Genomic DNA, 72089 nt, shown 5'->3' on the forward strand with positions numbered 1-72089 from the left:
GCACCATGTGGTAATGCACTTACTACACAATGGCAACTTAGCAAAATGACATTATTATGTGAGTCATCTCACACATACAGTTAACTTCACCCTGCATGCAGTGTTAGTATATATAGTTTTACTTGTTTCGGATGGTCTCCAGGCTTGCAAGTGCTTCCGAGAGCCTCTTCTGGACCTCCTGCAATAGTGTCTCATCATTCTGAAAGTTGCAGAAACATCTTCATCCCTTTTGAAAGTGGGAGTTTAGCATAGCTCAGCATCTTGTTTGCTGATCTAATTTTATCATTATGATCTTCATCACTTGCTTTTTTTTTCTTTTCCGATATTAGTACATCATAACCATCCTAGTCATGTTCCAGGTTTTTCGCTTACAACTGATTTCTCTGCTCCTAGTGTCACTGCTGTTTGCAGGTGACCTTTGCTGCTATGAACAGTTATCAACTTTGTGTAATTGCCATACTTTCGAGGCTGGGGCAAAACAACCTGCTTTGTTTGGTCTCGTGGTTTGGCCTGCAGAGGCAGGTTCACAAATGGCAATACTGATGTGCCATCACAGACAGGATAAAAAAATTCAGGCAGAACTCGTCTACGATGCCTATCCAAGTTTGTGAACAACCGTAATATATCATGTATTAGGCGCGTACTGCAGACGGGCTCCTCTCTCATGCTGGACGCGCTGCACCTTTTGGTGGCAATGCCATCAGAGTTATCTACCTGACTGTTCATTTATTTGTTCTTGTAAGTTTCCAGCATGTATAGTTATGTCCCTTTGCATTCATTCATACCCCATTTCCTTTGCGATGTCTCTTTTATTTTTATTTTTCTCTCTTTCCCTAATCATTTACACTGTATCTTTTTTTCATCGCCATGGGACAGTTCAGCTGTCCATTGGAAAGTGGGACAGTTGATACCCATGGCCTTTCATTTCCTTTCCCCCCTTTTGACCTCATCTGTTAAATACAATGTTACTACTATACTACAACTACTAATGCTACTGCGCCTTTATTTTCGGTTCAATCACTTCATGACACTGATGGTCATACGGCCAAAGTGACTTTATGGGCTTTGGAACTTCAGTGCTTACGTACGTGAATGTATGAATAAAGAACATTACTGTTGTGGTTATTGCTGCAATTTTTACTTGTAAAGGTGCACAAAGCAATGGTCCCAAACGGTATGTGTACATTCCATTTAGTATGTACAATGCTCAATCATCTGAAAGGAAAAGAAACAGCAAAAATGCTCATACGCTTTTCTAGTACATTACTGGTAATGCTAGCTATTTGGTGCAATGAAACATGCATGAATACCAAGCATTGCCTGTTGCATACACACACAAACACACGTGTGCACACAACAGCCTAACATACTAAATTAAACAGTCATCCATCTACAGCAAAATTCCGATACTTACAATGTAGGAATTGCGTTTGTCCATTTCGTTGTGGCGCTATAGCAAAGCATGTTTCGGGCAGAGGGGCCGCATCGTAGCAAGGTCCCTTGCTAACTCTGCGCAAGGGGGCTGCCATTTTCCTTCACTCTTTCCTCTGAGGGCACCGTACAGCAGCGGGACTGTTATAAGCCTTGCTACTGTCCACCTCAAAGCAGACCAGGGCTTACCCAATTGGTGTGTTTGGGTGAGAACTCGTGTCCCCTCTCTCCCGGCAGCTCAAGCCGACTGAGGGAGCAAAGGCATGAAGAGAACCTCTCGAGCAACAAAATGGTGTGTACTGAATTCCAATTCTTCTGGCCAGCCCTTTTGCTGGCTGGCCTTGCCAAAGGTCCTTGACCCAAGGTGGGTGCACACCTATTCGCTGCTCCTGTTCAGGAGGCTACACCAAAGAGGCACAGCTCATTTTACGTGTGTGGTCGTACTGCACTAGGTTACCTTCGGAGGCTATACCAAGCTGAAGGAACATTGTCCTGGTAGTACAGTGGTTCGAAGCTATCCTCCCATATAGTGGCATGTTACAGCATTCTCCGATACTGTTGTGCTACCTTTGAATTGTAGGATCTCCAGCTCATGCACCCCACACAGATAGGGTGTACCAATTAGACAATATCAAGGTGGTTGTATAAAAAATGCCTTCCTTGTACTCTGGGCCTTGTCCTTGTGGCGCTCTGTCCAGATGAGACCAAACGAGTGTCTGCTTTGAGCACACAGACACAGACGGATGAGCTGATCATGCTCCTGAGGACTCGGATCCTCGGACCGGCAGGGTGGATTGAGTGACTCCCGGTGGAGCACCGCGAGATGGATACCACATCTTCAAACAAAACCTGTGCAACTTGGCTCAAATATTCCTAAGGTCATTAAATGATACCTTCACAATTTATATGAGAGTACACTTTTGCTTACTCCACTTATTTCTCAATGGTTGTTACTATACTTGCACCTTCAAAACGAATGCTGTAATATCATACAGGAAGACTGAGGTACATACATTCCTGCCATTCCTGAATTCTTAAACAAGCATTGCACATCTGAAAAATGCATCGAGGATTATGATACTCCCTAATGCGAAATCTGAACTTGTATATACACACCTCTTCCTCATATCATCATCATCATCATCATTCATCAGCCCTTTACCCCAGTGTAGAGTAGCAGGCCAGAGCAAGTTATAGCCCAGGCCGACCTCTCTGCCTTTCCGTAAATCTCTCTCTCTCTCTTTATTTTACGACATATTGGATGGCGCAGATAATCTGTCTCATGCAGCCTGTTGCAAATGGAGCAAAGTATGGTGCAAATGCCTTGCTAATCGGGAGATCGCAAGAGGCAGCACATGGGTGACGTGTGGGTGGGATTCACAGCAGCCGTCGCAGACAGACCTCCGCTCATGCGGTGCTTTGTTTCTATACAGATGAAGTGTGCTACTCTGGTGTCATCTCGCAGCCATTGCCGCCACAAAGCCTGTCTTGCACACCACTATGCTTTTGTTCTCATGCTTTCGCCATAGCCTCCTCCTCCGCTTTACTCTTCGCTATCACCATCTTTCATCTGCTGTTGCGCTCCGCATTCACGTTCATCCTTCACTGTGCTTGTTTACTCAGTTAGGAGGGACAATGCTGATGCCGCTGCTCGCCGCAGGAATGGGCACCTATGAGATGAGCTCACTCAGTCATTCTCAGTTACTGGTTAAGAACTGCACTCAGAGCCGACACCTCGTCTTTGTATCTCTCGCTGCAATTTAAATTGTGCTGCTGTCATTGCTGTAATGTTTTGTAACGGCTTATATGCATGCCACGGGAACGTGTCCCTACTGAAACGAGTAAGACCAGTTCTTAATGTTTATGCCACACAGGTAAGCATCTAAACATAAGGTCCGATACTCTCTAGTTCCATTATTTTCAGAGCCTGCAGTGCTTCAAGTGCATGCTTAAAAGGAGACTAAAGCAAATTTAGATTTTGGATGTATATGACGTCATGTACGATACAGAGGGAAAACGATAGTCGAATCTTGCTAAACACTGCAATAGTTATCACCAGAAATTGTCTACAGAAAAGTGTAATACGGTCAGTGTTGCTGTGTGACAATGGGTATGCACCTATCCAGACAGCATTGGCTGACAATTCCAGAAAGCGACTTAGGAAAAGGAACAAAACATATTGAAAGCAGACACGTTATTTAAGAGCCACTAAATGAGTTATGCCAAGGTACAGTAGCATACGGCTTTTTGAATTCATGATGTGAAAGACAGCATGAGAGGATGTAAATGCAGTGCCCGCTACCAACTGTTGTACTTATTTCACTGAAGGCAACAGTATATAAGTACAGTCGACTTTCCTTAATTTGACGCTGGTGGGACTGACGAATTTGATCGAATTATCCTGCGGGTCGAATTATACAAGGTGCAGAAGAAACGTTAAAACACAGAGCTGATTTATTGGGCAGTATCTGCCAGATTCTAAAACGCCCCCAAATCAAACGCGCGCCCACTTGTTATGTGCCCGAAGTAGAGAGCTAACATAGAATTAACATTAAAGCTCGTAAACAAAGTAAAATACTAACGTGCACCCCATTTCTTAGCAAGAAAAATGGGCAAGGGTCTAATGTGTTCCACAGTACAGCAGGGCTTTTAAAGTGTGCTTCGCCGCAGTACAGTCGTGTTATGCGGCAAATCATACCAACGCCGTGAACGTGACTTTTTCTTGGGGGGAAAAAGCACAAATAAGAATTGAGTAAATGCCCTAATCCGACATTCTAGGTTACCGTCAGAGCTTGACAATCTTACGAATGCAGGCCGAAAAACCAGTAAAGGGGTCGTTATTCGGGTCCCCAAAGGGGTTAAGCGCGTGCATGCCGACCGGTCAAGTTCGAATAATCCGGCGAAGGCCAATTTTAGGACTCAAATAATGTATGTTTGGGCCCATAGAAATCCATGGGCGCTGGCCGGGACCTTCGGCCAGGATCGAATTAACCGAATCGAATTAACAAAAGTCTTATCGCCTTACGCAATAAATACAGCAGCTGGTTGACAGCACTAAGTCCGCGTCCTCTCTCTTGTCCTATTTTGCGCTTTCTACAATATGATCGCCCACCAGCAAGTTCACTGTACTTTTATTGCGATGGCAATTATATAGACACTCCAGGCGAATTTTTGCCGCCGTCGTCAGCGTGATGTTCCACATAAAGTTTAAGGGCGATAACACCGTCGCCGCGCATACGCATACACCATAGCATACAGCGTACGCATACGCATATAGCATACGCCGCGCGTCGTATGCTGTATGTGCAAGTGAAAGCACGCGAGGAAAGCCGGTGACCGCGGCTCAATCTGGCGCGCACTAAGGAGAAAGCGAAACGCGCCGTTTTCTGTCGCGCGAAGGGCCGCGGGGGAACGGGGATGGAGAGGGGGGGGGGGGGCGGCGTTGTGCTACGGTCGAAACTGCGCATTTTGCGACTGGGCGCAAGGGAAACTCACGATCAAGGCTCAATCTCGCACGCCATGGCCACCGTGGTCATGGAGGAACGCGGGGAGGCAGCGCGGGAGGGAGGGGCGGCTTCGACTCCGCCAACAAGTGTGTACTTCGCACGGCCGCGCGCGCCGTATCTTGAAAGGGATCTGCAGACGGCTCATACCTTTGCGTGCGATGTGTTCTCGCCGCTCTTGCGTTGAAGCTATGGACTGCACAAAGGTCACTTCGCTCGCCGCCGCTGCCGCACTTGCTCACACCAGCGTCCATCATTTTGCAGCGAGTGTCGGCGCTCATCGAGTGTGAAGTGTTCATGTTTGCTTGTGCGTACTGACACCATGCTTTTTAGTTTAATTAGTAAGCAAATGTTTCCAAGTTTATACGATCGATAAAACTGCTATCCTTACTTAGTATAGCAGTGTACTAATTTTCTATCGCAATCTCTGCTTCGCCTTTCGGGTGATACTGTGACTTTTTGGACTCACTTGATTATTTAGACTTCATTGTGACACTGCAGCATGCTCCATAGAGTGTTAATGGCAGCTGTAAATTCATATGACACACGGTTTGCTTTCTTTTCATTAAAAAAAATACGTATGCACCAAATCATGAATACTGTCGCTCCAATTGACCAAGCTCGTGGCAACTTTCTAAATGCCATTTAGCAGCTAAGTCTGATGGCAAAGTGATTTTGATTGAATCAGTGCCAAACAAAGAAACTTTCCATCATCTGCATTATCAACATGTCAACACTTTCCCGAAGTAGCAATTAACCTTGTGGACAATAATTTTTACTTAAGGCATGCCAGCTGTCACTGTAACATACTGCCACCTCTCTCAAGAGACCAGGTTGAAGGTAATCACTTGCGCTTGGGTGGCTGCAGCTTATCAGAAATATCGTATCAGTGGGGGTAAGCATTTAGTGACAAATTTGCTCATACGCGTAAGAAGTGCAGTAGAAGATCCTCGTGCATCTTTGAAAGCTGTTAATAAAAATTGTGGATAGCCAATGATGCGCAGTTGTGTTGCCCATGAATGGCACACTTTACTACTTTATGACAATGCACATTGGTCTGTATGTTAAAGAATAGAATGCACCATGATAAAGAAAATTCTAGCGTTACAGAAGACAGAGCAAAAAGTGCATAAATGAGCTTTCTAACTGTTGGCACAGTAAAATGCAATAAAAGTACATCTGTTTCTCTCAAAAGTATTTTTTTAGACTGCTATAACTTTTTTGCATACTTGTATAGCCTCTTTCAGATCCACAAAAAAACAATAGCTGCTTAATGTATAGGCAGCCAAGAGCAGAACATAGTGAAGCTGGACACTTTTTTGGTGAATTTGGTGAGGTAGAGGCAACAGAGAAGGATACAGTGGAGGTGAGAAGGCATAATCACTGACTCATAATTACATACACCAGTTCAATCTTCGTATATTATTTGCTATGAGAAAGCTGTTTCAAGGTGCTGTCCAGCATGCACAGCCTGAACTGTATGCACTGTCCATGAAGACACATCCCTATTTGCATTTGGGCATGGCTGAGATCCTAGTGTGACAAGTCCTGCTTAACATTCTTCTGTTCATAGTTGCAGACAGAGAACATTTCCTAACGGTACTACCAGAACTTCTCCATTCATAAATACATATGAGCGCACAGTGGAACCACTGAAAATGTTCAATTAACGAAACCAAACTGTATTTTTTTCATAAACCAGATACAGGGGTGTCATTGTCAAGGTGTACTTCTCACGAAGCCAGAAAAACAGTCTGCAATCAGTAGGTATGGCCTAAAATTTGTGCCATTACATCGATTATTTGATGTGCATCCAAAGCTAGGCAATATCTCATATCGTATGCAGAAATTTTTGGTGTGACAAACCAAGGTCAGCAGAATAAAAAGGGATTCAAAATGCAGTCCATAAAAGGACTGCTCACACTTTTCTACAAACATAAGCATACAGGTTTATAGACAAGCGTTTAAGACAAAATTCAACCAAAATGGTCCCGAAGCTCATCAAATGACAGCATAACATTAAAATGTTGTGTCACGAACCAACTTGTCTCACAGCTTGCCATAGCTGTCTCCAATAGCCATGAAAACTGCAAGCTTGGCCCCAATGGTATTTGTACTGCCAAGTTCCACGACTATCTCACGGAGTTCCGCAGTAGTTGCTCCCCAAATGTAAACGTTTTCAGCCAGTTACGCTATGCTGCTGCAAAAAGACTTCTATAACAGGACACGAGCATGCAACATGCCGATGAAAGAGTGGTTTTAACTAGGGATGTGCGAATACCGAATAGTATAGTTTGAACGGAATATCAGAAAATTTAACAGGATCTTTTCTGCTTCTAAATTATGTGCAATAAACACAGTACTGCACATGCTCATGAGGCTAATCACATTACTAGTAACTTACGTACCCATGAATCGAGATGCATAGTATGCTCTACTGTTTTTAACTAAAGGAAACATCAAATTATTATGCCAGAATTGGTAACAGCTCACTTCATATACGAAGGTCTGGAATATCTTTATCGATAGAATGTCTGTCAAATAGAATGAAGTGCTTTTTCCCCTCTGAGGCTGAAGAAATAGTGAAGTTGTCCTAAATACCAATAGGGTTCTTGTGGGTTTTCGTCAGCTCATTAAGGCAAATCTGTGCTACAAACAGAAGCGGGGAATGCGCATCGCATCACTCCGCTGTCGCCGACGGTGAAAAGTTCTCAAATCGGGAGGCCCACAGCAAGTTTGCACGTCTCCCCCTCTTCCATCCCCCCCACCTTTTTTTCCCCGTCCACATACGCCTGCCGTCCATGCCAATGCGTCAGCGCGCTGTTACATGACATTTTTGAGCCCGCCATGTAAATCCAAAGCTACTTTTGTGACGGGTCGCTCGAAGCTAAGGAAAAAAGAGAGAGAGAGAGACCGTTGTGCACTTACGAACGGTGTTGAGAACAAGGGGCCACCGTACGGTATTTTGCAAATATGGCGGCCGTTATTTATTTGTACAATACTGCCAGCTGCCTTTCAGCAGCCAGGGCAGGAGTGGTTAACAATGAAGTAATAGCGTTACATTAGGCACAGGTATGCACATTTCAGAACAAAAGAGTAAGAAAAGAAAAGAAAGTACAGAAAGAGCAAAAGCCATAAAGAAATCAGCAAGAATGTTTCCAAGCAGAAAGTCAAGATTACTTTCAAATAACAATTCGAAAACATGTGCACATAACAAAAAGCAAAGATGCTATGGTAACTGTACGTTACACCAAAAAAATAAAAGGGACATAAATTAGTGGAGAACGAGTGTACTGAAAAAAAAAATGGTTATGACAGCAGTTAAGACCACATAGTGTGCGCTGCTTATATGACACAAAAAAAATTGATACAGCAAATCTGATAGATTACACATGGTTAGGAAGAGCAGCTAAAGATGATTCAATGCTAGCTAAATTTGTTACTTTCTTGCGGCAGTGAATTCCACTCTGCGATAGTTCGTGGAAAAAACAAAAAGCGGTACGCTGAAGTTCGTGATTTTGGTACGTATTAGAATACTCTTTTCATGCCTATGTCTCATGTGCCTCGATTTTGTGTGTATCAAATTCCAGTTTTGTCTGATTATTCACAATGTTATACATCATATTTAATCGATGCAGTTTATGGCACGAGTTGAGTGTTGGGAGGCCTGATCGAATTTGGAGTTCACTAAGAGATGTATTTCGGTTGAAGGCATTTTAAATGAAATGAAGTGCTTTTCTCTGTAAACTTTCGACGAGGGCAATCTTCATCTTACACTGCGGGTCCCAAACAACGTCAGCATATTCAAGTAACGGTTTTACTAATGATGTGTAAGCGACGAGCTTTGTTTGTTTCAAACGGTGCCTCAGTAACCATAATTTGTATAATGCTGCTGATGCTATGTATTTAAGGTGAGCATTCCAGTTCAATGTTTTGTGTATGATCACACCAAGATATTAAGGCGAAACTTTAATGGTTTACTCGCAGCATCCTACCGTCCGTCCGTTCGTGCCATAGAATGGTGCCAGCTGTGGCTTCTCCCCCTTACACTCTTCTCAGCAATCACGTGATGGCACAGCGGCGCGTGCGGCAACGCTCCTTTGTCAGACGCCTCGTTGCGGCAGTCGAGTTAGACGGCTCTCAAGCAGCTCGGTGATGATTCCATGGCAAGCGGTTCGAAGAAGCACCCCAAGAATGTTGATTCCCCCGATACCACACGCCAGAAAAAGAATTAGCGAATGCACATGCGGCGGGCTAACATGCTTTTGCCAAACACACTTTGGAATTTACAATGTGTCCTCCAATTTTTTTGTATTTGTCAACCCTCGTAATTGCGACATTGTTTATGGTGCATGTGCGTTTTAACGGATTTCTCTTGCTTGTTAATGACATGTATGTGCACTTTGAAATATCAAGGCTCATCAGCAATTCCTGGCATCAACTGTCGATGGCTTTCAGGTAATCATTCAATATTAGTTGATCTTCAGCTGACTGAATATTCAAGTAGACAACACAGTCGCTTGCAAATAAATGGCAACGCACTGGTGAATCAAGTGCTGTATCGTTCAAATAAATTAAGAAGAGAAGGGGCCCAAGGACTGAACCTTACAGAACGCCTGAGAGGATGGGTGCATGTGGTGAGCACATGCACCCATCCTATGCACCTATGTGAACATATTGCTTTCTGTTAGATAAATAGGAGTCAAGCCATTGAAGAATCTGTTTATTTCGAAGACCACATCTAAGTTTACTCATTAAGTGACACGTAACAGCTCATTCCGTGCACTCGCTTTCGTTGGCGATGCAGTTTCTTGACTTTCTGAGGCTCGTGCGACTGCTGTGAATATATCTGCGTAAATTCAATAACTGTAAATTTGGTCGCCGACAACCGATGATGCAGCTTTGTAGGCCTAATGGGCTCGACAGTGTGGCCAATGGTGTGGGACTGTCATACGCACAATTCTGATCGCTATTGGGGCCGATTCGGATGGAGCTTGACCCTGATCGGGTGTTGCTACACAGTCATTTGCGATTGTGACCCTGCAGGATCAGGACCTGGGCGATCACGCCCACTGATCACGATCGGAGACTGACATCTGCGGCCTCTAGTGCAGTATTCTGAAAACACTAAAAACAAGATGTGAAGGTAACTCAATAAAAAATGTTTAAAAATCTTTTACCAGTGATAATAAGCTGTAAAATTGAAATATTGTCCAAATTTAACCATATTTTGCAAATCTGAATTTGTAGCCAATACATTATGCAATTCTCAGTGTTGTGGACGATCAGCAGACGGTAGTAACTCGATCCAAATTGTTGGGCCTATAGCAGCGACCATTGTTGGTTGCGATCAAGAAATCCGATCCGGATCGGCCCCGATCATGATCAGAAGTGCACTTGCGACAGCGGTATAATATTCACCACCGGCCGGTGCAATAACGGGTCACAAACTGTCGCGGAAAGATTGTCACTAATGGTTCATCAGTGATTGGTCACGAGATCATGCACACGGGTTCGATTGACCGCTGTTGAGCTGGCATTCAGGCCCGCGGTTGACCAGCCGGCAACTACAGCGAAGATGCGTGTCCAGTTGTCCTGCGTGCTCGCATGTGGGCAGAAAGCTCAAACTTGCACAAATCTGCGTGCGTGAACACTGAACTCGCGTATTTGATGCAATCAGCGTGCCTTCCGATGGCTAGTTGGCCCAATTTTCACACATACTTGCATGCTTTCTACACGCACTGCATCTTTTGTTCCCTCTGTTCGTGTATCGTTAATAGTTTCGATTGGTCCGGTCAACCTGGTCGAACCTTGTACCGATAAAGTTCGCACAACGTGGGAACGCTGCGCATGTCAAGGCACTGACCACAGCCATATCATTCATCGAAGGTACCGATATTCGGAATAGCGAATATTCGAGAAATCAAATAATAGATATTCGATTCACGAAGTGAATTATTCGAACGTTCACTATTCAATTCCCAATTGAATATTTGAGTATTCGCATAACCCTACTTTTAACAAAAGATGACGGGTGAAAAACAGATCAACTACACGAGCTCATCAAAGCGCCTTCTGTATGATGACCAAACTGAGCTGGTCTTTCAGCCTGTCAACTGACGGTGTAGCATTCCACAGTCGCACCACTGACAAACTCGACGCCCGAAATGTCCACCATTTCCACAGCTTCCTCCACCACGTTGTCCACTACAGACTCTTCCGTGACTGCGCTCACCGTGTCTTCGGTCGTAGTGACGTCACTATTGAGTTCCGTGACTGCATGGCTGAGTTCTGTGGCAGTCACCCCCTGATCGGCAGTGTCCACAATCTGCATCACGTTAAGCACCATGTCGTCGCCGGTCTCCGCCGACACCACAGGCACTGTGGTGTGTTCAATGTAGACTGGTTTGGCACGGCCCTTTCGTGATGACGTGTTCACCATGCCGGTTACTTTGTGCACCTGCAAGATGGTGCAGCAAGTGACTGTTGCATCAGGTTACCTCAGTCACAAAACTAATGCGGCATGTCATGTTCAAGCTCCATTAGGGACAGAAGATTAACCACTCCTCAAAGGTGAGCTTAGGCCTTTCGCAACAGTGTGTAGAGAGCATGCGTGACTTGCCTCTCACAACTTACTGTATTTACTCAATTCCAACTCACCCTAGACTGTAATGCCCACCCCGATCATCATACTTAAAGAATTTAAAATGCAATACTCTTGACTGTTCCTTCACCAGATTTTTATAATAGTACGAGAAATAAAGATTTCTTCATATTGCTTGGAAAGAAAAGAAAGTCATTACATCTGAGCTCAACAAAGTTCTGGCGTATATAGTACGAAAAGGCATGGCTTTTGAGATTAGTTTTCAATATCCTGAGGTAACGGCAATTGCAATTTGGACACCAGCCATAGGTGATATCCAGTAATGGAACCTACCAGTGCTAGCAGTATAGCAAAGCATGGCTTTTGAGATTGGAAGGTGGTATTCGACACTGGAGGAGCAAACTATGGACACCGCTTGCTGCAGTTTTGGTTCCAAACTTGATTCTAAGGCACACGCCATATTTTGGCGAATTTTTCCAGAACAGAGTAAGTATGGTATGTGTGCCTGGCACTATAATCACACACTGTTAGGTGATATTTACTGCCCATGTAATGACAGACTCCACTGTCTCCACCTTCAAGTACAATTGAACCTCATTATAATAAAATTGGATATAATGAAATGGTAGATGTGACAAACTATCAATTTCCTGTCAGAGCACCACAAGAATACATGCATACATGGAAGGAACAGAAGGGTTCTCTTCTTTATATTTAACCTTTGAGAGTCCATCTTATCTGGCGCAGAGTTAATTCTTTATAGTGACTTAAAATTTCATGAAAAGCTAGTAAATAGTTTTTTTAAATGACATTAAAGCGACAAAATTTTTTTTTAATAGTTGCGGTACACAATACACTTTTTATTTTTCTTGCAATAGCAATTATATGGACACTCCTGGTGAATTTTCAACACCAGTGGCATTGGTGTGGTTTCTTCTAATATGATAGATAGATGCTATATTAATGAAACATTGCAGTTGCTATGACCAGATTTTATGGTCCTCACTGATTTACTCATCAGAATTTTGGCACTTGTGGAGTGCAGAGAACAGTCATAAAACATCTCATTTGTAGTGTATGCCTATTACCCTAAACCACTAAGTAACGTCGCAGTTTCGCCCTAAAGGTGAAGCATCGATTGCGATAGCAAATTAGTAGACAGCTGCTATACGAAGTGCAGATAGTACTTTTATCAGCCATATAAACTTATAAACATTCACTTACTAAAAAAATTAACAAGCATGTTGTCACATGCGCACATGCAAACATGAGCACATGTCATTTAATGACAGCGCACATTTGCTGTCCAAACGCAGTAGTGAGGAAGCACGGCAGCCGCAGCGTGCTAATTGACCTTCATGCTGCCTTTCGCTTCAACGTGAACTAAGTGGCGAGAACACAGCGCATGTGAAGCTATCAGCACTTTATGCACTCTGTCTCGACCGCAGATCGATTTCAAGACGGATGGCTGTGCCACATGCCGTAGCCACCAGAGAAGGATGCCCCCACACCCCCAGGTGCCTTGCGAGTGATATGCAATCCGCAAACCAAAGGTTGCCGAGGTTTCGCTGTTGGACCTCACTCCTAATCTCTCCCTTTCTAAGAGCTTGAATACTTGTTCCAAACATGCAGCGAATAACATTGGAGAGATTGTGTCTTCTTGCCGCCTCCTTTCTTGATAGGTAATTTTCTATTTTGCTTGTGGAGAACCAAGGTAGCTGTGGAATCTTTGTAGATATTTCCCAAGATATTCATGTATGCTTATTGTACTCCTTAACTATCAAACTTCAAGGAAGTGCCTCAACACACAAAAACATTTGCCAAGAGGAAACTCAGCTGAGAGGAGAAGGTGACACACATCCGCAAGGGGGTACAGACCTGCATGAGATGCTTGGCAAGTTTTCGTCGCACGACAAACCCGCGGGAGCAGATTGGGCAGGAAACGGCGTAGTTTTTGGTGTGCATGTTGACAGTGTGATACTTGAGGTTGGTGGGGTTACGGAAGGTCAGGCCACAGTGCTGGCACAGGTAGGGCCGCTCGCCAGTGTGCAGGCGAAGATGCATGGCCAGCACATTGCTGCGTCCAAACACCTGCAAGTACGCGCAGGGCAGGGTGAAGTGCGATGAAGCTAAAATGCGAAGTGGCCTAGAGGTTTAAACGATTCAGAACAGGTGCATGGGATAGATCTTTTGTAAACTGGAAGACTCTTGGCACAGGCATGCATTTCATTGTGCATTATAATGGTTCCAGTACACATCACTAGTGCTTGGTTCAACACATCAACATGCTGAGCTCACTTGTTTGTTTAATGATCTCCACTAATTGCCAGAATAATTCTTTCAAAGTTTGCTTCAATTCTGCTTGTTACTGGACAATAAGGTTATCGTTCAGTTACAATAAAATGTTGTCTCTCATGATCAAAAGGACGTTTTCTACACGGTACATATTTCGCAGGCGCCGTATTTCTAATGTCATAAAGTGAGTACAAGGGTGTGCAAATACTCGTATATGGTATATTCTATGTAGAGATTAAGATTGCCAACAGCCCCGAATTTAGCGAGAAAGTCCTAACTTTTGACAAAATGTCCAGTGTCCAGACTCGACCCAGTCAGAACGGCCAAATGTCCCGACTTATGCTTTTTCTTCCCTCTGGATAAATATAAGTAGACAAAATTTTCTTTTTATAATGTCTGACAGCTTTGTTGCACATTCTTCTTTTTGCGTTCTGCTGCATTAACATAAACAAAAACGCACTTTTGTTTTTGTTCTAGTTCTGCTGTAGGCCCCAACTATTCAGAGCACCTCTATCCATATTGGTAGCTGTTATTCAAGCAACTATACTACAACTTTCTTGTAGTAAAACACGACACGGTACGGTTAAATGTTTTTTAAACTTTGTCGCGCTTACAGAGCCGGTCTTCGCCAGCTGCCCCCTCCCCCTCCTCATGAAAGAGTGCGCCACGGATGGGCGCCTGGCTGGCAGGGTCATGGACTTTGTCTCTCCGAGCACTCCTGCCCTCCAGCATATGCTCCCAAACATCGACCTGATGAGGGGATTGCACACACAGCTTTGCGGCAATCAGCCGCGGCCTCTTCAATTTCAGAAACTTTGACAGGCGGCAAATGGCGCTGATCCAGACAATGGAAAGGCGCCAGCTCTTTACTGTCGACCCTCACAGCATCAACGATGGCTATGCGCTGAGTGGCGATTGAGCCCGACGATGCACGGTCTGTGCGTGCTACCATTGGCCACGCAGATTGGCCTTACGACAACCCATCCATTGTAAACATGGGAAAACATTTTTGTATTTCGGAGAAAAACTGGAAAGCAAAAATATTCTAAGCAATAAAAGACTGCCATAAAACACCGGCCCACTATTAAACTGGGAACCTCATTGGTATTCAGTACAACATAACGTAACTAATTCTTTAGCTTCAGAGGGAAGATAGCACTTTATTATGTTCAACATTCTATTGATAACAAATATTTTCCATATTTTTATGCATTAGAACTGAACTGTAATCAGTGCTGGCATAGTAATTTGGAGTTCCCTTAGGGGAGAGTAGACCATACTGTGTGTATGCAGTCAAACCTTGATATAACTTGGACCTGTAGCAAAAGCTTTGTTAAATTGCAAATTTTGTTAATTCAAGGTTTTAAAGTTACAGCAGTAAAAACAACTTCACAAATTTCCAGAGCATTTCTGATGGATAGCGTCTTGTTAGTAGGAATTCATAAACAATTCACAAGATGGTCGGGCCATAACAGCACAATTATGACAGCCAGCGCGCGCGGTGTAGATCGCACCGAGAGCAATGCGTCGACATGGCTCACAGCATCCGAGATTTGCATGTGTTGCGTCGTGCAGTGCCGTAAATCTTGGACAATGTGGCCAAGCAGGCTTAGTGCCCATAGTCGAAGCCCTCAAATTAAACACAAAAGTGTAAAAAGGTACGCATATTCAACCTGAGCAAAATAAAGAAATAATAATAAAAACACAAGAAAAGTCAACAGTTTTGCTGGACCAGCGGAGCAGTGATTGCGATAGCAAAGAGGCAACTACATGAAATAAGGTTTGTAGTTGTATCGGTGCCACGCAGGTTCCGGCAAATGCTAACAGATCACACTTGATGACCACGAACTTGCTGTCACAATGTGAGAGAATGCTTAGCACTGTGTGTCGGAAACTTGAGGTTACATGACCACCAACACTAGATGCATGAGAACCCCATGCGCATCAAGGCACCAACTGTGTCGGCTCGGCCTCTGCACTTACCGCAGAGAGATTACCTCCAAGATACGGCATGTGGCCCGCGCGTGGACACACGCAAGGAGGAGACGCACATGCTAGAGGAGAGGGCAAATAAGCGTGCGTTTCTGCCCCCACTGCCTGCCACTCCCCGTGTTCCGGTGCACACGCTTTGATAATGTTTTTACAGCTCAAACTTTTCATGCAGAAGGGCACTTGAAATTATTTTTGCGTCGGCTGACATTTTTCGACTTCTTTGATAGATTTATTAGCCATACAGGCTCCGAATATGTGCTTTAAATGGCTGAAAACTTTGTTAAATCGAAAACGCGTCACAAAATTATGTTGTTAAATCGCAAGAAAATACATTGTTTTGAATGAAACTAATATCGAGAAATGAAAATAGTTTGTTACATCGTGAATTTCATTGAATTGAGATGCGTTATATTGAGGTTGGACTGTATCTTGATTTCTACGTAGCTGAGTTACTGACAGCTTGCTACACTCTTGTATGCAATGCTAGGAGACTCCTGAACATGTGTAGGACCAAGTTTTCTTGTCTAAGGCTTACTACCATTAAGCTTTGTAATAAATTTTCTGATATTTGACATTTGGCTTTTTTTTTTGTTGATCCAATTCGATAATCAATTCGAAATAATTCGGTATTTGCATGCCCCTACTTATCAGTGTGTTGGTGAGTGTGAGCAGGAGTGAGCAGGAACGCGAGTGAGTGCCGACAAGTGTGAGATAACGTAAGTGCGAGTGAGTGTGTAGCCTGCGAAAATAATGGGGAGCGAGCACTAGTGAGCATCGGCTCATTCCGGCGTGTAAGCGCACCAGATGTCAGCGAGCTTGAAGTGCCATTGCACTATACCTTGCCGCAGTATTCACACTCAAAGAGACGCCCCTCGGTGCGTCCGGTGTGCTTGTCGAGCTTGTGCACGGCCAGGCCGCTTTGGTAGCGGAATGCCGAGCCACATATGTCGCACACGTGAGACTTGAGCAGCACCCGTGGATGATACCTGCAAGGAGACATTCAAGGGCAATCAACGAATTTCCCAGCACAAGATTTCGAGGCCAAGGTGCTCTCACACTTTAACTCTTTCACTATCATGGGGAAAATGGCTGCTTTTGTAGGTCACGCAAATTTTCTTTTTTTTTTTCCTGAAGGAACTACTGCATTCATTATTTTATGTAATACATAAACAAAAAGCAGAATTAATGCACTTTGCACAAATAAAATATTTATTAACCAGATGAATGTCATAAAAAAGATATAAATTGCCAGAATCAAGATTGCAGGATTAAATTGAACAAAGACATGCTCATATCTACTAAGAACGAAATCTAACAAAAGTTATGATATACAAAATGCATTGCAGTCTAATAGGTACTGCATCCGAAAAAATCTAAAATTTTCATGCAACAGGTACTACACAACAAAAATTTAAGTGCAAGCACTACAGTCTTGCGTGCCGGGCTGCGGCCGCCGATGTTCCGGGCTGGCTTGCGTCACCGTTGCTGTCAGAGTCAAAGTCAAGGGCAGCGCCAGGAGGGGTGGGGGATTTCTGCTTGCCCCCGCTTTGCCCCACCGCCACAAGAGCATCGAAAAGCTGACCCAAGGTAGGCGGTATGAAACAAAATGTCAGTTTTGACGTCTCATAATTTGGAGGCAGAAGCATGAGAGCAGCGCCACTTATAAAGGACAGCCTTTTTAAGCATAACAATTTATTATAGAAAATTTCTGATCACAAGCAATTACCCTCGTGCTTGTGATAGAATAGGGGCTTGAAGTACAGCGTGAACTACTGCAATAAGATAAAAATGGTTCCAAAGGTTCTAAATAGGTTTAAAAATGGGCTACACTTCCTTCGTTGTTCAGTCTGCCTGCGTGAACCGGCAAGTTCTTGCCTCGAATGTAATAGCCTCGGCCACAAAATCGTAAGTGGGGTCAAACGAATTCAGAGGCCATAACCCGTTCTAAGCCGCGGCTTTTCTCACAGAAAACCGTCGGGACAACACTGCCTCCTCTCAAAAAGACCCGGTAAGCCACCCACCCTTGCAGGAAGCCACAACTTACAGTCAGCCATCCGCTCCGTGAACCTAGTTGCCTGTCAGTGAAGACGCGCGCCGCCGAATGCCGTGAGTGTTGCGGCTCGAAAAGGCATTTGGGCGAGGAATTCACAAAGCTCATCGATAAGTTTGTCCGATTGTAGTAATGAAGGAAATATTATGCAGATCCCAGGCACTGTGAGAATCAATGTAAGTGAAGCTTTCTGTAATGTTTGCTTTGATTGACAATCATTAAGGGTGATGATGATGGCGAATGTTTCATTTCTTCAACATTTAGTCCAACGCGAGAGTGCTAACTTGTCGCTAAACATTACCTTGTGTGCATCCCCGCTGTTTGTCTGTGTAGTACACAGAACACACAGGGAGAGGTAGGTGTTTGCTCGAGGCATTGTTGTGTGTAATATTTTATAACCTCTGAGAGGGTTGAGTAGTGTCATTGCCTCACATGGCACATCGCATCGTGGCAAAAGTATTAAACTTTAATTGAATTATGCAGCTGTATGTGCCAAAACCGCAATCGTATTATGAGGCATGCCGTAATGGCGAACTCCGGATTAATTTTGACGCCATGGTGTCCTTTAACGTGTCCTTAAGTCTAAGTTCATGAGCATTTTTTATTCTGCCCCCGTCAAAATGCGGTTGCCGCGGTCGGGATCAAATCCACGACCTCAAGCAATGACATAGCCGCAACATTACCGCGGCGGGCATAGAAGTGTTAATTTGACATGCCGACACTTCCGTGGTGTCGCCTAGACACTGCAATGGGCTTTAACTAATGTGGCTCTTTTTCTGCACGCCCTGCGTAACTTGTCTGCTTGACATATTTTCATGGTGTGTATATTTAAGAAATAGCAGGAACGCACCGTGCCGAGCCTTGAACTTAAATTTATCCCATTTCCCCGCGACTGCTGTTGTGTCTATAGTAGTAGCATTTCGTTGCCTTCTCACGTTGCCTTTTCACTATCCCCCCCCCCCTCCCTTCTTGTTGAATGGGAATTGCGAGAGGAGCGGGAATAGAAGTGGCAATTCACTCGTTTAGTGACTGCGTCTGTTCTACCCTATCTCTGCTTCCTCTCCCCCTCCTCTCTACCATTCTATCTATCTACTCTGTAGACATGCACATTAGTAAGATAGGTAAGCGCTGCAGTTTCTGCAATGTTCTTGTGGGGGGTCATGGATAATTACAGCTTTCAAGAGGCAAATGTGGCCACGCCCAGGGAGCTCCAGAGGGTATTGTGCACATTCAACGCAGTGCAAAGGTCTAAGTGAGTTTCTCGCGTCGCCTTCTCTGCCGCACTCCTGTCATGTATACACATGCTTTGAACCACCCCCGACACTGTGTGCCAGACAGCTGCAGCAGCAGTGGGAAAGTCGAAGGAAGAGCGAAAGAAAGCTTCGCAATAAAGAGTTTAACCCTTTGAGGGTCAATGACGTAAATATACGGTGCCGTCTGTATGTTTAAAAAGCGCACCAATTTTCTAACTTCTTCTTTTCTAATATGTGCTGCCACTATGTGGGAATACAGGGAATTTTTTTCGCGTGCCTCCATCTCTCGGTTTCCGTTGCATGGTTTGTTTTAGTGCTAGTTTGCTCCAGCGCGACTATATACTACTGCTCACGCATTGGTGTGCGTTCGGGCGGGCGGCGGTTCTGGTTTTGTTCCGCGGGCGGTTTCAGCTTCTTTCGCTGACAAAACTGATGGCTATCTCGTTACTAATCGCTCTAAGGGGGACCGCTTATTTCTCGCTTGTTTAGTGCTCGTTTAGTGCTCACAAAGGTGCGCTGAGGAAGGATGCCACCGAGCATGCGTTTCCGTTTCTTTTCTTTTCTTTTTTTTTTTTTTTGACACTCGCGAAAACTAATTGCCTCTGGTTGGCGATAAGATGAAGATTAGCAGAAGTTTGTCACACGTTTTGCTTTTTTGACGGGCACACAACCACACGGTTTTCTTGAGTGCGCGCACCTACGCAGTTCGGTTACGCTATGGATGTACATATTACTGTAAGAGCAGGAACAGGTGAGTCTTGCGAAATATTCTCTTGTGTGCCTTTTCAAAGCCTTGAACTATGTGTATAATAATGCATCAAATTTTTAATTGTTATAAGTTTGTTTCCTTTTTTATTGTTGTTATTGATGAATGAAGAGTACATAAATACCAACACATAATATTTTTTTCTCCCTTTACGGTAACACTAGAAAAATTACGGTAAATTTTTTTCGAAATAAGTCCCGAAGACGAATTGGAGTCTGCATTAAAAAAAATCAACCCTGGGCGGTCACATAGGGCGAAAGAAATCAACCCTGAAAGGGTTGAAAGAGTTGAATGCTGGGCTAGTGGAAGAGTTCACATCAGCCTCTCTGAACGAAAGGTCTCCACTTTTTATTTCTTCGTATTCCTTAGGTGACTAGACTAGGGAACCTCACGACTGTATTACGGCCAGTCACAAACATCGAATTGGTCGCAATATGATGCCCAGGATTTCACGCCCGCCAAAATCCACCTCTGATGGTATGAAATGTGTGATCGTATAGCCACCTGGGAATACAAGGTCAATGCTGTTCTTCGGTAGCCATTGTCTTGGGCCCCTTTCATCCATTAGTTATGTATAGATGAGCTGGTCATCTTCGGGTAGAGGGTCTTTTCTTGACCCGTCAATGGCCAGCGTCAAAGCTGCATTGAATTCTGGATAGGCAGGTGATGAATGGGGTGGGTTGCCTCTGGTAAACGTCTAAGAAATGCTCTTCGCCACATTGAGATGTAACACGAGCTTCAGTAGTGAGCAACGACAGCGTCACAGCTACAATCGCCCCTGGGCGCACCATTCGCGATGCGGCCCAGCAGTTCCGCTCTGTGCACTGACCCCTTCTAGTCTGCTAGTTCACTGTAGCGGTGACGACAACCACTTCAGCCAGTTCGTTTGCTCGCTCACAGGCAGCGCTTGAGTCATGTGAAGAAACGCTCACCTGCCTCGCTACTGGAAGAGGCTCCAACGTGTGGTCGGTGCCACAGGACCTTTGGGTTACTCAGGATGTCGGAGAAAAGGTCCATTGGAGACTTTTTTTTCAAATGCAAGCAGGCCAAGCAACAATGCGTCCACATCGAGCTTTCTGCTTCAACAATGGGAGATCCGAAGATTCTCCATGAACAAAAAATCCTTCTCAGCGCTCTGTTTTGATTCTGCTTGAGTAGACTGTACACCATCCCTTCTGACAATGCTAGTCAGTCCTCGGCGGTGCAAATCGACAGTGCCGCAGGCAGTGTACGTCCACTGCCTCAATCTAGTCACCATGGATGTCTGCAAAGTGATAAAACCGGTGAAGGATTTTTACTCTCTTTTAGAATACCTCTATGTTTTCCTGAGTGGATCTGAAATGCACTCTCTGTACATAGATGTGCAGAAAAGCTTGTCTTTGATAGAGCTGCAGCATCTCAGCGATACACGATGGGCCGGCCAGATAGTGGCTTACACAGCGGGAATGAAAAGCTTTCCCGCTATCCTTGTACTATGTCTCGCCAAAGTCATCTCTACAAACAGCAGGTGGGCAACGGAAGCTAGGGGTCTGCTTGAGCAAATGAACTTCTCGTTTCTCTTCTATTTAAGCCTATTTACCAACGTACTCGGCCGCCTGAAGATTCTTTCGGACCTATTGCAATGCAGAGACTGCAATATTAGTCAGGCATGCATCATGGCATGCACAGTTGTTGACGAGTTCTCCGAAATGAGAAATTCGCAGAACGCATTTGACGCTGTGTGGGCACAAACCTGCAATATTTCTGAGGAGAATGTTGCGTCCCAAAGGGAAAAGCAGAGAATGACGTGCCTTCTGCTTCATTTATAACACTATGTATTGAGCGAAGGATGGCACATTGAAGAGTCGCCAGATTCAAAGGAAAGATTCAGAGTCAAAGTTTTCTTCCCGTTTTGGACCACCTGATTGCAAAGCTGGCCGGGCGGTTCACAGAGATTAATAATGTACTCTGCAGAGTCAGCACCCTCCACCCCTGGAGTGAGAATTTTAATGACATCTTATGCAAGCCTTTCGCCAAGTACTATGCATGCAACATTAAAAGCGTTGAAGTTCAGTGCAAGCTGGTAACGAAACTTCTTCAGCGCATTGAAGCTGAAAGGAAGTGCAAGATATAGAAGAGACACTGTTGTAATTGGTGACTGCCTTGGGAGAATATAAACTAGCCTTCCATGAACTGCACAAGCTAGGTGTTATTGCCGTGATGATACCGGCATCGTCATCATCTTGCGAGCGCACGCTTTCATGCCTTCGAAGATTGAAGACTTATCTTCGCAGCAAGATGATGAATAACCAACTGAACAATTTAGCTGTGCTTACGGTCGAGCGATCTCTTGCCAATAAGATAGATCTTCAGTGTGTTGTCGACATGTGTGATGCTGCGCACAGTAACCGACATATGCGTTTGCACTAGTATGCCGGTATAATGATAGCCCATTGTATCTCTGTGGTGCTTTTGCAGGAAAATTGTGCAGCACGGGCGTGGGACTGATGCCTATACCGGTAACAGAACACCTGCTTGACCATCAAGTAAATCCCGGCTGTGTTTTGTCTTGTACTGTTCAAAATTCACCGCCTGGGGAGAAAAAGCGAACTGCTCAGAAAACAAAAACATAGTTCTCCTCCTTCATGTCCAATAGCGCAGTGTGTCTGTTTCATGGCACATCAACTGGCGGAACATATTTCTAGAGCAACGGTTGACCGACTGACACGTGGGGTTTAATATCCTAGATCTACATGTGCGGCTACAAGAGACATTCCAATGAAGGGTTCTCCTAATTAATTTCAATCCTTTGGGGTTCACTTAAGGGCCAACTTCAATGAAATTTTGGGCCCCATAGAAAGCCTAGTTCCAGAAAGTGTAGATATACAGCAGCCTTCATAAAAAATGTTTACATTTGAAATACAAGTGGACACGTCACAAAAGGCTTGCGAAAGTAGAGGTCTTTAATACCAAAATTAAAAAAAGAAAGAAAACGAAAACAAGCCATGCTGCCATTACTGCTTGCCAGAACTGACACATAGCTTGGAATGTGTGACTCATCGGCATGAACTTCAAGATTAGGCACTGCCCACAGTGTGCTTCCAATTATATGAGACGACATGCAGGGACTTGCATCACATCCACAGACCACCATTTATGTGCCCCCTCTTCTCAGGCACTATTTAAAGACTGCTGATGAAAAAATTAGACAATTACAGCCCTGCAACTTTGCCAAGAGTGCTTTAGCAGTATACATATATATACTGCTCACTTACTACCAATTTGGGCAAAGTGAAATTTCATTGCAGTTGGCCTTTAATGTCCGATGCACTTTAGACGAGGTGTTCTTGCATTCCATTCCACACTGGAATACAGACACTGCAACCAGCAACTTTGTGCTCAGCCATGGCTGCTGAGCTCCTGCAGCAGTTATCACAGTAGGAATCTGTTGATGCCACAATGCTTCTGCTGCCCCTTTCAATGCTCCTAATGAGTACGTGAGAAGGTGCTGAAAAGACATGTGCCTGCACTTGAACAGCCCCTAAGGTACTTCTGACATCTAAATTCTAAATGACTAATGACTAATTCTAAATGACTAAATGACAGACATTCTAAATGACTACGCGCATCGTGTACAGAATGGCCTGATGATCACCTTTGCAAATATGGCAGTGCTGCGTGCCGCATGGAAGCCAATAACTCAACAGACTCATTCACATGGTATCACCAGGGTAAAAAGCTGTCGATTGGTTCACCTGCGAGGGACGTCATTTACAATCCATTTGCTAGCACACGTTTGCCATGCAGTCGCACGCCCACTCTTCCTTTTCGTCTCTCTTGTCTGTCCTGCGCAATCAAGTGATTGCACCTCGTGTAGCGGGTTTTGCACCACAGGTGTAGGGGCAACCACATGTAGCCAGAAAGCACAGACTATTGGTAACTGGAAGTAGATGGCATTTCCAAAAAAAAAAAAAAAAAAGAAATAGTGCCAATCTGACATTTGGGCTAACATGACGCATCTCCTAGAGAAGTATGCAGCGAGGAAGAGAGAGCACCTGTGAAGCAGGTGGCGAAGGATAGAGAGAAGTCACTAGCTCGCCTACAAGCTCAGTGGTTTAGGGGCCCATCAAGTGCCAAGGAAGACAAAGTGGTCACAGTGAAGCCTCAGCCTGGAGCCAATGTTTCAACAAGGGGACTAGTCTTCATCACGGCAAAGACAAAGTCGCGTACCCTGATGAAGACAAGTTCCCTTGCCGAGACATCTTCAACCTGTGGCATCTCTTATTTGCCCATTGTTGATTACTACATTTAAGCCTGTCTCGTCATGTTTCCCCTGGCTTAGCCAGTGAGTGCACGCTAAACAAGGGATCCCTGAAAGCAATCAAGCAAGGATGTGTGGACAATCATTCGTCCTTAAGCTATGGTAAATACATAGCAGCGATGTCCAAGAAATTTGCAGCCAGTAAGTTGAGCATTTGTACCATTTTCTAGCAGTGCTTTCTCACTGCACTGGAAGTAATGGAAACAAGTACTACAGTCAAACCTAAATATAACAAACAAGAATATAATGGCCTTTCGGATATAGTGAGATCAATCTAAAGACGGCCACCGGAAATGCATTCTACAACGAAAAGATAAAAAGAAGAAAGGAAAGAGAAATGCGGATGCAGGGCTTGTGACGCCAACATGACGCGGTTCCTCGACAATGGTACAATAGAATACTGGGGAGGAACGTCATTTGCAGATGCTATTCAAAGCAGAATGTGTCTATGTTGGTTGTGAAGCTCGCTTCCCGACGATAGCATGGTGGTGCGTCAATTCAATTCATTCTACCTCACCTATTAATTAACCAATTTGAAAAATTATTGCTGCAAGACACTCCCTCTACGGTAATTTACAAGCTCCAGTATATAATCATAATTTCCAATGGGTCTTGGTGAGAAGCCCTTTAACAAATACCGAATATAACTAAGGTATTCTTGTGTCAGGCGCGATTTTGCTGCAAGATTTGACTGTAATAGTTTCTGATTGAGAACATGGCTGCATGAAATGGTTGAGTGCTCACTTGCGGACATGCGTCACCCGCTGGCCGATGTTGCAAAAGCGTTGGTGGCAGAGACGGCACTCGTAAGGCAGGTTCAGGTCGTGTCGCTTGTTGCGGTGCTCGAGAAGTGCCTGCGCGTTCTCAAAGTGGTGGCCGCACTCTTCGCATGGATGTGACTGGCCATCCTGGTGCAACTGTAGATGCGTGTCAAATTCCAGTTGGTCCTGCGGAGATTACATGCAAATTGCACGGTATCAAAGGAAAAATTCTGACACCAGCCTTCGCTTTCATACTTTTATGTATGTAATGACTGAAATGCAGGTTATTAGAGAGCATCACATCAAATTCCCAAACAAACTAGTGAATTTCATTATTTTCAAGCCTTTCTCTTAAAAGGCAAACACTAAGTCAACGTGTACTGTTTAAATAAGTAGTAGTATAAGACTTTTATTCAGCCAAAAATTACAGGCCGAGCATATCGACCGCCTGGGTGGCCAGTCGACGCTGTTCTTCTTCACCTTCAGCGCCAAGCCAGTCGAGCCAGGTGGTGATGGAAAGTGAAGGGGGAGGATAGGAACTTGATTGCTGAGCAGCCGGACAGTAGAATAGGCAATGAGATAGGTCTGCATAAGTAGAGGGGCAGTTGGGACAGGAGGGGTCGGAGCGATAGCGATAGAGAAAGAGGCGGGAAGGGGTTACCAGTGCATTCATTTGGATGTGCCGCAGAAGGCGAGCCTCCGGCACAGTGAGTGATGGATGAGGGGGAGGGTAGAGGCGCTTGTCGAGACGGAGTTGGAGGTAAACTTCCTTGATAGTGCGGCGCAGGGAGAGTCCCCCAGAATCCTGCGAGGGCCCCGACCAGAGGATCAACGGTGCCCGGTTAAAAACGTCACGGGCGAGCTGATGGGCCAGCTCATTGCCGTCAATCCCCGAATGCCCAGGGACCCAGCGGAGGAAAACGGTGGAAGGTTGCAATGCGGAGACCGCTCGTTCGACCTCTTGTTGGAGTGAATGGGGTAGGGTGCGGTTTTGTATGTGGCGAATGGCGACTTGGGAATCGGTGTATATCGTGTACTCTGGGAGCGAGGGCAGGGAGGGAAATGATTGTAGGGCATGTACAATGGCAAGGACCTCGAGAGATAGTGCATCCGGAGGGTGTAGGTACGGCCCACTCGTGTGAGTTTCAGGTGCTGGGAGGTGGGGATGGTAGATAGCGTAGCCGCAGGAACCTCGAGGGGCTATGAAAGAGGCATCCGTGTAGGCTACTCCCTGGGTAGTAAAGAGGGGGGAATGATGCTGCGCGGCCGCGTGACGACGGCCGGCATGCAGGACAGGGGACATATTGGACGGCAGGGGGAGAATGCGAAGATTGGGCGCCGGGGTGGATTTTGGAGAGGTAAAGGAGGAAACGGGAATGGGAGAGATACCCGCCTGGGCCAGTAACCACTGACCCTGACGGGTAAGAGAAAGCCGGGCAAGCTGGGAGTCACGGTGGAGAGAGAGAAGAGAACGAAGAGGATGGAAGAGGCCTGTGGCAAAGAGCTTAGCAGTGGAGGTGGTGATAGGGAGGTTGAGAGCTGCCTTGTAGAGGCCCACAAGGGCGGTCTCGAGGGTGTTAAGCTGAGTGGGGGTGAAGGAAACGTAAGGCACAAAGTACAGGAACTTGTTGAGGGCGAGCGCATGGGCAACTCGGCACGCATGAGCCTCGTGGAGGCCCGAGCGCCGAGTGACCACGCGCCGCAGGAGGTGAGTTACCGAGTGACAAGTCCTGACAGCATGGTGTAGGGCTTGCACATTCTTGGCTGCATGCAACGGGAAGCCAAGAACTTTGCATTGGGGGACAATAGGAATGGGAGAGCCGGAAAGATGGAGGGAGATTAGGGCGTTGTGGGAGCGCTGGTATGAGGAGTAGTTAAGAAGGAGAAGCTCGGATTTCTCCGGAGCAGGTGACAAGCCAGCAGTGGAGAGAAAGGAGTTGATGAGTTAACATTGCAGAAATGTTGCAGCGCTTGTTTCATGCTAAGAAAAGGTTTAGTTTAAGAGAAAATCATGTCTGAAGAGTCCGCATACCTTCAGTGCAATTCAAATAACACACCCCCGTGCAGGGAGTGTTGAAGTTACGTGCGCCACCATCGCCCTTTACTGCTGTTGGTGAGTAAAATGGTGCCCGACAGACAACACTACGTTTTTTTAATGCAACATGCAAATGTGCGGCCATGCAGAAACCAAGCTAAGAGAAAGTGCGTTGGATTCGCCACTGCAGCTGCTGCTCTTGGTTAAGTGGCGTGGATCGTTCGGGCATGCCGCAACCTCACAAGGATGCGGCATTCCCTGCTACTTGCAGTTTATGAAAGTTTTGTGAGCCAGCAAAACCAGCAGAGCTTTAAGCGTTAACGAAACTAAAGCAGAGTCAAGAGAAAGCTAAACATTTCGGCCGCCCGCATTGTTGTCCAAAATAACATTAATGGGTTCTATTTTCTAAAGATAGAATAGAACTGGACAAGTAGCATTTTCTTCAGTCTTATAATGCAATGCAATGATCTTTTTACTAAGAAGAGTTGAGTACTAGTGACATAATGATAATGAAGAGTGCCTATGTCATCAGATTAGTACTTCAATGTTCTGAGGGAGTCTCAACTCATGTCCTCCATTTACCTCGATTTATCAATTACTAAAGCCCTGTTTACGATAATATTAAAGCCTTAGATGTTCTCGAGCATTAATCCATTACTTTAGAGTGACTTAATGTTTGCTTTTAGTGTCCCTTTAAGTCTATAAGTGTGAATCTCAAGTACGTTCATCTGACCATCCAATGCACATTTCCTGCCTTTCCAGAGATAGTTTGCAAACATGATACTTCTGTAGACTGGTTGTGCCATATACACAAACTTGGTTAAACCAAGATGTATGGCAGGTTTTGTTTATGTGAGATGGCATTACAAAGCGTACCTTATGTGTGAATGTTTTTCGGATCTCTTGTTTTCCCGACATGGCAGACTGGCACAATAAGCCTGCACAAGGTACGCTGGCTTACTCCGTTTCTATGATCAGTGTGGCTGCCATGTGTGAATGTAGTCGGAAGAAAGATGCGCAGCACTTCTTTCTTAATTTAGCATATATTTTTTTTTCTTTTTACGAACAATTTCATTCATGCGAAGCCTTATAGCTGGATGAAGTCACAAAATTTTGCTGCGTGTCATGACGTCACAATAATGTTGATGACACCTGACTACCAAATTTGGTGTCAAATAGAGTTTTGAAACTTTCCTTCTTGTTGAGTGTACTCCTTTTATGCACAAGAAACAAGTGGTACTTCACAACTTTTAAAATTTATGTCAGCGCTCCTTTAAAGTAAGCCACATTTAACAGCTGTTGACTTTACCAAGCCCTCTCAATCAAGGCATTACTCTTGGAAATGCAAAAGACAAATTAAACAGTTTTGTGCACACACACACAAAAAAAGAGCTCATGGGGTAGCACTCCTGATCTAGCACATAAAATGCATCCTGCCTGGAAGAGCCTTGGACACTGTGGACAGTTCTGCTGGCCCTTGGGATGGATGATGTGCACGTGTCGGCTGAGCTCCTCCTTGGCTGCAAAACGTCTAGGGCATTCACTGCACTCATAGGGATAAACACCTGTGTGGGACGCCCTGTGCCTTTCAAATCGACCCAAGCTCTCGGTCTCGAAATTGCAGTCTGTGCACTTATGGACACGCTTGCCCTTCGGCATAGCTACTACATGAGCCTTGGCCATGTGGTCTGCCTTCTCCTTCACTGTCGCAAATTTGTGCGGGCAGAGCTCACAACCGTGCTCGTGATCAAACAAGTGGATGTTCTTCATGTGGCGGCTCACGCTGAAAGTTGTCTGGAAGCACTTACTGCAGAAGAGGCACTGGTACTTGCGCGCTGCCTCCTTGTTGTGTCGGTTCAGGTGCTTGATAAGCGCCACATTTGTCGTGATTCCCTCACCACAAAGCTCACACACGTGTCTCACAGACCTCGGATGGCGCTTTATGTGCTCCTTGAGCGTGCGGCTGTTCTTAAAGTCCTTCTTGCACAGGGGACACTGTACGGACTCCCCACCACGAGATGTTGGGGCTGGACTGCGCGATGGGGCCTTCCCGTCTGGTCCATGGCTCTTGACGTGCTCTTGGTGTACACTGAAGTCGAGTGAGAGGTGACCACAAGGCTCGCACGTGTATATCACCTTTTCGGTGTGTGCCTCCTGGATGTGCTGGCACAGGCTGCTCGCCTCGGACGTCGTGAATTTGCACAGCTGGCAGGCGACTGTCTGCCTCTGTTGCCTGGCGACAGGACATTTGACTTCGTGCGCCGCCAACATGTCGGCGCTGAAAAAGGCGCTTGCGCAGTACGAGCACAGGTACGGCGCCCGATCCAGATGGTCACTTTGCATGTGCTTGTCCAACTCTTGCTCGCTGCGAAACTTGGACGAACAGTGCTTGCATTGCAGCGGACCCCCGTGGTATATGCGTACGTGAATCCGCAGCAGACCGTCGGCCGGGAACTGTTTGCTGCATTCGGTGCACTTGAAGACTGCAACCTTCTTCTTCGGCCGAAGCACTTTCGGTATGACGATATTGTCGCGCACGGCTGCCCCCTTCGATGGAGGCCTGTTGATCTCGGAAGCGCGAGCAGGGTCGGGAACACTGTCGTGACGTTTGACGTGTTCCAGGGCTTCTTCCTTGTGCTTCGACTGGAAAAGACAAACTCCGCAGACGTACGTAAATGACTGTGGTAAACGCGATCGGGGCGCGACTTCTGCCTTACCACACACTGTAGTTTCCCGCGCCACGAAGTCCTCTTCGGCGACGACATCGTCATTGCCGGCTTCAACAACGTCTGCTTCTGTGTCATCAACCGTTTCGTGAACCGCTGGCGGCGACAAAGTGGTATTGTCATTGTCCGTGACGGCTGCTGCAGTTCCTTCTCCGTATTGAATTTCCGCATCGCGGGCTCCTGCTGCTGCTGCTTTCAGAAAGCACAGCGGATGGCCGTCGTCCTCGTGAAACGCATGCACCGTGATGTTCTCTTCGAGATAACGTTGGTCGAGTACGCTTGTCCTCCGCCTGACGACGGGAACACACTCGCGTTCATTTACGTACGCAAACCTGGACGAAAGGCGGAGTAAATTTAGCTGGACACTTCCGCCCTTGGGTACACCTTCCGGGAATACGAGGTCCACGCACGTTGGGTGCATGTCCAAGTTTATATTTACTTGAATCGTCATGTTTTACTACGTGCAACGCGGCACATCGAACGCGCAGCGCCGCAACCAATGCCGCTTTTTTACGCCGCTGCGCCAAAAACGAGCGAATCACAACGTCACAAAAGTGGATACGCCGTGGTAGGCCGAATCTAAAACAAAAACAAGGAAGAAAAACAAAGTATGTGGCGCCATCTATACTTGATAGTAGCACTTTAGTCTAGACGTATTATGGCCTTCGAGATTTGCGCGCGCTGGCTGGTTTTCCTACCATAGAGTTACTTATGTTTCCTACGGACGTCCCAATCATAGAGTTTCTCACTATATTAGTAAAAATATTAGTGAGAAACTCTATGGTTCCAAGAGCACGGAGAGAGCGTAATTTCCATGGTTCCATAAAACTAAAAGGTAGCGACATTCCTCCTCGTCCGGCCTCTCCTTCTCCTGGCCTTCTCGAAGCCTGCACTTTCTCTTTTAGCTCGCCCTCGCAGTTTGGTACACTGTTTGGTACAATCACGACCTACTGTATAAAGGGCCCCTAATACAGTAATACCCTAACCCGACCCCTAATACAGTAGGTCGTGGGTACAATATTCTAGTACACTGTAGTTTGGTCGTTCGCTCATTTCTCTATGGTTCGCTCGGAAGGTGCGACATTAAAAATTGTTGGGTGTTTGCGCATGAATTTTTACCGTAATTAAAGTTTGATTATTGTGTGCTGTGCTAGGAGCGATGACGGAACGCTATGAAACTGGCAGAAGCAGATTTTTTTTTTTTTTTTTGCGTTTTTGCGGCGTGCAACTGCGCACTTGTTTTGTGGCTGCGGGTTGGCTGCCTGCTTCCAGTTAGAAGAATGCTTAATTTGAGGCTAGTTTGGCGGACAAATTCCTTTTAGTGTCGAGTACTAGCAGAAAAATCAGAATTATTCTTATTGCCAATAATGTATACGTAATGCGCACGATGTTTATATGCAGGTACATGCCAGGGGGCCAGAGCTTTGTTTGGCAGTTATGTCGTCCACGGACATGCAAGCACTTGTAGGCAAAAACACTGTCGCGACTTGCACAGATAAACCCGCTTCGCGAGTTATTTATATTGCATTGATCATATTCATTGGCTGTCTAAAGACACTTTGCCGGGCGTGAAAGGGCTGCGATAAAGGTTAATTCAGCCGGTACACGCCAGAACAATGCGCTTAATTGCGCGTGCGCAGCACCATATATGTCGATTCAACAACTCGGATGCGTTTGCGTTGCTCGAAGTACGTACCCGTGTAGTTGCGTGTACCCAATCGACTGCCATGTGTCCAGCTTGTGCAGCTTCATAATTCAATCATCTCAGTATCATGATGACTGAACGCAATGCGCGTACGTGACGTATTCGCCTGAATAATGCGATCGCCGCACGGTCATGTAGAAACGTGCGCGATCAGCGCATCTCAACTATTCTCGTCGTTTTGTCATGACGCTGGCATCTCTTTATGCAGTGAAACTGGCCCTACGCTTTTATGACAAACTGGTGCCGTTGGCTCTCAAGCGTAAACATCACAATGGAACCTAGCTGTACTTGATTTGTGAGCAAAGCGTATGCAAGGACGAAAGTTACACACAGAAATGGTTTCCATTAATGAGCACTTTTCCCTTTTGCACAGTGCTAAGTCAATATGAGTCGACAAACTGGTGCACCATTTTATCCTGCCGTGACGGCGAAGCGGAGAAAGCCTAGCTATCTCACGGGTATAGTGAACATGCTTGTCCTCGTAAAATATATTTGCAGCGCCTAACAAAAGCATTGACTGACAAAGATACGCACTCCCAGTACTACAACAATAACACGTGTTACGTTTCTGGCACGATATATGACAGAACACAGCCTATAAGCAGCTTCATACACCTGTCGATAGCGCGATCAGGAAAACAAATCTGAACGAGCACCGAGAACAGCACACGTGCATAAGCTTACCCATACCTGAGCTCCGTACCCCATCGACAAAGAAAAATGCTCCGTTCGAACACTTTTAATCGCGCCTCCAGTACTCTTAAAATCAATCCCTAACATAAAAATTTGGAGGACGCTTAATTAAACTTCGCCTTTAAGAGTGGTACGCGACAGGTACAAAGACCCCTTACCGCGTTTCATGCTTCCCGGGAACCGTAATATTTACCAGGAAATGCTGGCTGCGCCTCGGCCAGCTTTTTGGTAGAAACGCGGCGTCCTGCGCAAGTCGATCTCCTGTATTAGTTTCGCACTTTTAATATTTCAGTCCGAGAAGAGCTAACATAAAGGATATGCGCGGCGAGTGTTCTTTTTTTCATTACATTTGTTTGTGGGCTGCCGTTCTTCAAATTCTGAGGCTAACTTTGTAACTAATGAAAGACAAGGTATGAGCAGCTTTGGTGGCAGAAAAGTGGTTGGGTATGCGTCGTTCGGAATTACGTCGAAATTTTTGCCGAGGCGACGTCCGACGCTCGACGCAGACATCGAATTCATCAATCATCAATCTGAGAGCATGGCGTCCAATCACACTTCTGAACTGCGATTATAAGCTCATAGCAAAGTGCCTGTGTATGCGACTCACGCCAGTGCTCAGCACTGTTTTGGGTCCATACCAGGCATGTTGTGTCCAGGGGCGCTCTACTCAGCTTCACGGTATAGCACTAAGGGACCTTCTCCTGTGGGCAAATACCAGGAAACTTCCAGGTATTCTTTGCTCCTTCGATCAGGAGAAGGCTTTCGATATCATTAGCCATAGGTACCTTTTCCGTGTTTTGGAAGAGGCTGGTTTTAGTGTGGGTTTTAGACAGATGATCCAAGCTTTGTATTCTCGACCGACTTCTGCTGTTCTCATACGAGACCGCCTCTCGGAGGCGTTCATTGTGGGACGTGGTGTGCGACAAGGGGACCCGCTCTCACCTGCCCTCTACGTACTCGCTTTTGAACCGCTTCTGCAGAGGTTGTCTTGTGACAGCAGAATTGGCAGGTTCCTACTTCCACCAGGTTCCCCCCAGGTTGCACTCTTTGCCTATGCAGACGACTTGTCCATTGTCGTCCCGGACGAAGCATCAGCTTGCGGCGTCCTGGAGGTCATGGACAGTTACTGCGGGGCGAGCGGTGCAAGGTTGAATAGGTCGAAAAGTGCAGCAATGTACTTGAACTCCACTCCTTCCAGTCCGCAGCCCGTTCATGGTCTCCCCGTGAAAACGCGGCTGCGGATTCTAGGCTTCCAGTTCGAACCAGATGGTCTCTCTCCCGAAAACTGGCAACAGGCTAAGGAGAAGCTTCAAGCCAGGGTTCAGGAATTCAGCGCGTTGTCATGCCCTTTGACTGCTCGAGCGACAATCCTTCGCTCACTTCTGTTTTCCTTTCTGACGTATGTGGCGTGTGTCTCTCCTATTCCAACCCGAACCAAGCTTATCTTGGAGAGGGTCTTGTTTCGCTTCCTCTGGAAGGGTACAACTGGTTGTGTAGCTAGGCGGGTGCTCAAGTTGCCCAGGGACAAGGGAGGACTCGGAATTCCCGACCTGGGCATCGTGGCTACTGCACTACACGTCAGGTGGACCCAGGTCGCTCTTAACTCGGATATGCTCCTAACTCGAAGCTTAACTTCCTTCTTTCTTAGTACCCGACTCCGCTTGTTCTCGCAGAGCACATTTTCCCACTGTGTTCCTCGTTCAGGTACCCCGTCCACCATTTATGCGGCGGCTGCCAACTCTTTGGTAAGCCTCCGCAAGGTTCACCCAGGCATCGACGTAGTTTCAGCTCCACTCCAAGAGTTAGTGGATATCCTCACCCCAGGACTCCCCCCACATTGCCAAAGGTACGACCTGTCGATTCACAGGCCAAACTGGAAGCTCATTACGGCCGGTTTCCTCGACGCCAGGCGAGCCACCTTTATGTACCGCCTGGCGCGAGGGTGCCTGCCGTTGAGCTACAGGCCCTTCACAGCCATCCCGGCTCGTGGAGTGTGTCCTTTCTGTGGCGCTCGTGAGGACTCAGTTCATATCTTTACGCAGTGTTTGCTTCCTGCAGCTCTTCTCCAAAGAGTTGCTAGTCTATTTAGGCTCCCAGGCGTTCCTTATGAGACAGTCCGATTTTTGCACCCTTTGCCCAATCAGGCGATCAACCAGTTCGTGCTTCTCCTCGCCGAGTGCTCATACCAAGTTTGGCTGGCACGCTGCGATGCAATTTTCGGGGGTCGGGCACCGGGCCTTCACGAAGTGCTTGCGAAAGCACGGAAGGAGGTCTGGTTCCACCTCACCCGGGAGCGGCACCGCTTGGGCGTGAAGAAGTTTCTCGAAGTGTGGGCTCGTCCTGCCGTGATTTTTGACGAGTCAGGTGGAAAGCTATCCATTAAGTTATGATGCATGCTCCAAAGGTCGCACGACTCGGCCGTGTGCGCCAGTCGATCTACGGGGTTTTGTTTGGCTCAGTGGAACCCAGAGCTGGAACCGGTGGTGGTGCACCCTCAAGTGGTCGCGCTGCTCCGCGGACGGCTTTGGTGGTCTCCATGGTTGTATGCCTTGACCTCTTTTGCGTCAGGGCAGTCCGAGGGTCAGTCAGGCTTGTGCCCTGCAAGACCGACATGGCTGTTTGTGTGTTGAGTGCAGTCCCTCAGTTGGACTGCACCACAACAGCCCCCTTGTCCGGGAAGGACCGTTGGCCCGAACCAAGTCCCCCCACCCAGTCAGCCCGGGTTGTGGGGGAGTACCGGGGTCAATGTATCGAATGATGCTGGGTTGATGAGTACATGAAAGCTCTGGGACGCGGCGCCTCTGGTTGCCAAGTCCTCTTCCCATCTGACAACGGTACATCGAATTGGCTTTTTGTTTTGTTAGCGTTAAAACGAAACAAAAACTGAGTTCTTCAATGACGCGGTTGGCCACGAAACATCTGAAATTTGAAATCTCTTGCGAAAGCCTCACCGCAGAAAAAAAGACAACAATAGAGAAAAGGGCGCGAAAAATACCACGTGACGGTGCTCGACCAATTGGGAGACGTAGATCTTCTCTCCTGCCCCTCGCATGCTCCTCTCTGCAAATTTGCGCTTTTGGCAAGTTTTAGAAAAAGAAGTGACGACCTAAATAGAAAATTGGAAACCAACCGTCACTAGATTTTAAGTTTTTCTTTTAAATGCAATAAACCTCGTCAAAGTTGGTTCTGCGGTTGAGGAGAAAAGCGAATTCTCCTTTTACATGTATTTACATAGGAGCACCCGAGCTGAGAATAATGAACACTTTTTTCAGGAAACGTAGCAACAGAAAATGGACCTGGAAAAGCTCAAATGGTAAACAAGAAATGAAACTGATTTCATACTTTCTGCCGATCCCAGCATAGTGTAGGATGTTCAAGTAATAGGTAGGGTAAAATGTAGTAATCATAGGTTAGTGAGGGCCAGGATCCACCTCAATTTAAACAGAGAAAGAGTAAAATTGGTTAAAAAAAAACAGGTCAACTTAGAGGCAGTAAGGGTAAAAGCAGACAAATTTAGGCTAGTACAATAGCAAACAAATATGCAGCCTTAGAACAGAGAGATGATGATGATTATGACATAGAGGTAATGAATGAAACCGTAACGATGCTGGCTGCAGATGCTGCAATTGAAGTGGGAGGCAAGGCACCAAGGCAACCAGTAGGCAAGCACTCCCAAGTAACAAGGTACCTAATAAAGAAACGACAAAGAATGAAAGTGTACAACTCAAGAGATAAGATGGAATTCGCGGAAGTGTCAAAACTGATCAACAAGGCGAAAATAAGTGATATATAATATATAATATTCGAAACCATAACGTGAGAAAGACTGAAGAAGCCGCAAAAAATGGCCGCCGCCTGAAATCAGTGAGAAAGAAGCTTGGCATATGACAAACCAAGATGCATGCACTAAAAGATAAGCACGGTAATATCATCAGAAATCTCGAAGATATAGTAAAACCAGCGGAAGAATTCTGTACTGATCTGTACAGCACCCAGAGGAGTCAGGATACCTCCATTAGAAAGAGTAATGAACAGGATACAGAAACTCCTCCTATAGCTAGCGATGAGGTCAGAAAGGCCTTGCAAGGCATGAAACGGGGAAAAGCGGCAGGAGAGGATGGAATAACAGTCGATTTAATCAAAGATGGAGGAGACATAGTGCTAGGAAAACTGGCGGCTCTCTATACGAAGTTTCTATCGACTGCAGGGGTCCCAGAAAACTGGAAGAAAGCAAACATTACACTAATCCACAAAAAGGGCGACGTTAAAGAACTAAAAAATGATAGGCCGATTAGCTTACTCCCAGTATTATATAAAATATTTACCAAAATAATCTCCAATAGAATAAGGACAACACTGGAATCTAGTCAGCCAAGGAAGCAGGCTGGCTTTAGGAAAGGTTACTCTACAATGGATCACATCCATGTCATTAACCAGGTTATCGAGAAATCCGTATAGTACGTATAGTACAATAAACCTCTCTATATGGCTTTCATAGATTACGAAAACGCACTTGATTCAGTAGAGATACCAGCAGTCATAGAGGCATTGCGTAATCAAGGAGTACAGATCACTTACGTAAATACCCTAGAAAATATCTACAGAAATTCCACAGCCACCTTAATTCTACACAAGAAAAGTAGAAACATACCTATAAAGAAAGGGGTCAGAAGGCAAGCACAGTTGAGGACGGCAGAAGACTAGATGGAGTGACGAAATTAGTAAATTTCCGGGTGCTATTTGGAATCAGGACAGGGGTAACTGTAGATCGCAGGGAGAGACCTTGGTCCTGCAGTGGACATGAATAGGCTGGTGATGATGATGATGACCCGAGCTAAAGCTTCCTCTTAAATCCTCTTCGGCCGCAGCGCCACCACAGTACTTTTCTTCGTCGTCGCGCGCCTCACTGCAAAGCACGCATAATATTCTTAGGCCACCATGCTGCAAAGCACGATACAATAGGTCATGCTGCAAAGCACGCGCCGCCCCAGCAGCCATACATATGGGCGTCTTGCGCTGGAGGTTGAGGTATTGTCGGCGAGGAGTTACGGAGTCGCCATCTATCGGAAGCGCCTCGCTGGCGTAGTATGAGGGAGCACGCGGCGCGCTCCTCATAGGTTTTGCTGTCAGCGCTCACTGAAAACACCACGCGTGAGCTCTCCCGGACATTTCTGTAAGTACTTTCGAAACGAGAGAAGTTTTTTACTGTCTAAATAATGATCTTGGGCAAACTGAAAGAACAGAATCGTTTACAGACGCTATCTCTTTACCGAATACGTACAGTGAACGCCACTGCGCGCGGTCGCCGCGACGGAGTCTTTTTGCGTGAAAGGTAGGTAAACGCTGAGAGCTAACTATGTGAAATATGTTCTTATAGTGTTTGTATAACTAAACTGAGCGTAATAGAATGAAGCCTCAATGCAATGATCGCACAGATTCACAGCGACCGACGGCACATCTGTATGCTTGTGCGCGGAGTTTCGCTTTCGCCGCGTGCGCGTTTTCGCACCGTGCCATAAGCTTTGGGCCGCAGAATATGAGCAACCATTGCTGCGTGGGCGCAATCAGAGCGGTTCAAAAATAATTTCATTGTAGAGACTTCGACACCTACGGGGACTATGATGTGCCATCGCAACGATTCAATCTTTGTTTTTTCTTCTAAATTCTTGGACGTTTCCATATTATTTCTCGAGTTGCGTCTCACTGTATGTTTATCGGTGTTCTCAGCGTGCGACTCCCGCTGCTTCTTTTTTGTAATCCAGTGCATTAATTCATAACACGTACAAACATGACCATATGTCATGCCTTTTTTTAATGTGCGTCTTACCGCTTCCTTTCCATTCCAGTGAACTTGCCAGTATTTATAGCATCGACAAGTTCATAGACCAAACCGTCATGACATTCGTCGGACAGTCGAATCGGGCGACAGCGGAACAGTCGGACAGCGGAATCGGGCGAGCGTCTCAGTGTGCGTTTTCCAAACATCGCAGACCCGGCGCCGTAGCAGAAATATTCCTCGCGTCTGTGCTTGCTGCATACCCGAGTTGTAGCCGATGACTGTTTACCGGTTTTATGTTTCGCGAGCCAAGCTTCACGCAGCTTCTTTTCCTGCGGCTACGTGTGAATAAGGCTGACACCGGGCTCCATTGCGTACGTCCGGCACTGCGGCACCGAGCAGTAGCCTACCATGTTGCGCACCTTCAAAGGCAGCCACTACCTATTCTAGTGCTTTCAAATGTTGTAGACACTCGAAGCGGGAAAATCTCGCCACTAAATGAGGACCGCAGCGTGCGAGGGAATTTAAACTCTCGTTTTCAGCTCGCTTCGGCGCTCCCGAAGTAGCCGACGCGGCCGCTATGTCCACGTGATCCCTAATAGCACGTCACGCCGACGGTGGCGTCAGCTTTTCAAGTGGTGGAGCTCGAGGCCAATAGTAGTGGCGCCTGGTGGCGATGCGCGGAACGTTAGCTGGGTAGTACCAGCTTTGTAGTATTGAGCCCTGGCTGTGGCGAAGCACGTTTTTAGCCCGAGTTTTGCGTCGATTCGCACTTTTTTTTTTGCCCTGTTGCGATTGCGAAAAGGCTCGTCACTTCTCACAGACTACGCCGACCACGCTGCGAGCTAGCCGTAGCCTATAGTTTAAGGAAAACGGACTCTCTGTGAGACGTAATATGCTGGAAGCGGAAAGAATCGGCGACGCCGATCCGGAGAGACCTAGCTCAGCCTCGAAAAAGCGTCACCGTCGTTACTTCTGCGTCGTGGGCTGCCATGAACAAGAAGGCCTGAATCCCAACATCAGATTCTACCGTTTTCCTTCAAGCCCTCACGACGCGGAGCGTCGGGCGTGCTGGATAGCTGCAGTTCGTCGCGCTGGGTAAGCGAAACTTCGCGCCATGCTGACTGCTTCGCATGTCTTGAAGCTTGCTTGATTATCTGCGTTCTAAAATTTGGTCTTTTGCACCTACAGTACCGACGGGAGACCGACATAGCAGCAGGCATGGCTGGTGATTCACGATTCGAGACCCGGCCATAGCGACAATTAACAATTTGACCGGTGCGAAGTGGTGAAGCGACCAGGTTTATGTAAATGAGCACAAATGGTCTGGCTGATTCGGTGACAATTCATTACCCCACTACGAGCAGCACAGGTTAAAGAGTTAAATGTGCTCATCCTTGACCTCAAGCCAGCACATTAAGGCAGCGCAGCAAGGTAGTATTGATTGCAGCACACCGGGCCAAGCATATTCGGCATTGCATAATTTTTTGCCTTTATGTAGCGTGCCACTCCTGAAGAAATCTTCGGCGCCCGATATTCGCTGCAAGCCGTGGTACAACAAAACCGAAAGTGGTGGGTCCATATTGTAAACGTGCTTTCCGAAGCAGACGACCGAGCTTGGTACTACCCAATTCAGGACAGAGGGCGCTTTTTAGCACCACTTTCGCAGCGCCCCCTGGACAATGCAAGAGCCCCATGGCCCCAGCCGCTCGTCACACTCAACCTTATTCTAGCACACTCTAACTGAAATTCTATTACTTCAAAGCGAATAAACGCATTAGCTGCACAGCGATCGAGATAAGCAAGATACGTTTAGAGTGCTGGTAGAAAAAAAAAAAGCATGGAAGAGAACGACACAGCTTAGAGTAAAATATATTTAGTAATGAAAGTTTATCAATTTAGATTACAAAGGTAATAAAGATAAAACAAATAATAAATTCTACAGACTGATTGCATGACAGAAAATAACGATATTAGTGGGAGAATACAGAATGTTTGGAATCGCCAATCGCATTACTGATAACAAGTATCAATAAGTCATCTATGAAACATGCGCAGATGAGCAGCAGTGCGCGGTTTAATCATATTTCCGAGATTAATTCATGCTGACAGAGTAATCTAAACGGGTTTTCAGGGTAAAGTCCCCTTCAGGATCGGGCCACGGTGTCAACTCCGAAGTGAGAAAAATATATGGATCTTGTTGAGCGTCTTTAGATTACGACCTTACCAATCATTTTCATTTTTTTTTCATATTTCTACAGCGAGGCGTTATGGCATTTGGAAAGGTCCTAGCCATTGCAACACAAGAAAACTTAAACTGCGTGTCCACTTCTGACGCAAGCTGCACCACATGGGACAACAGCGACATTGGCGGCTGCTCACCGCAGGAGCTTCCTGCTGTCCCATGTAGTCGCGTGCCACTTGCAGTATCTTCAGCTACTCCTGCAGCGGCGTAGCACGCTCTGCAGTAGAAAGAGCTGCCGTTCCTAATTTTTTTTTCGTTCAAAGTCTGTGCTCTTATAGGTCGTGTCGTGGTATTTATGTAGCGCCGACACGCTGAAAATTTGTGCACGTCAATATCTGCCCTCTGCGTTCAAGCGTACGCATCCAGTCGTATCGCCCTGGCTCTCAGACCCAAAGTTTGACTCCCTACGATGCGCGCTGTACAGCTTTTCGACCGTTTCTGACTGTATGACTTGTGATAATATCTTTTCTTAAGTTGAGCTGACACACCTGCGGTCATCCTACTTCCGTTCCCTTCTGCAGCTTGCTCCGAACCAATGGAGGCAGGTAAGCGTGTGCATGTGAGCTCTGCGCAGTGACATTGTACTACTGCTATGTTCCTTCTGCGCGCCTTCCTTATAACGCATTTGGATGCCTTGCCTTCTGTAAACCTAATTTATTATGATGCATAATATTAACCTGCTCGTAGAGCCATCGCCCGCTACTTGCAGATGAACCGTACAGTGTTGCACGAAACTTGCGTAGCACGAAAACTGTCGGCTATGCATCATGCGCAGTTGAGCGGGCAGCGCGTTTTTTAATCATATTCTTGCTGATGGTGTTATATGAACGGGTTTCTAGGGCAGGGCCCTGTTCACGATCGGGCCACGGCGGCGACCCCGAAGACGTCGCTGAGTTGCCGGACGTCGTCGACGAGCCGCATAAACACCGAATGCATCTCACACCACTGGACTATCGAAAACTTCACCAAATGCCAGTTCTTCCAAAGCGGCACTTTCTTCAGCGAAGAGTTCCCAAAGGACTCGCCACTGGTAAAAGAATACACGCATGTTCTATTGGTATTGTTGTGCTGAGCACTGTTGAAAGGTTGTAGATTATTGTATGTCGACGTCACGCTTTTTATTGTTAGCTTTGCTGACGCCAAGCTTACGGCGGCTAGTGGCCCGTCGTAGCATAAACTGTCGCGTCAATGCGAGGGGTCTTATCAAACGGGCCCTTGTGCTCTATGTAGTAATCGTCAGTTCTGAAAAGAGGTGCCTTTCGTTTATTTTCAGACTGGATGAACTGTTTTTCGGAAAACGTGTGCCGTACAGGTATCTACTGTTAGATCACTGCATTGAAATTCAGCACAAATTACAGAGTGACGCTTATTGCAACAGAAAATGCTGCTCTTATTTGCCTACCCCACCAGAAGTAAATTATTTTAGGAAGACTGATTAGAAACACTGTTGCTTCTTGATGTGTTGTGTCCAGAAACATTGTACTTGATTAGCGTAGAAAGCTTTGCTGCTTAACCTGCCAGATTGGGCCTATCAGCTGACTGCACCCACATTTCGACTGGTTCCAGGAAAACACAGCAATGCGATTAGTGTGTACACAATCAAACCACTTCATAGCTGGTCATCAGTCTACCAGATGGGACCCATAAGCAACAATAACTGCATTTCTGACTGTTCTGGAAAAGGGCAACAATGTGCCTGGTGAATGCACAGTCAAACCACTTCATAGCTGGTCATAGAACTAGGATTTAGCTGTAACTTATGGTGCGTGCCTCATCTGATGGCCTTCATGTCTTGTGGTGAACTGGCAAAAAAAGCTTAATGACAAATTTTTGCATGTGTCAACACTGTAGGTTTTGCAGTTGTGGAATTTCTGAATGTAATATGAATTGTCTTGAAAAATGACTTGGGAACATGACATATTTTATTACTTCTAAACAAGGTACAGCAGAATCTTCTTAAATGGAAGTCTCTTGAAAGACATTGCTGCTTAGGCGAAACAACAGGTTGGTTGGTTTTACATTAAAGGCAATGCAAAAAAAAAAAGTTACACAGAACCACATTTTTTTCCAACTCTGGGTATATGGAACTAAAAATATTACCAAGACTTAAATTGAGTGATCAATCTCAGTGATATTGTGATACACAATGCACTCACATTGTAGGCAATGATCGATGTTTCCGATGGCTTCGAGAATGGTTGATTCAAGATGGCTAATTATTGAATAAATAACTTCTTTTTCTTGTTGTATTTATGTTTGTGTTGCTAGCTCTATTCAATGGCTGCGTGCAAGTAAACATTCTGCAAGAAGCTTTTTAACATGATCTGCTACGCCTTTTATCTGCTGTTGGCAATAAAGTATTTGTCCCCTTTCAAAAAAGCATCTTGTGTATTCTTGAGCTCATTCTTTCGGTAATTGAGACTCCCCATAAATGCAATTTATTTCTCTGGTTTCTCGTCTGCCACAAAATGTAAGGGCTACATTGAGTCTGTTTGATAAGGTTTCATTCCTGTAGCTTATTTACACTATCTGATACATGTAATGTTGTTCACAACTGCAAAGTGGTGCACCGTAACAATGGCAGTCATCGGTCAAAGGAACATCTAAATTGTTGAAACTCTACGGCATGGTTGCACACAAGAGAATGGCACTTGGCAAGAATGAAGGTTGGGAAGACGTAACATACTTTGAAGGCTAACGGCAACAAAATTTTAGGCCTAGTTCACACAAAAGCATGTTTACATGATGTGTTAAACAACAATATTATTTTAATTGTAAAACTTTGATATTCATACACATTGTATATTCTGGTGCTGCAGGGCTAGATTTGATTAAGTAATAAAGAATGGTATTGTTGGAGTTACCCGAATATTAAAAGTTCATATGCTTCATGTGCCTGATACAGTCGAACCTCAATATAATGAAATATATTGAGATATTGAATTATCAGATATAATAAGGTAAATATAAAATGTTCCCTGTTAATATCAGTGTTTAACAGATATGTGCTTACAATTCATTATTTTAATGTAAGATGCGACTGTGTTATAATGAGGTTGGACTGTAGTCGCATGCAGTGCACACAGAAATTTCGCTACTACTTTAGTCTATGTGTGCACATTCACTACTTTCTACATGTTTTTGCTAATAAGACCTTAAACTAGTTCATACAAGTTTAACAAAATATGTATTCTTGCAAGGTTGCTCTTAATTGACCAACTACCATCTGTACCATATGGTTGCTTATTGACTCCTGTTAATTACTCTTACCATACATCTGTGTGGGTGCACTTTGACTTGCTAAATAAAGTGCTGGCCACTGAATTTAACTGATACAGCTGGACACAAATTAATTGGGGAGAAGTCCTTTCGCCCATTGCAGAACACGTTTTCTGTGAGTAGTCTCCTGGTGCAAGTGTGCAGTGTCATTATAAAATCATGGCTCATCGTTTTCAGGTGCGCCTCAAGCTTCGGTTGGATCTTACAAAGGACTATGCGTCCATCTGTGTGGTGCCCGTCCACGGGATGCAGGGGCGCAACTGTGTGTACACGCTGACGCTCCTTGGTGAGGCAGGACGGCCCGTGCAGCGGTACTTCCACAATGGCTTCCACACGCTCTACCGCGGCAGCACCAACTACCTGGGCATTGAGCTCTGCAAGGCATTTCTCTACAACCGCGAGAATAAGTGTATCCACGGCGATGCCCTAAGCATTCTGTTTGAGGTCGAGTTCCTTGCGAACAGCACCAACACACCCATCAAGCGCACTGACATCCCTGTCAGTCCACTGCTCAAGAATTTAGCAGGCCTGCTTGAGGACAAGAGCTTTGGCAACGTGCAGCTGACAGTGCAGCAGCGCAACCTCTATGCCCATCGTGACGTCCTAATGCTTTCGTCACCTGTGTTTGGCGCCATGTTCTCGCATCCCACAAAGGAGTCACAAGAGCAGGTAAGCATTATGATATGCTATGCAATCTGTGAAACCTTTCGGCGGTGGCTATTATGCCATACTCACTTTGGCCTTGTGCTGCTAAGCCTGAGGGCTCGTATTAAATCCTGACCATGGCAGCTGCATTTGGATGGGGGCAAAATGCAAAAAACTCGCATTTCCGCCCGAAAAGCGAAGCACCAATTATGATAGCAAATTAGTAGGTAGCTGTACGAAGTAAGGATAGTAATTTTACCGGCCGTATAAACTTGTAAACATTCATTTACTAACTAAATTAACAATGATAGAATGTGTAAGCGTGACTCAACGAGGACGTATAAAGAAACACACACACACACAGAGACGGCGCTGTCTTTGTGTGTCTGCTTCTTTCTACGTCCTTGTTCAGTCGCACTTACACATTCTATCATGGATTCAAGCTAACTAGCTTGTCAACGTGTTTTAACCAAGTTAACCAGCATGGTGTCGCGCATGCCCAGGTAACATGAACACATCTCGCTTGATGAGCGTGGAAACTCGCTGCGAAAATTCTGGAGTGAGGAATCGTGGCAGCAGCAAGCGAATTGACCTTCATGCATGTCTCACTTCAGCGCGAACGATACATCGAAAGCACAGCGAATATGAAGCTACTGGCACTATGCACACTCTGCAAACATCGCAGATGCTTTGAAAGTGAGGCCTGCACGGGCGCGCACTTTAGCTACGTCACAGATCGCTTTTAAGACACGCAAGCGCTGGCAATGTGTCCCTATGGCGTCCGCCAAAGCGTCCACTACGGTGTCCATGATTCGCTTGGCCAATGGCGTATTAGATTCCGCAGTTGTCTCCACTCTGTAAGGAGTGGTGGGTGAGGAGGACATTGAGGCACCGTAGCAGCTGCCGGAGAAGAGTGCCCCTCCTCCCGCACCTCACCCCCTGCCTTGCGTGCCACAGGAGAGGACATGCAACCGGGCCGCGTTCCTCGCTCGCGCACATGAGATTGAACCGCTTTTGCCGACTCACCCTCGCACGCTTTCACTCATACGGAACCTCATGGCGATGGTGACAGCAGAAATGCACCTGGAGTGTCCATATAATTGCTATCACAATAAAATGCTCGTGTGCCGTGCATTGCGTACACATTAATGAATGCCAAATCGTTTAAATTAATCTGGAGTCCCCCACTACGCCATGCCTCATAGTCCTGTCGTGGTTTTGTCTCATGAAACTCCACAATTTCATTTAATGCTCGACCAATCTGTTGTTTTTTGGGCAACTGGGTTATAATGATGGAATTTTCTTTGTACTTGAATATTCTTATAAGTGGGTTTGACTGTAGTGGCATGACGCTTGCAATGTGCTGGGGTTATATATTTCTGGGGTGGTGACTCATAAGCATCTTGCTTTTCATATGTTCACTTATCCTCCTACTTCGCTGGGCAGGGAGTGTTCAATTGGTGCTCCTGCTTGCTGTCGTGATGATGAGTGACGAAAGCGTGGTGCCCTGCAAATCATGGGAGCGCAAGCAAACGTTTGCAAAGCGAGATGCTTGCACGATCCCGCCCTTGCTATTACTGTAGACCACACGCTACTCTTGCAGAGAGAAGGCCAAGCAGTTAGAAAATAATGCCCATTTAGTAGAAATTGTAAAACTGTCTTAGCTCTGAGATATTAATTCTTAAAAATGCACCGCAATGTATCTGCAATTGATTTTCCGAAGAAGCCTTCCTCAAGCACTGCAGGAAAGAGCTCAGTGTAACATTTACTTTTTGGCAAATGCATGTGAGAAACTCGTAGGTTGCCATTGAAATAACGAGCTTCAATTGTTTGCTCTCCCTAACCATTGCAAAATATCTATTTTAATAGTTTTGAAAGTGTACAGAACCTATAAACTATCCCACGGAGACCAGGTCAGGCAGAGCTGTCATGCCCTCACATCCAATGAAATCAATGCAGTGTTGGACCGGGTGACCCTGTTTTAGTGACACCATTGATTATGTTAGCAGCTTCTGTATTCTGATCGCCTACTGTAGTGTTATGGTGAAAGTCAGAAGCCGCATGTGCTGCTTCTTGATGTCAATAAGCCGCGTACAAGGATAAAGCTAACACAAGCTGCTGCTGGCCACCAACATTGATTGGCATCCTGTTGATTTGGTGACATCAGGCATATGATGAGGGCTTTATGAAATGAAAGTGTTTCCTGCTTGGAGATCCCTCTTTGTTACTTTCATTGAGTGGGCAGCCAAGGCTGCAGTAAAGCAGAAGTTCAATATCCGAGCAAATTGTGCTGCTCAGGTTTCTGAAAAACGAAACAAAGGTAGACTGAACAAGGTACAAAACGAACTGCGCAGACTACCATCCTAAGTTTATACTTTGAAATGAAGCATACCTATAATGTATGTGCACATGTGAAAGAGAACAAGACTGAAGGAGAAAATACAAAAAGGGCCGCATGACCAAAATCAATACAGAAGAGTGAATGCAGGTATATTTGCTGGCTGTTCCTACTGACAATTCATTACCAGTGCCCTGGTCATATGGCCACTGCAGGGATCCCATGTATAAAGAGCATAAGGGGCACAAAAGAAAGTACTTTCTCAGAGGGAGTGAGCGAAGGTTACAAAGGCCCAATGTACTCAAAACTCTGTACTCTATTCAAAGAATAAACTTCAATCGGTACCTAGTTTGCGCTGTTCGTTTCATGTCTTGTTCAGTCTGCCATTTGTATTGTTTTGCAATAACCTGTGCAGTGCAATTTACTCGAATGTGGAAGACCAACTAGCCTTTCTGTAAGCCTTATTAAAAAATTGGAATGTTTTTTGTCTGATTTGCTTCAATAATAACCATCTGTAAAATTGCAACAGGTAATTCACCTGCCAGACCAGTCCTTTGATGCCATGCGTGAGATGCTGCTCTTTATCTACACGGGTGAAGTTCCAAACCTGGACAAGGTTGCTGAAGACTTGTATGTGGCTGCAGACAAGTACTCCATGAGTGAACTGAAGACTCTATGTGGGGACTACTTGGGTTCAAACCTGACTGTGGAGAGGGCGGCTGATGCGTTTGTCCTCTCTAACATGTACAGTGATGCTGAGCTTTCGCAGAGCATTGCGCGCTTTATTGCAGACCATTTGGTGGCTGTACAAAGGACTGCTGGCTGGAAGAACATCTGGGGCAAACCTGACATCACTGAGCGACTGTTTATGCTCATTGCAGATATTGGCAATACGCTCGAGTCAGCCACGTAGTCTGTTGCTGATGGGGAGATGCATCCCAGCATTTTGCTCCAGTTTTCAGTGTGCATTTGAATGGTTTTGAGTGAATATATTTTACAAGTTCAACCAAAGGCAGAAGCTAGCGCTTAAGTGTCCACAAACATTGTCACCTTTTGAGGTGTGCTGATGAAAGTTGAGTCACTGTCTTTTGTCAAGCTAGACATGCATCTTGAACAAATAAAGGAACTTGTGTAGGCTTTGATGATGATGGTAAATGGTTTTATTGGCGTAAGCACCATGGATGGCCAAGCACGCCAGGTGTAGGCTTTGTGGAGACCTTCAAAATGCATCATTTGTGGTGCTGTCAGGCTACGCTCATAGCCAATGCTGGCAGTTGCCATGAGCCAGCTATTTAGTTCTATTGATGGGATAGCTTTTGCCAGATCGTGTGACCATCAGCTAGTGTGGTCATGTGTGTTGAAAGGTTCCTTTAGAAGATCAGCCAAATGCAAAAGTTTGCATGGTGTAATGGCTTCAAATGCTTCTGCTCCAAGTACTTAGCATGCATTAAATATGGTTTAGGAGCTCGCACTGCTGGCCTTTGTTTAATTAAGTGGGAAGTGAGCACTACATTGGCTCATAGAGGCTAGAATGATTGAGGCAAAGTTAGTAATTGTGGCACTCTCGCCACTGAAATTGGCAAAGCCCTCATGCCAGTGACAGTGTGTGATTTGCGGGAGTGATTCACCCATACTATGCTGCAGGGGTTCTTCTTAAAGTTCGTGCCACGTCGAGAAGGTACTGCATGAGCACTATGGAAGTTACTATTCCAGGCACTGCTATCTGCTGTAACGAAAGTTAAAACACATGCACAACTGTCTTTGACAGAACTAGAAGAATATGAACTAATGTAAGAACGTGCATCACCTCCGTCAGTACCTTTGGGGGCAAAGTCTGCCATTGTGATAAAAAGAAAATGAATACAGAATGGTGTGTAGTGTTTGCCACTTGTTTGTTAGTGCGGAGACATAAAAGTGAGAGAAAGAACTGAAACCTGTGCAAGTTGGTATGCAATTCATCTTCAGAAAAAAGTGGCAGCAAACAAGCAACATAGAAAAGAAAATGCTGGCACTACTCACAACTATCAGCAAACAATTATTAGTTGTGTGTAGCATTGGCATTTGCATTTTTATGTTCCTTGTTTATTGGCACTTTGTTCTGTAGCTGCATATAAAAGTTGGAAAGGCAGCTTCCTTTTATATGCTCTAGGAACATATACCACCTGTAAGGATTGCTGGTGATTACATATTGTGGCCCTCCCACAAGTTATTTCTTTTTATTCTGAAATGTGGTGTCCTAGCTTTGAAGCTTTTGACAGCGGTCGCACACTAAGTTGCCCATGTTAGGCAGAAGCATTGAAGACAAGTTTATGATACGTTGGCATGTGTTTTAAAGCAACAGCAGTCAATGCTTCAGAACCCACATGCCAACTGTTTGATTGCGTAGGTGTCAAAAAGTGTCTTGAACGAGTCATGTCACCATCATGGAAAAGGTTACTAAGAAAGCCAAATAGCATGTTGTTACAAACTCTATTGCATTGCAGCAGTCAAGCAAATAGCTGTGAACATTGTGCTACTGGTGAGTGCTTGTGCTTAAAGCCGACAGCCATAGTGTGGACTAAGCCTTAGCGAATAACTGTCAGTGGCAGTTCTCTCAAATTTTGACCCATTGGGGGCATTCTACAAGCTCTTCATAATTTCCACTATAAGTTGCTGCACAAAGAAAAGTTGGCGTCTATGTTTTAGTCACATTTCCTCAGCTTCATGAGCAACTGCTCTTGTGCAATTAATGCTGGCAGTGACCTGCCAACGCCACTAGCAGACTTTGATGTTGGTACAACAGGTGGAAACCTGCATTGACTCTTGTCCTTTGTAGATCTAGATCTCCAGTTTTATTGAATGAAGTCCGAGTGGTTTCAGTAGTTCGAAATATGTTATTTGTCTGTACTTTACACATGAATTGTATTGTACCTTGCACTAGTTTGCTCACCTGTCACAGGAGAATTGTTGCGTACAAATATACCACTAGGGTGGGTCGAGCGACTGTGTTTCTTTTGCAAAGCTGTCTAGGCTGAGAGATGGTTTGAGCACGGCCGTGTTTCTGTTGCATTTTATGAAGCACTGTGATCCAGCATGTCCTGTGAGACTAAGCTGTTGGTCTTGCACAGTCTTTGTATCCTTCGGCATCTGCTGCACAATTTCATCTATTATATCTGCCAACCAGTGTATGTACAAAAAGGTGGCCTTGCCTAGCTTTAGCAACCGCTCCAAAGTAAATAAAAGTGCAAATACAGGTGGCACCCATTTAGTGATGCAAGATCAATGTGCTGCATGTTTCCGTTGAATGCAAATATCCTTTGGCATACATATTTACAATGCTTGGCAATGTATTTAATGCTCCTAAGAGTACACACTAAGGTCGGTTCAGGGTGCTGCAATGCTTGGTTGCTTGAATGCTCAAGTCCTAGAGGCCAAAGGTATTTACGCGTTTTTGAGCATCTAGAGAGTGCATTTGGCATTTGCACTTCGCTGTGCACAAAGCTGTGGTGATGCTTTCAACATATTAGTGCAAATGTACATACGTAGAATAAAGGTTTTGGCTAACCAATATCACATAACTGTATTTCATTATGTCATTGTATTCATTGTAATAAAATGAAATGTGAGAAGTGGTACTTTGTGTTTTGGTATTTTTTCCAATGTAGTTACACTGCCTCCTGGAAGGCCCTTACTTTTGCCTTAACATGGCATGGCCCAGAATGTCAACACATACCTGCAGTCTTCCCAGGGTGACGTTGGAAAGTGATTAAGGTATACTTTGAACAATTCACTAAAATTCTTCGCAGTGGTGGAAATTCAAGGAATGAGGTGCAAAAAACTAGTGCAAGTGACAAGCACCAACTACCAACTGGTTTTATTCCTGTAAGAACTAACTTTAAAAACACTCATGTGATGTGCATGCAGCACTGACAACAGGAGTGAGACATTCGTAAGAACCTCAGCACATGCAAATTGCAACTCAGGTGTGTACCTTTTTCGAAGACATTTGTCTTACAGAGAGTGATGCTTTAGGTTGGCTCCAGTTGCCTTGCACATGTCATCACTTTTCAAGAAAAAAAAAAGAATTGCATATGGGGTATCATGTGCCAAAACTACGATTTCATTATGAGGCACGCCGTAGTGAGTGACTAGAATTTCGGACCACCAGGAGTTCTTAATGAGCACCTAAATCTAAGTAAATGGGTGCTTTTGCATTTTGCTCCCATTGAAATGCAGCTGCCGTGGCCAGGATTCATCAGCACTTTTCACTATGAATATTTGGCTTTGACGCATCCCCAAGCTTTGTTTTACTGTTGACATCTTTTTGTTCCTAGTGTTGGTGCTGTATGGGATATCACTTGAGAATGTGATTAAAAGTCTGTCTCTTTAGTAAAAGTGGTTGGTGCTCATTCTGCATTTGTGTGTCCTTTCATGCTCGTGTTTTGCATCTTATTTCTTGAGCCACGTCTCTGACCAAATCCCTGAAGGGAGAGTTCTCTGCGGGCACGCTGCAGTAGTATGTTGTGAGAGAGAAGGCAAAGAGAAAAAGGCAGGGAGGTAAACCAGACAAGTGTCTGATTTGCTACCCTACACTAGGGTTAAGGAAAAGGGAGGATAGAAAGAGGGAGTGAGTAAGCACTGCATGCATGCTGAAACGGGAAGATGCACAGGACGACTATATAAATGGTAACTCGGAGTGGTCCACTTCAAGAATTGCACTCGTGTGCAAGTAGCGTTTTCTACCAGCATACCAGCAACGAATGTGTCCACGATGCCATTTGGTCGTTTATTCGGAAAATGGTCTAGAATTCACTTGGTTAATGTTTAAAGAAAATTAAAGGCATTGAACATTGTACTGAGGACAGGTGCACAACAGGTTCTTAGTAGTTTTCTGGCACCTACAGGAGTTGCTCGTTGGGCTGTTGGTCATTCCACTACTCTAGTAGGAGTGAGCATTCGTTAGCATTACGCCCAGATATAAGTAATAAAGCAATGCTGCATTTCATATTGCTGTGAATGGTGGCTGAAAAGATATTGCCAAAGCCAGTGGCCAAAGCTAAAGAAGCCCGTCGATTATGAAGCCAAGACTGCAGTGAAGAAAAAGAAATAGTTTAACCGTCATCCCATAATGCCACATGATTTCTCGCAACTTGAAAAAAGTGTGTAGTTGTTCTGATGTTCAAGTTGTGCTTTGTGTTCCAGAGAAACTCTGGCCTTTGCAAGGCCTTCGACACTAACCACTCTGTGCTCAGGTGTTCAAAACAACACAGTTGGCGATGACGTCTACACCATTCCGCTGACCTGTGGAAACATATATATTAAGCAGACAGGCAGGTACTTGAATGAGGGTTTGAAAAGAGCACCAGTGCAATGTGACTAGGCTAGTGCCAGGTTACTTGAACCTGCACTGCAGTCACTAATGCAGACTGAATGAACCACAGTAGCACACAGATGCAGGAAACAGCCATCATGGCGAATGCACTATGTATATTTCTGACCACGTGGGGACCAAATATGCTGGTATAATTGTGGCCTGCCATCTCGTACACTTTCTGGCAGCACCTTATTACTCATGCGTACTGCCGCCTCTAAGGGCTGTCTGTGCATGCAGAACTGTTGTGGACAACAAACTATAACTGCCTAACAATATTTGAAGAAATAAACAGCCACGAAAACCCTGCAAGTTTATTGAAGAAAATTATTCTAGTAAATATTTTTTTCTTTTACAAGTTACTTAGATATGCAGACTCTTACTCCGTGCATTTATTATTGTTTAGAAAATGATTTATTTCATTTTGATCGTTTGATTGCCATAATTAGCCTTTACTTTATAACTTTGTAGAGGCAGAATGTCAAAGTATATATGAAAAAGAAGAGGTACTTTCAGATATAGTGTCAGTATTATGAAGGTGATCTGCAGCAAGAGCTAACTTTAGAATCATTAATTTATACATAGTCATTATGGCTAACTTTTCCTTAGTACTGAACAGTGCTTTCACAATATTCACTATTAATGATTACTCCTATTGCCCTTTCTTTTTAAAGCACAGGAATTAAGTGCATTTATCTTATTTAATCCCGTAATCCCCTCCGTTCTTTTCCCCGTTTTGATAAGCTGACATCATCCTGACATCATCAGGTTTTGATAATCTGACATAATGTGGCTAACATGTTATTCTGGAACTTATTACATTATCTCGTTAACATGTTTAACGTGTGCCCGCCGCGGCGGTTCAGTAGCGGTGGCGCTCGATTCTCGGTCGCGGTAGTGTTCCTAATAATAATATTTGGGGTTTTACGTGCCAAAACCACTTTCTGATTATGAGGCACGCCGTAGTGGAGGACTCCGGAAATTTTGACCACCTGGGGTTCTTTAACGTGCACCTAAATCTAAGCACACGGGTGTTTTCGCATTTCGCCCCCATCGAAATGCGGCCGCCATGGCCGGGATTCGATCCCGCGACCTCGTGCTCAGCAGCCCAACACCATAGCCACTGAGCAACCACGGCGGGTGTAGTGTTCCTGTACGTGCGGGAGCATATACAGGAACACTAGGTCGCGGGTTCGATTTTTTTTTATCATGGTGTTCGCATATTGATATGACAGCAAGACCAGTCTCTTGCAAAGGTAAATGACAAGCATGCTGCAGCGTCATGATATCTAGCTGAACAATAATTTACTGATGTTTAGTATGCCTTCGTACAAGGGGACACCCAAGAATCCTAGAATGGTTTTCTTTATGCAATATTGCACTGATAGTCTTGAAGTACGCTGCCTATCACTAATAGAGGGCCCCCTTAATTCTCATGATATGACGGCACATTCATGGCAAGCAAAAAGACGGAATGTGGCAGTTATTGAAAATGCGAATGCAGCTCTGCAGAAGTTATCACAGTGAACCGAACAGAATAGTTTAAAAGTAAATGATTTACAGACAAATGGCTGTTTTATTCCATGCCAAAAATACAAACAGACGATGCAATGCTTTCAACACATGTGCCTTCAAGGTAGGTGTACATGGTGATAGGCAAACATTTTAGATAAAAAAAGTTGTGAACCTGGATGTAGGTGAGGAACACGTTCAACAAAACAAAATGTACGAAATCAAAAATGAAATCATTTCCTTCAGTCAAAGAAATCGGTCAGTGATGTCTGGCTTCTCTTGTTCCCTGGAAACATGGTGAATACAATATATATATATATATATATATATATATATATATATATATATATATATATATATATATATATATATATATATATATATATATATATATATATATATATATATATATATATATATATATATATATAGAAGAAATTTGCAAAATAATAAAAGTGAGTTGGAGTACATATGGCAGGCATTACCAAATTATGACTGGTCGCTTACATTGTCGTTGAAAAGTGTACAATCACTGCATTCTACCGGGGCTAACATATGGGGCAGAAACTTGGATGTTGACAAAGAAGCTTGAAAACAAGTTAAGGACTGCATAAAGAGCGATGGAACGGTAAATGTTAACCGTAACCTTAAGAGACCGGAAGAGAGCGGCGTGAGTCAGAGAGCCGATGGGGATAGCCGATATTCTAGTTGACAATAAGAGAAAGAAATGGGAGCTGGGGCAGGCCATGTAATGTGTTGGGCACGTAACCGGTTGACTATTAGAGTTACAGAATGTGTGCGAAGGGAAGCGCAGTCGAGGACGGCAGGAATGTAAATGGGGTGATGAAATTAGGAAATTTGCAGGAACAAGTTGGAATCAGCTAGCGTAAGGGGTAACTGGAGATCACTACGAGGTGCCTGCGTCCTGCATTGGACATAAAATGTCGCAGTTTCGCCCCAAGGACGAAGCTTCGATTGCGATAGCAAATTAGTGCACAGCTATACGAAGTAAGCATAGTAGTTTTATAGGCCGTATAAACGTGTAAACATAGGCGTACTGACTAAATTAACAAGCATGGTGTCACGTTCCGCGCAAGCAAATGTGAACACATTTTACTCGATGACCGCGGAAACTCTCTGTCAAAACGCTCCAGTGAGAAAACGGGCCAGCAGCAGCGAACGAATTGACCTTCGTGCTGCCGCTCGCATCAACGCGAACTAAGACGCGAAAACGTAACGCCGCGCGGACTCTGTACTCGTCGCAGTTGCCTTTCTAGATACAGCGCCCCGCCGGGAGCGCATTCGCCCGGGCCACCCGAATTAGAACATGCCCGCCCTACCCCATCCCAAAAGTGGAAAAGGTCCGAATCCTAGGCATCCTACTCCAGAGCAACGGCAAGAACACCGCCACGATAACCAAACTCACAAGCACTGTCCATCAGACCATGCGGCCCATACGACGAATTGCCAACCGACACAGGGGCATGAGAGAACATGACCTCCGTCGCCTAATTCAAGCATTCGTCGTCAGCCGCATAGTATACTCTCTCCCATATCTCTTCCTCACGAAGGCAGAAGAAGAGAAAATCAACGAGTAGAACTTGTTGCTGGGCGAGTTGGTTGGGATCTAAAGAATACATTGTTGCGCCAAAAAAGGAAAATAAAGACTTGGGAAGGAAGAGTACGAAAAGCGCTCAATCTGTCTTTTCGTACTCTTCCTTCCCAAGTCTTTATTTTCCTTTTTTGGCGCAACAATGTATTCTTTAGAAAATCAACGCCCTGATTCGCCAGGCATACAAGACCGCCCTCAACCTCCCTCGACACACCTCCAACGAACGGCTTTTACTCATGGGCATACATAACACACTAGCCGAGCTTACCGAAGCTCACCGGACGGCACAACTTGAACGTCTCTCCTCCACCCCTACAGGCCGCAGCATTATTAAGAGCCTAGGTCTTAACCCAACCAACACTCTCCGACCTACATACCACACCCCTGGGGCCACCGAAAAGCTTCTAACAGTGCACCCACTCCCAAAAAACATGCGCCCTGTCCACCATCGAGCTCGACGCGCAGCAAGAGCCCAGGCACTACGCAAACGTTACAGCCAACACACGGGGGCTGTCTACGTAGATGCCGCGGCATACACCACTCAGCCAGCCTTTGCCATTTGCGCAATCGGCAACAATCTTTCACCTCTAGCAGCTGTATCGGTCCTAACACACACCTCGCTAGAAGCCAAAAAAGCTGCAATTGCCCTTGCGATTTCCCCGACCACTGCCACACTCGTATTCAGTGACTCAAAAACCGCGATCAGAAACTTTGCAAAAGGGCGGACGCATGCCGTCGCCCATAAAATTCTCAACTCCTCTCAGCCCCCCCCCCCCCCCCTATCCCATTCAACTCATATGGGTCCCCGCGCACGCGGGCCATCCAGGCAACGAAGCCGCACATGACACCACTCGAGCGTACGTCAACCGAGCAGGGCAAGCCGCCGAGCCAGAGAGCGCCCGTGAACGAATGGTCACATACCACGAAATTTCACTCCACTACAGATAGCAACGACTCCACTATGCTCCGCCTCACAAATTACTCACTAAACAAGAGCAGGTAACGTGGCGCAAGCTACAATCTCGCACTTTGCTCTCCCCCGCCATTTTAGCACTAATGCACCCAGGGCTGTTCTCTCCAGAGTGTACCTTATGCGGAGCCCCAAGAGCTGATTTCCATCACATACTGTACGTATGCTCCAGTTCCAGCCGCCATCAGAATGGCAACTCACTGACCTCGAGCGATGGGAGGTCGCGGTGTCCAGCTCCGACCCAGCTGTCCAAAAGCAGCTGGTGGGCTGGGCTTCGGAAGTCGCCGGACGTCACCGACTACCGGCCACTTCACGAGACCAAGGGCCAACCCAGGAATAGCTTAAGATATGACTCAATATTTATTAAAGTTTATCACCACCACCACCACCACCCGCCCTCCCTACCCACCCACCGAAGCCTTGCGCGCGACGGAAGGTGGCGCGCTTCCTCCCCGCTTTCGTGCGTTGCGTGCGCGAGAATGAACCGCGATCGCCGGCTCACCCTCGCATGCTTTCTCTCGCACATGCAGCATATGGATCGCGGCGACGATCTTATCGCCCTTGGACTTTATACGGAACCTCACGGCAACGCCTACGCCTATAGTGACGCCGATGGCAGAAATCCGCCTGGAGCGTCCATATAATTGATCTCGCAATAAAATAGGCTGATGTCGACTGTATATGCATATATATGGGGGGATGTGGGTCTATTCTGAAGCTGTTTTTGGCAGAAATAGTAAAGATTGGTTTAGCAAGTTGGCACCTGCATCTTGAGGTGGTGGTTCATTCGCAATGAAATATAAGGAGGTAATAAGAACAATTTTCAATTGAGAGTTTGTTAGGTAATGTTTGTGGAAAATGAATAAACGGGTAAGTTTCCTTGTTTACAAGTCTAGCCGTTCAAGGCAAGCTTTAATTGGTGATATGCTTGCAGTACAATAAGAGTGCCGCGCGGCAATTTTGCACGTATTCGCGGGCTTCTTTCACACTCGTAAAAACGCTTATGTAGCACGTATCGTGCAACAGAAAGCTTTATCGGGACTTTTTCATGTTGCTCTACAATTTTATCATTGATACTTTTAAACGAATGATAGCATTTAAGAAGTTGTCTAATTAATTAAGGCTAATTATCTGATTAGGCGGAACGAAAAAATAACCTGAGTATCTCCAAGCGACGGCAAACAACATTATCTTGGTTCTGCCGAGCTACTTGGAATCTGAATATTTTTAATGTTTGACTCAAGTTAGATGGGACACCCTGTAGAGCCTAAGTATGAATTACGCTGTATGTGAGCTCGGAATATGTACCGCTTCACAGTGCGACCGGTCCGAAAGACAGACACCATGCAAATGGATGTCTTCATAGGTTATAGCGGACGTGACGTCAGGGATGAACGTAGACGTTTTGGGCCCCCTTCGTCTGTGAGCCGGTCGCAGCAGACACGACTGACAAGTAGCCACCTAGCCTGCTTGAGTTACTCAGGTATATACTATACGTGCTTTTAATTCTAGCATTTTTGTATACATCTCCTTAATCCTTTTTCTCTTCCTCAAAACTTCTCTATTTACCTTGTACTGCTACATATGCCTGTAACGGATCCGGTCGTATCAATCCCTTCCCTGTTTTATTTTCTTTCAGTAATGCTCTAAACGTATCCTGCTTATCTTTACCGCTGACCAATTGATGCTTCCATCCACTCCATCTACTTCCATCCAAGCGGTTCTGGAATGTGTACGCTACCTACGTCTTTCACTGGCTGAATACTTTCGCATGTCATTAGGATGTGCTAAGTGGCCTTCGGATGTTTGCTGCAGCTGAACTCCGTGAGGAAATTCGAATCCCGTGAAGAAACTTCAAGGAGCCGTCTTACGTACATTTATTTTTATAAATTGAAAAGCCGCCGTTGTCATAACCTCTTTTGAGGTGAAAGGTCAAAAACCTTGATTACAATACGAAAACAGCAGTGAAAAGTGCAAACAGTCGCAGAAGGTCTGTTATGTTCAACGAATATTATTTCAAATAAATACGTTTAAAAAATGATGGCCCAAAACCCAAATGCCAGCAATATCCGCGAGTGATGCAAATGCTATAAGCACGCATTACGAATAAAATATTTTTATGGTCCCCAACGACGCGGGGAATGCGGCGATAAACATACCTCTCGGCCGCCATTGCATACGGTCGCCCATTAGCATAATTCGCGCGGCTCACCGCACCACAAATTGCGGAGAAAGATCTCTGCAATGGCGGCCCAGCGCCACGTCACGCAACGTCAAATTGACGTTTACGAAACGGCCCTTTCTGCGGCGCTTCTCACGTGATATTGCTTCAGCCAATCAGCAAGCTGACATTGCCGCTATCTTGGACCGCCACCATCTAAATCGAGAAATCGCAGATGCATTGCAGGGACTTCTGCACGCTACCGTTCACTTTCTTTATAAAGCGATATAGTCACAATATAGCTGCTAAGAATTACAAGAAATTACTAGTCGATAAAATTTGCATCTTCACGTCACGTCACGTTTCGTCATCTTGACGAAAACGCAAAATTGCGCTTGACAAAACTTCCGCTTCCCGGCACAAATTTCAAAACACGGGACCTTTCGACAGGCGACCAGATAGTCAACATGGCAGATAACGGCGGCCGTGCAGCCGCTATGCGTGTCGGGAATAGAGTCCCCTGACGAAAGCAAGTCGCCTTGCCGAAACATTGTATCTTATTCAACCACTCTCGATAGATCATTACGAGTCCGTGGAGGTCGTCTCTATGGCAGCGCTGTTGGTTATTTAATTGTTATTTTCTACGAGCGCTTGGAATAGCACTGAAAATGCTTTCGTGAGGGCGGGCATGGGTCCTTCGTTCCGATTTTTGTCTTTCATGTGGCATGGTCTTCGCTGGCGCGATCCCACGCTAATGTCTTTTTGAAGTAGTTTGAGCAGAATTTTTGTTTTTACTCTCGCACATACGTTTAGAGCAAGCGTATACGTAATATAGACCCTGGTCACCATCCGTCGGCGCAGCCCGTGGAGCAGCATTGGGGAAACAAGCCCAGAAGTTCGCATCTGCCTTTCTAGTTTTAGAATGTGCTTAATTTGCTTTGGGCAGCGTTCTAAGCTGACTGCTGCAGTGTTGCAAAACCACTGAAAGATTGCGCCTCTGCTAGTATTTCTGCTCGCCCTATGTTTCGTGGGCGCATAACTGAAATACGCGGTTGCCGTGTATTGCAGTCTCGACCAGAATTTCCAGTAGAATGAACTAGAATAAAGTTGAATGGCACGAGCGGCTGGCGCGGCGCATGTTTTGCAGTGAGGCGCCTGACGACGAAAAATACTGTGGCAGCGCTGCGATCAAAGCTGACGCCTGAAGGCGCCTAAACGATAGGCGCATGTAGAAGCAACAGCAGGCCCGGGACATCTGGCTGTTCACCGCTGAAGACGTAAGTGCAACCCGCTTTTTGCTCGCGCACGTGTCTTAGGTAGCAGAGAAAGAACAGCGCTTCAAGACGGGACACAAATTTGTGTCCGGTCTGTGCGTGGTCGGTGCCATCGAACACAGATAATTGTTCCCTGTCTTGTTGCACACTCAGTGAACCAAGCTGGCGGGAGGTTCATTGAAGAGTGGCTCATACCAAGTGCATTCATGGCGCAGCTCGCTAAAGCTTTGGCGTGAAAAGTGTTCATCGAGAAGCGGCACGCACTCAGTGCATTGGTAGCACAGCCTGCTGATGCGTCGGGTTGGTGTCCTTCGGAAACCTTTGTGACGTGGGTTTGATTCCGTTCAGCGTCGAAGAAATTTAAGGGATATTTTTTGTCATTCGAGAGCGGCCCATATTCCCAGTGACACGCACCTATGTTACTCAAGTTGGCGTCAAAGGCGTTCATTAAAGGGCAGCAGATAGCTACTCGCACATACCCAGTCGCTCACGTTGACATCAAAGATGTCTTTGGAGACTAGCACATGCCGAGTGGCAGATATCCGGCATTTAAAGTTGTCGTCAGAGTTTCTTCGAACCGCGGTACCTACCCAGTCTCGCGTCTACAGTGACCCATGACGGCGTGGTAGATGTGCCTTGAAGAGCGGTATGTATGTACACGTTGCAGCATACTCAGCGACCCAAGTTGGTCCAAGCGTAAGTTTCGAACCGTGTTGCCTCAACACAACATCCAGATGCGCTACCCATTTGACCACTGACTACCCAGTGACGCAGGTAGGTGGGAAAAATGTTAGATACAAGTATAGATACAAACATACATTGATACAAACGTAGATAGCCCCCGGAAATGGCGTGAATTACCCAAAGAATGCTAACGATTAAAATTGCGGCAGAATTCATGTCGCTATGGCTGTCGATGGTGATGCGATTAGTCTTTGAGTAATGTAGCGACACACTGTATTTCTGAAGTCAATTGTGTTTAACGTCTGAAACTGTCATTCTGAGACTCCCAGGTAAGGCGCCGAGCATCGACAATCTAAGGCCCATCTCCCTGACGTCGTGTGTTGGGAAGATGGCCGAGCACGCCATGCTTAACCGCCTCACTGGCCATCTCGAGTCTAACGAATGCTATACACACCACATGATTGGCTTTCGGTCGGGGCTTTCGACTCAGGACGCCATGAGACTGGTCAAGCACCAGATCATTGACTCTACCATCCGCCGACACTAAGGCAATTCTCGGCTTGGATCTGGAAAAGGCTTTTGACAACATATCGCACGCCTTTATTCTCAAGAGCCTGACAGAGTGTAACGTCGGCAAGCGGGCGTACAATCTCGTGCGCTCCTTCCTTTCCTCGAGGTCCACTAGACTCAACATTGACAAGTTTTTGACCCACGAAATTCAGCTTGGGCCAAAGGGAACACCTCAGGGGGCGGTGATCTCCCCGACGTTCTGCAACATCTCCCTTATTAACCTGTCGAGGGCCTTGAACAAAATCCCGAACATTAACCGCACGATCTACGCGGATGACATCACCATCTGATGCTCCAGAGGATGTGAGGGTCAGGTCGAGGGTGCTTTGCAAGAGGCCATCGATGCGACGGAGCGGTATTTTATCCTCACCGGGCTAAGGTGCTCGCCCGCTAAATCCAAGCTCTTGCTCTACAAGAAGAGGCCCAGAGGCGGTTCTCACCGGTCCTGGAAGCCAGCAACAGAGAGCCACATTACGGTATTCACCGGTAAGGGCTCCCCAGTACCGCGGGTAGACACTATCAGGGTCCTAGGAATGTTTATCGAGTCGAACGGGGCCAATGGAGCCACCCTCAAACGCATTTGTTCCAAGACCGAAAGTACCCTCGGCCTCATCCCAAAAATCGCCAACAGGTACCGCGGAATCAGGGAGGACAATCTGATCCGGATTATCCACGCCTTCGTGCTATGCCACCTTTCTTATTCAAGGGCTATGCACAACAGGCTCGTGTCGGAGCGCAACAAGGTCAATGCCCTAATCAGAAGAGTCTTCAAGCTTGCCTTCGGTTTTCCCGTCCGAACACACACAAAAGACCTCCTCAATCTGGGAATTCACGACTCTTTCGAAGAAATCGTTGACGCCCAAAAGTTCTCCCACTGTGTCAGACTCTCCGGTAACCCTTCGGGCCGAGCCATACTTGGCAAGCTGGGACGTAACCCCATGGTCGTCAGTCCTGACGCTGTGAAGCTGCCCAACGACGTAAGATCCAAGATTTGCATACACCGGATGCCACACAATATGCATCCCACCTACAACGAAGGACGAAGACGAGCCAGGGTTAAAGCTCTGCTCGCCAGTGCCCGCTTGAAGAAGGACTGAACATGCTTCGTACACGCTGCTTCGTACGTTCAAGAAGAAGCCTTCTCCTCAGTGGTCATCGACTGTGATTCTAAAGTCCTTAGCTGCGCTACCATCCGCACTTCTAGTTCCAGCGTTGCAGAGCAGGTTGCTATTGCTCTTTCATTGACGGACAGCGTACATGACACGATTTATTCAGATTCCAAGGACGCTGTGAGGGCCTTTCAGATGGGAATGGTGGCTCCCCAGGCCCTACGTATCATCCAAAGTGCTAAAGACATCAAACATCACTCTTCGGCCTGGTTCCTTGCGCACCTTGGAATCATTGAGGCTGCCTCGATCAGCCCCAACGAGGAGGCGCACTCGGCTGCACGATGTTTGACTGACCGTGCGCTGGGTAACGCGTCCTCTCCTGGGCGACCCGAGCCTCCCTGCTCGTACGAGATTTGCAAACATAATGCTCTTCAAGAAGGCTCCTGCCTTTGCCGCACTCCTCGCTGTGCAGGGCCCAGGCAGACACTCTCAGACTTCTGCAAACATGCACTTACCCGAGCACTGCGGCGCTGCACACAATGTACCCCGAACGATTCCCAAGCCCGGACTGCCCTCTGTGTGGTAATTATGCGGACTTCGAACATGTCCTGTGGGGCTGCGCCTCTGCCGGTCCCCCTTTCACCCAAGAGGAAATGATGAAGCTAATTAGGGCCCAGGATCAGGCCTCTCAAATCCTGGCAGTCCAGAGGGCTCGCGAGAGGGCCGTCAGGCTTCACCTGATGGTCCCCGAGTGGGCCTAGACAGGTGAAGTTGAGTTTGCTTACGTCTATAGTGGACCAAATAAAGTTGCTTCACTCACTCACTCACTCCCAGTGCTTTGGCTATATGTGACATACTCCGGTAGCGTCCCACTTTGCTATGGTACTAGCTTGCCAAGGTTGCTCATGAGCATGGCGGCATGACGATGACTGCATGATGCCGACACTGTGGTGATGACGATGGAATGACGAAGGAGGAATGTCGTCATTATAACAAGGTATGATGACGACGGCATGACGACAATGAGATGACGATTCCAGAATGATGACGACGACGGTATAACGACGACAGCGTGACGACGATGACACGAGGAAAATAGAAAGACGACAAGTGTATGACGATGGTGACGCGACGACAACCGTATGGCGACAGCCGAATGACGAAGCTGAAGTGACAATGATGGCACGACCACGACGGCATTAGAAAGACGCAATGACAACGAATGCGTGATAGTTGCTGTCCGATGACGACGCAATGAGGAGATGGCATGGCAACGGCGGCACAATCATAATTGAATGATGGCAGCGTAATTGCGATGGAATGACGAAGAAGTAATGGCATCCACGGATTGACCAGGGCGGTATGACGACGACGGCATGATGACAGTGATGACGATGGTAAAACAACAGCATGACGATGACGACGTAATGACAAAAGTATGACGACAACTACGTGGAAAAGATGACGGCGTAACGAGAGTTGGATGTCAAATTTAGAATAACGACGATGAAACGAGCGCGACCGCATCACGACGAGGTATGACAACGAATGCATGAAGACGACTGTATCATGACGACGAAATAACGACGACAGTATGACAACGGTGTCAGGGCAATGAGATGACGAGTTTGTGGTGACAATGGTGTGACGACGACTGTATCATAAAGCCTGTATGAGGGTGATGGCACGGCGACATCGGCATGACGAGAATCGAATGTTGAAGCTAGAGTCACGGTGACTGGGCGGCCACGACGATGTGACAACGGATCCATGATAGCTATAAAGTGATGACGATGATAAAACGACAGGGTGGCGACGACGGCATAACGAAAGTTCCATGACGAAGTTAGAACGACGACGATGTAACGGCCACGACGGCAACACGTTGACATTATCACAACAAATGAATGGCTACGACTGTATGACGATGACACATTGAAGATGATGGCATGGCGATTGTGGAGCGACGACGGCATTACGATAGTCCGCTGACGAAGCTGGAATGAGGACGATGCAGCGACCACGACGGCATCGCGACAGTGGTGTGACAACGAATGCAAGACGACTGTATGACGTCGATAGCCTGACGATAAAGGCACGACAACAGTCGGATGAAACGGCTGAAATGACGACTCATGCGTCCACGTGGGACGGCAGAGCAGGAGTGGGCATATGCTCTCCATTATCCCAGCCCTGCCTCAGCGCTTACTGGGAGAAGAGACTCGAAAATATTGCGGAGATTTTATTGCTTAGTTCCTCGACACTTATAAGTGGCTAACTTCATTTGGGCACCGGGTCATTGTGGAATAAGTTTAAATTAAATGACAGACTCTCTTGCTAAAGCTTCTCTGGGTGGCCCAGTCGTTTCCATTTTGCGGGTTTGGTGTTAGGTCACCAATATTTACAAAATCCTGCCTTAATCAAACGGCTGCTAAACAACCTATACTACCGAATGGGGACTTCCAGCATCCGCAGTTCCCCTGGACTTCTCAATCATGCCCATCACGCCAATATGACGTTGAATTTAGGAGATTGTAATGCCGTATTTTACTTAAATATTTATTTGCAGAGGGCTGGTCAGACGCAGTCCCCTCTCTGTCACTTCTGTAATAAACCGGAGGCAGTTGATCATTTCTTGTGGTCCTGTCGTCGATTTTCGCTACAATGAAAAATATTTCTCGAGGCTCTGTTTCACGAACTCTGACTACCACTGAGCTCCCAAATTATCCTTTCTGTCAGGGCCTTGGCTCTAGGCGTCAGCTACAGGGACGTTTGCCTTGTCCTGCATACAATATCTCTGGCAACACAAAAAGATCGTTCTGATAAATAATATCATCCTCCTTTCCATTTCTTGAAAGTTTATCGTGCAAAATCTGAGTTTTATTTCATTCCGGCACGATTCCTCATCAATTTCTCCATATAATCTTATTTTACTTTAATTGTAGCGCCTGCTCCTTGGCCAATAACCCGCAGCGGGTATGGGCCATAATAAGGAAATTATCGTCACGATCATAATCATCACCTGATGAGGCACGTGCAAATGCAGCTCGAGTATTCGCTGTGATATACGTATGGCTGACGGCGACCAAAGGAACACTGAGGCCGTCTCAACAGGTACGGCTAAGTCAGCAGAAAGACCGCCAGCTTTACGACGCGACACGCAGGCCGAACGCGGCGGTTGGGCAGCAGCCGTCTGGAGTCTAGCGATAACCACCACAGCGTTGTTGCTGGTGTCGATCGTTATCACCGCCTTCGTTTCGACCACCGTGTTCGGCAGCCGGGCTTTTTCGCAATCTGGGGCTCAAGCAGGGGTGTCTGTGGCGGTGTCGACTAGCCCGAACAGGAGCGGCGTCTTGAACGCGATGCCCAACCGGGGCGCAGCCGGAGCCTGCGACTCAGAGGCGTGCATGGAGCAAGCGCGTTTGCTGCTCCGCCAGATAAATTCCAGCCGAGACCCCTGCGACGACTTCTACGCGTACGTGTGCGAGGATTGGGCGCTGACGCGGCCGCTGCCTCCGGGTGCCGAGAGGCTCTCCATGGACACTATTCTGGTGGACGGCTACGCCGAGCTGCTCGCCGTGGAGCTGCGCGAGAACGCCACGAGATTCCCCGCGCTGCGCTTTCTGATGGACAACTGCCTGCACCCTCAGCCGAACCTCTTCCCCACGCTATGCGCCATGTTCTTAGACGCGATCCGGCTCAAGCCATGGATGGCCCGAGCGTCGTCGAGACACCGAAGGCCAACGGCGACTGAGGTGTCTCGCAAGCTGGCCGTCGCTTACCGACTGTTGGGAGTTGACGCGCTCTTCAGGCCCTTCGTTTTCAAGGGCGGCTTAAGCGCCAAGCGTTTCGTCGGGCTTGCAGAACCGTCCACAGTGCTTATGTCGGGCCCGCTGGATAAGAAGGAGTACGAGATGGTCCGAAGGGCTCTCGCGCCCCTCTTGGTCTTCTTCCAGAACGTTACGGATACGGATCTGCTGCAGTTCGAGGAGCGCCTTGCTTTGATGCTGAGTCAACCTCAGCTTGATGCAGAAGCTCTCGCCAACGGCAGCACTGTCAAAGTTCGCGACCTCCCTATCTTGCCGAACTTCGAATGGACGAGCTTCCTGCAGAGCGTCTTTGACAAGGGTCTGCGACCCATCACTGACAAGACGTACGTCAAGCTGAGCTCGCCTGACTACATTGTGCGTCTGACGCGCAGCGACTTGCTGCAATTTACGAGCGAGCTGCTGGGATACCTCGTGTTCCGCGTCATGATGGTATTGTCACCGCTGCTCGATGACCACGACGCGCACGACCAGCTGGCCTCGGTGAGCTACGCGCGGCACCCGGAGTTCCCTCAGGTACTGCCGCAGGCCCACTACTGCCTGCTCCTACTCGACCGCTTCGAGCCGAACCTGCCTCTCCACCTGTCGCGCCACTTTGCTGCGTCTCTTCTGGGCGGCGAAAGCGTCGTGGCTGACATGATGTCGACGCTTCGTGCGGTGCTCTTGGAAACGGTGCAAGCGCGGTTGAGCCTCACGAGCAATGAGTTGCGGGCGCATCTACGGGACAAACTGAACGCCGTCTCGTGGGAGCCTCTCAGCCCACCGGATCTGAAGAAGGGCACTGTGAGGACCGCCTACGTAGACGACATCTACCCGAGAAACTCGCAAATGCCCGCGGCGCAGCTCTTCTACAACTGGATCCGGAAGTCCCACGAGAAGAAACTGATGTCGCGCATGAACCACATGCGTGGAGCAGGAGGCGCCACAGGCTACCCGGGCTGGACGGGTGGCTTTCTGAGCGCCGAGAGTCGCCTGGTGCCGCCTTACGATCGGCTCGAAATACCACTGCCCGTGTTCGACTTGTTCCTCAACGCGGACCCCGCGCTGCACCCCTTGCAACTGGCGCGGGCTGGGCCCAAGGTGTACCGATCGCTGCTCCGAGCCATCTACCACTGGGCCTACAACTTCGAGCACAACGTCGCGGAGGACCAGGAAACCAGCGGCGGGAGCATGACGAGTCGTATGGACGGACTTCGGCTCTGCCTCGAGCGCCAGTACGCGGCGGTCGCGTGGGCCGATCAAAGGATCCAGCTGGACGCGTCGCGCACTTCGTGGTCCGACCTTTGGGACTACCTGGCGCTGAGACCGTCGTTGGACGCGTTTGTGCAGTTTGCTCGGCTCGTAGCGCCCGACTACCGCTTGGCGCTGCTCGAGCACTGGGATGCTGGCCAGCTCTTCTTTGTGTACTACGCGGCCAACCACTGCGAGAACAGTAATCAGCGCTTTCTGCGCAGGATGGCCGCTCGTGGTCCCCACAGTACCGCCTGGTTTCGCGTCAACGGGCCTCTAAGAAACGCGCCCGAGTTTGCCCTGGCCTTCGACTGCAAGCCAGGTTCGTTCATGAACCCAGTCAACAAGTGTGTCTTGCATCAGTGAACTCTGCGGGAATGAATGAAACACGTGTCTTGAAGACATGACAATTAGAGCGCTGGGTTCGTTCAGTTCATTCCTGCGTTTTTTTTATTTCTCTGGCGTTCCGTCTAACGTACTGTTGCCATTCCGTCTTCACGTATGTGTGGCATGTCATTTTGCATTTTTCTTTTTTTGCGGCTATAACGAAGTAACGAAGTAGCGGTCGTCTGTCGTCTCGTTTCTTCTGTCCTTGTATATACCTGCGTTGTAATTCACCAATAACATCACGTAATACCATTTTATGCGACTCTAGTACATGTAGAACGCCTAGCAGATATGTTGTTGAATTTCAGTTATATGTTAGTGCATGTCTTAACGTCATCTGTCTACCAGCAGTGTGTCTCATAGCATGCACATTGCAGTGCTGAAGTTGCATGAGACAGTTTTGCCATACATGCATGATTAAAGTAAATATTTTGATATCGCTGCTTTTATCTATGCTAGAAGCATCTCCAACCATCAGTCTACGCAACCTGCAACAGAAAGCTAGTCACTTGAAAAATGTTCGAGGGCCTCTTTGACAACTTCAATATTACTCGACGTAGTACTGCTGCGCTACTCAAGTCATTCTTTCAACTCATGTCCTCTTGTTACTCGCGCACTGACCGGCTGACCAAGTCTTCTAAAACCACAAACGCATGCCACCTACGACACCTGCGGTTTCTGTCTAGTTCTGTGATGGCTTCCTGACTCCTTGCTTCCCTTCATCATCATCATCAGCCTGGTTACGCCCACTGCAGGGAAAAGGCCTCTCCCATATTTCTCCAACAGCCCCGGTCATGTACTAATTGTGGCCATGCCGTCCCTGCAAACTTCTGAATCTCATCCGCCCACCTAACTTTCTGCCGCCCCCTGCTACGCTTCCCTTCCCTTGGAATCCAGTCCGTAACCCTTAATTACCATCGGTTATCTTCCCTCCTCATTACATGTCCTGCCCATGCCCATTTCTTTTTCTTGATTTCAACTAAGATGTCATTAACTCGCGTTTGTTCCCTCACCCAATCTGCTCTTTTCTTATCCCTTAACGTTACACCTATCATTCTTCTTTCAATAGCTCGTTGCGTCGTCCTCAATTTAAGTAGAAACCTTTTCGTAAGCGTCCAGGTTTCTGCACCGTAGGTGAGTACCGGTAAGACATAGCTGTTATATACTTTTCTCTTGAGGGATAGTGGCAACCTGCTGTTCATTACCTGAGAATGCCTGCCAAACGCGCCCCAGCCCATTCTTATTCTTCTGATTATTTCAGTCTCATGATCCGGATCCGTGGTCACTATATACCTGCCCTAAGTAAATGTATTCCCTCACCACTTCCAGTGTCTCGCTACCTATCGTAAACTGCTGTTCTCTTCTGAGACTGTTAAACATTACTTTAGTTTACTGCAGATTAATTTTTAGATCCACCCTTCTGCTTTGCCTGTCCAGGTCAGTGAGCATGCATTGCAGTTGCTCCCCTGAATTACTACGCAAGGCAATATCATGAGCGAATCGCAAGTTACTAAGGTATTCTCCATTAACTCTTATCCCCAATTCTGGCCAATCCAGGTCTCTGAATACCTCTGAAGGTCTCTGAATTGAATAGATCGTATCTCCCTGCCTGACGCCCTTCTTTATTGGGATTTTGTTGCTTTCTTTATGGAGGACTACGGTGGCTGTGGTGGCGTAGAGGTAGAACATCTTCGCGTGCAAGAGGACCGTGGTTCGAATCCTGGTGCCGAGCAATTTTCCACCGGATTAAAGAAAAATCCGCGTGTTGATAAAATTGCATAAACAGGCGTGGAGTGCGGTCTGATCCTGGTGACCAGAACCGGTAAGGCACTCCCTCACCAGAGCGGGATTGGCCACCCTAGTACAGTACTGGGCCACAACTTCCTATATGAGTACAACAATCAAAGTTTGGTAAGTGTCTGTAAAGTTTGGATCGAGTCCGATCAGGTTGATAATGATCGGTAAGGATTGATAAGGGTTTATACTGGTCGGATCAGGGGACAAAAAAAAAAAGAGATCAAAAAGCCGCTGAAGCATGCATTTAATCAAACGTCTACTGCTTCGTCAATCGCGGTGAGCAATATACCTCGCGTCATATGCGTAGAGATGAGCAAGTACCACAAGGTTTACGTGTACTTGGACAACTCCGCTGGAGTTTCTGCATATTTTCTTTTTTTTTTTCTGCCGCCTTCTAACTCTCCAGCTTTTGTCCCCTCGCCTAAGAAGCCATGCCTAGAGACGTCAAGCGATGGCGCTCATCTTTTTTCAGACTCTCCATTTGCAACCAGCCGCCACCGAGAACTACACGGGACGTCGCTCTACTAACCTGTTAAAGGTAACCTGCCGAGCATTAATATAGGCCGCCTTTGACAAATATAGGTCTTTCTATCGAAACGTTGGCCAGCCTTTCTGAGGCACCTTATCCCAGTTTGTAACTTTTATAGCGCAGTCTGATATCTCATCTGTCGACCCCCTTCTAGATTTTGGATTTTCATTAGCTATGAAAGCCATATAGAGAGGTAGGTTGTACTCCGTTGATTTCTTAGCTAACTGATTGATGACATGGATGTAATTCGTTATAGAATGCCCCTTCCTGAAGCCAGCCTGTTCTCTTGATTGAGTGAAGTCAAGCGTTGCCCCGATTTTATCAGAAATTACCTTGCTGAATGTTTTGTACAATACTGAAAGGAAACTAATGGACTTATTCCTTGGGACAAAATAACGGACAATTCCTTAACGCCTCCCTTATGGATTAGCATAATGTTGACATTCTTATAACTGTCTGGTACACTTGAGTGGCGAGGCATTGCGTATAAAGGGCCGCAAACTTTTCAAACATAATATCTCCGCCATCTTGACTAATCCGACTGTTACTCCATCTTCTCCTGCCGCTTTTCCCCGGGACATGTTTGCAAAGCCATTTAACTTCATCGCTAGTTATACAAGGACCCTCTGTATCCTGTTGGTCAGTACTTCCAATGAAGGCTACGTGGCGACTCTGGGTACTGTAAATCCCAGTGTAGAAGTCTTCCGCGGCTTTTACTATATAATCGAAATTACTGGTGCCATTACCCTGCTTTTCTTTCACTGCATACATCTTGCCCTGTCTTACGCTAAATTATCTTCTTACTCATTTCACCAGCGTTCCTCCCCCCTTTTTTTTTACTGCTTCTTCACTTTTTACAATGTAATTTCGAACATCATTCACCTTCTTCTTGTTTATCAACTTTGACAGCTCAGCTAATTCAATCTGATCTCCTGAGTTGGACATTTTCATGCTTGTTCTTTATTTATTAGATTATTTGTTACTTGGGACAGCTTACCTACCTGCTGCCTTGGTGCGTTACGTCCCCCTTCAATTTCTGCTTTCGAAATCAGCCTCGTTAGGGCTTCATTCGTTACCTCTATATTATCTTCATCTTTCTGTTCTAAAGCTGCATATTTGTATGACACCAACCTTAATTCGTAGGTGTTTTCCCTGAATGCATCTATGTTGACCTGTTTCCTCTAGACTACTTTCGCTTTTTATCTCTTCAAATTGAGAACAACCATAGATTTCGGTAACGTGTAATCATTGCCAGTTATGCTAATACTTCTACATCTTGCACTATGCTGGCGCTGGCAGAGCTTATGGAATCTATTTCATTTCTTGTTTTCCAGCTAGGGCTTTTACAGGTACATTTCCTGTGATTGCGCGTCCGGAAGAAATATTCATTATTCGGATTCAATTCATTTCCATAAATTCTACAAGCGTATGTCCTTTGATATTTATAGAGTCGATGCCGTAGTTGTAAATTGTCTGTTCCCCGGCGTGCTTGTTCTTTCGCATTGAAGTCAACCATGCCTAGAGTATATTGAATTTCCACTTTTTTCATTGCCAATTCAACATCCTCCTAGAAATGTTCCATTTCTTCATCATCATGACTGGACGCTGGGGCGTAGGCCTTTACTGCATTCATTTATAAAACATATTTAGCTTTATTACAACGACTGCTGTGCTCTCATCAACGCTGTAGAATTAATCAATGTTGCCCGCTATGTTCTTTTGAATTGATATCCTACCTCGCATTCTATCTCACCTGGACGACCTCTGTAGCAGAGGACGTGACCATTAGTGGACACTGTATCATCATCATATCATCATCATGAGCCTATATTTATGTCCAATGTAGGACGAAGGCTTTTCCCTGCGATCTGCAGTTACCACGGTCTTGCGCCAGCTGATTCCAACTTGCGTCTGCAAAATTCCTAATTTAATCACCCCACCTCGTTTTCTGCCATGCGCGACTGGGCTTCCCTTCCGTGGGCACCCATTATGTAACTCTAATGGTCCACCGATTATCTATCCTACGCATTACGTGGCCTGCCCAGCTCCATTGTTTTTTCTCATGATGTCAATTAAAATATCGGCTATCCCCGTTTGTTCTCTGATCCACACCGCTGTCTTCCTGTCTCTTAACGTTACGCCTAAAATTATTCGTTTCATTGCTTTTTTTCGCGGCCCTTAAGTTGTTCTCGAGCTTCTTTGTCAACCTCCAAGTTTCTTCCCCATATGTTAGCACCGGTAGAATACATTGATTGTACATTTTTCTTTTCAATGATGGTGGTAAGCTTCCAGTAAGGATCTGGCAATGTCTGCCATATGCACTCCAACACATTGTTATTCTTCTGTAAATTTCCTTCTTATGATCAGTGTTCCCTGTGAGTAATTGACCTAGATAAAAGTACTCCAGCATAGACTCTAGAGGCTGACTGGTGATCCTGAATTCTTGTTCTCTTGCCAGGGTATTGTCGGCACTGTATAAGCCTCACCAATTTCGCCCACCTCCCTAAAGCCATTAATATCCCAGGTACAACCTGGTAATTTCTCAAAGAGCCCTGATAAGGTATACCTTCAATTAGGGGGGTTCGCTTGGTAAATGCAAGCTACCTTGAGTTAGGAGGGTGCGCCTGGTAAATGCTGCCAGGTTCAGTTTCCACTGGCGACCTGTCCGGACCCAGCGATT

The 72089-nt window shown here is 46.3% G+C and overlaps 3 protein-coding genes and 1 pseudogene across 3 annotated transcripts; 3 read left to right on the forward strand and 1 right to left on the reverse strand.

Annotated features, from left to right (window-relative positions):
- Positions 1-9642: 9642 nt before the first annotated feature.
- Positions 9643-30271, reverse strand: LOC142572805 (uncharacterized). Its single transcript, XM_075682171.1, has 5 exons — positions 28428-30271; positions 24939-25141; positions 16664-16811; positions 13417-13629; positions 9643-11394 (listed from the first exon to the last, which is right to left on the reverse strand). Exons 1-5 carry the CDS (start codon positions 30165-30167, stop codon positions 11047-11049), a joined length of 2652 nt encoding a protein of 883 aa, XP_075538286.1. The 5' UTR covers positions 30168-30271; the 3' UTR covers positions 9643-11046.
- LOC142573345 (zinc finger MYM-type protein 1-like) lies at positions 21076-22303 on the forward strand (annotated as a pseudogene).
- A 10021-nt stretch (positions 30272-40292) lies between the features above and the next one.
- Positions 40293-50011, forward strand: LOC142572806 (speckle-type POZ protein-like). Its single transcript, XM_075682172.1, has 4 exons — positions 40293-40680; positions 40975-41165; positions 43592-44083; positions 46927-50011. Exons 1-4 carry the CDS (start codon positions 40671-40673, stop codon positions 47308-47310), a joined length of 1077 nt encoding a protein of 358 aa, XP_075538287.1. The 5' UTR covers positions 40293-40670; the 3' UTR covers positions 47311-50011.
- A 14990-nt stretch (positions 50012-65001) lies between these two features.
- Positions 65002-67062, forward strand: LOC142570474 (neprilysin-2-like). Its single transcript, XM_075678858.1, has one exon. It carries the CDS (start codon positions 65002-65004, stop codon positions 67060-67062), a length of 2061 nt encoding a protein of 686 aa, XP_075534973.1.
- Positions 67063-72089: the final 5027 nt, after the last annotated feature.

Source organism: Dermacentor variabilis, chromosome 2, assembly GCF_050947875.1.
Source record: "Dermacentor variabilis isolate Ectoservices chromosome 2, ASM5094787v1, whole genome shotgun sequence".
NCBI lineage: Eukaryota > Metazoa > Arthropoda > Arachnida > Ixodida > Ixodidae > Dermacentor > Dermacentor variabilis.

Bases quoted from the DNA above. Each gene is read 5' to 3' on its own strand.
- LOC142572806 (XM_075682172.1), top strand. The intron at 41,166-43,591 runs GTAAAAGAATAC...CATCGTTTTCAG, and splicing joins TCCCAAAGGACTCGCCACTG to GTGCGCCTCAAGCTTCGGTT. The intron at 44,084-46,926 runs GTAAGCATTATG...AAATTGCAACAG, and splicing joins CAAAGGAGTCACAAGAGCAG to GTAATTCACCTGCCAGACCA.
- LOC142572805 (XM_075682171.1), bottom strand. From the start codon at position 30,167: ATGACGATTCAAGTAAATATAAACTTGGACATGCACCCAACGTGCGTG. The intron at 16,812-24,938 runs GTGAGCACTCAA...GTCTCCTTGCAG, and splicing joins CGGGTGACGCATGTCCGCAA to GTATCATCCACGGGTGCTGC. The intron at 11,395-13,416 runs GTCTGTACCCCC...ACCATCTTGCAG, and splicing joins TTGCCAAGCATCTCATGCAG to GTGCACAAAGTAACCGGCAT.
- LOC142570474 (XM_075678858.1), top strand. From the start codon at position 65,002: ATGCCCAACCGGGGCGCAGCCGGAGCCTGCGACTCAGAGGCGTGCATG.